The sequence below is a fragment of the Crassostrea angulata genome, chromosome 4, assembly GCF_025612915.1.
Source record: "Crassostrea angulata isolate pt1a10 chromosome 4, ASM2561291v2, whole genome shotgun sequence".
Lineage (NCBI taxonomy): Eukaryota > Metazoa > Mollusca > Bivalvia > Ostreida > Ostreidae > Magallana > Magallana angulata.
Window position 1 is genome coordinate 51,210,112 of NC_069114.1, and position 57,060 is coordinate 51,267,171.

Below are 57,060 nucleotides of genomic sequence, written 5' to 3' on the forward strand. Positions count from 1 at the left end.
TTCTGTTGACTCACCGCTGTCTGCAGGTGTTGTGGTTCTTTTCAGCTCAAATATTCTGGCAATACTTCCTTTTTTATACCACTAAGAGATCTTCATTGTGATTTATCAGCCTCAAAGGAACTGTGTTGCTAGGAGCTGTGGATACAGTGGATCTACTCATCATCAATTCTTCTTTTTTGAAATTCATGGATGGTTCTTAAATTCCATACAGAATGCATTCTGAGGGTATCACCTTACCAAAGATGATCCACTCACTTCTGCCCGGTATTACTGAAATTTCTTGGATAGAAACCATGCAACATTGCACATTTTGCTCCAATAGTACAAATTCATCCATTAAACAAGGGTCATTGACATGAGGTTTAGAGTGCATTCATGTTCAACCATTAAATCTAGCCCTAGGATACCCTGTCCTCTTATTGCTGCAACAACTGCTTCATGTTTTATCAAATTTTATCGCTCTCTAAATTTAGACACTGCTGATCCTTTGGTCTGTAATGTTTTACCATCTGTTGAAGGGAATCCTAAGTATGCCGGTTTGTAATATCGGTTGATTTGTCGATGGTATAGCATCATGTTTTGTAAGACTATTGTAACTGAAGCCGTATAGTGGCCAATGAAATTGGCATCTTTTCCATTAACATTTGTTAGAATGTAAAATCCAGAGACAATTGATGTCTAGCATCCACTCCTCACCTGGCAATTAGGTTGTGTGCACTCTTTATCATTCTCTTTACTAAGCTGACGTTCATTATTTGTCTTCTCTTGTGTCACTCGCTGTTGACATTTGTGGCTAATGTGTCCTTTTGATTGCAATTAAAACAAATGATGTCATCTCTTATTGTCTGTCTGCAAACTCTACCCAAAGAACTATATATGATTTCAGTCAAAATTTGCCCCCTTAATTCGCAATTTTTAAAGTGATTCAGGTACAATAATTTGTTGTGTTATTTTATAAAAGAGTTGACATAAAATATGTTTTTCACCCATTTATTTGATTTATATGCACTCACTGGCAGTATATGACGTCAGAAGTGATGCTATTTGTAAAATTCATTCAAAATCAGTCAAAAATTGACATTTTTCTTATCTTTTATCGAATGGGAAATATAGAGCGACTCTTTGAACAAGAACGAACTTTTTGTCACTTGTAAGTATTGGAGAGATACATCTTTGGTGAAAATATTTTGTTTGTTCAAGCAGTCGCTCAATGTTTCCTTAAAGAAAAACTGCTTCAAAACAAGCCGTTTTATGCTAAAAATGAGAAAATGGCGGGAAAAGGCAAACTTTATGATGTCATATTTTTAAATTGTGGGCACTTAAATCAAAATGAAAATTATGAAAAAACTTCAAATGAATATTTGTATAAATAAAACAAAGAATTACAATAAAATGACAATGTTCATTTAAGGGGGCCATTTTAGGCTCAAACCATATATAGTCCTTTCCCTGCTGCTTTAACTGCTGAATTTTAGACTTAAGTTCCCTGATTTCTGCATCTCTGCCATCATCTTGTTTACACAGGGTTTCAGTGACAATTTTGCCTTATTTAATTTCCCTGTCCTCTTTACTTCAGCTTTCATGCAAGCATCGAATTCCACAGTTATCTGTAATGTTCCGTCAAAGAAAACTGGCCGGGCACGCAGAATTTTAAGACAAACTTCAAACTTTGTCAACGGGTTTAGGAAACTGTCCATAGCTAGTGTATCAAGAACTTCCTTTGGTGCTTTAGGGTACACAAGGGTAACCAACTTTCTAATCGCCTGCCCTAGTTCCAACAGTGACTCACCAGGTTTTCTCTGCCTTGTCTTCAGTTCAGACTTATAAAGTCCTTCAATATTTGTCCGTGCAAAGCAATTAGCCAAGGCACTGACTAATTATGCCCCCAATCGAAGAAGGGAGGGCATATTGCTTTGATACTGTCTTTTGGTCGGTCAGTCCACCAACAGTTTCCATTTATTTTCTTCGCAAAGGATGAACATATTGATATGAAATTTGGTATACAGGTTTATCATTGGGTACGAACGAGCAATTTTTGACAGAGTTATGCCCCTTGACCTTAGAAAATTTCCAATTATTTACAGTTTCCTTTCATTTTCTTCGCAGAAGATGCACATATTGAAATGAAATTTAGTATACAGGTTTATCATAATGATATCTAAGTCAACTGCTATTTTGGGTATGCATACCTGGTAACCCTCCCGCATTGCGCGGGAGACTCCCTCAAAACGGCCCAAAAATCTAACATCTCCCGCAGCCAACCTATCTCCCGCGCGGGAGACAAATTTTTCCCGCAATCGTATTTGTCTTCCCCTGTACCAGGGAATCCATTCTGAATCTTTACATGCAAATTTCAACAACCACTGGGGGTTTTTCTCTGATTTTGAGCTCAAACTGCTGCTGTGTAGCTTGAATATATCAAAAAAGTACTGTCTACCATGATCATAGTATAACATGTTATAGCCCAGTTTACTTTTTATGATTACTTCCGGTTTTGACTTAAATCAGTTATGTATTTTGTTATGCATAGGCCTTATAAAAAAATTAAATGAAAGCTTAAAACATCTTGATTTTACTCTGTAACACCAAAGAAAACAATAACAGCCAGTGGTGTCACTTAACAGGTGCACAGGTAAAGCACCCAAGCCACGTGCAGTGAGTCGTGACTAATTCTATCTGGCCAGCACGGTAGGTAAAAATCAAAGTGAGTTTGGAACAGAGTGTTTATACAAGCTACCGATAAAAGTGAAGCTCGAGGAAAAAGTGTAAAAGCATTTCACAAGAGTTTTTAAAGTTTATAGTAACGGTACTATGAATTACAGGGATGCTATATACATTACAACAGAGATCATTTTTTAAAAATGCTGGAGAAATACATGTTGTTTTGTGAATTAAAAATCTATGATTCTATGCAGTGATGGTTCAATACTGAACAATAAGAAGACTTTATATAAAAAGGGGCACTATTGACTTCTTGTATTGTACCATGCAAACAAAATAATAGTTTTCTGAACATGTACAGCAACACAAGTTGTAATTGCACACTGGTAGTCATAGAAATGATAAAATTTAAAATGATTGCAAATGCATTAATTACAATGGTAAAATAAGGTATCTAACAGTATTTTTAATATATATTTGCATTTCACGTGAAAAAACGTCGTTTACGCAAAATCTCCCCCTTAGCCAAGTTGGTAAGGGGGAGATTCTCCCACATAGTAGCTTTGAAAGGTTAACAGGTATGGGTATGATCTAGCAATTTATACCCCTTGGTCATAGAAAAGTTTCAATTATTTATAGTTTCCATCCATTTTCTTTGCAGATGTTTCCAAGGAAGGGGACATAAGTGTTTTATAAACATCTCTTCTTCATTGAAGTCTGTTTCATTTGTTCAGTTCTGTGCAGTATTCAAAATGAACCTTGAAGTCCATCCAGGCCATCGAAGGTTGATGGGGTAATTCTTGACCTTCACAATTCTGCCAATGTTTTGTCTCTTCAGTTCATGACTGCTGTCTTCTTTCGAGAACTACGTTTTGATAGCATCTGGAATGTCTGCTTTTTATCTTTACAGTGTTAAAGGGCATGCCAAACCTTCAAGAAGTATTTCATACTGTTGTATTCATATGTTAATTTGTTACATGTGATCCTTACAAGGAAATTAAGGTAGGTCCGTAACAATGAAATGATAAACTTCAAGTTGAAGATATCCATGGTGTTACATACAAATACAAGCTGTTATTGTGTGTACTGGTCCATTGATTTAGCATACATTATTATGTTGTGGGTATAACTGACAATATGATATAAATTAATATTTAGCTACATGCTAAGGTTTTGTCATTTAGTGAATGAATACTTGAAATTTGTAAATGTCTGAGAAGACAGATCATTGTGGGTAAGTATGAACTAACCAGTATTGATGCTTACTGACAATCTCTGTGAACATGTGTTGTTCCGTGTTAGTCCTTGTCTGTCCTTTTATGTACCCTAAATGTATTTAACTGTCTTAGGAGATAATGGGTTCAAATCCCATCACTACTGCATATGTTTTCAAGTAGTGTTTTAAGGTAGGTCTCCAAGTTCTAGTATCAACTAATATAACTGTTATGTTTGCATGCTGTTTTATTTCTCCCTTGTTTTGTCTCCAACATCAATCCAATTTAAATCTAAATGATATTGTTTATAAAATTGTTATTAATTATGAATCATTTGCTTTACAAGAAAATGAAGATGAAATGAAAATGATTTTTTTTTCAAATGTTTCTGACAAGATGCTTTATTTTTAACTCCTTTTTAAAGCGCTAAGCATAGCTGTAGCGCTTTTTTGTCGCCAGATTTCTAAACCTACTTCCACTTTCGTTTTCGCGTTTCCTATATACCGCCACCTACTGGCGGATGCTGAGAGGTCGTACCCTGGAGATGACGTACTCTTGAAATATCATAACTTTGCAGTAGGGAGAACTCATTTGAATTGAAGTTATCCTGCATGCAGATGCATTTGTTCTACTAGTATTAAATTAACAATAAGTTTCATTTAAATGTCATTATTTTATATCAGATACGGGTGCTCCAAAACCCATATCATGATGATTTATTTCGAGAGAAAAAAAAGATGGTATATGCATTAAGTTGTGTTTTAGGTGTTTACTAATAAGTGAAAGAATTCTACAACATCAATAGGTTTTGAGTGTTTTCAATTGTAATATCTTACAGTTATGAACACCATGTTTTATATAAAAATAAAGAATTTTTGACGAGTTACTTGAAATACTACAATAAACATATGAAATAATCTGTATAAAGTGATACCAGCTAACCTCGTTTAATTTGCAAATATAATTTTTAGCTCACCTGAGCCAAAGGCTCAAGTGAGCTTTTCTGATCACAATTTGTCCGTTGTCTGTCGTCGTCGTCGTTGTCGTCGTTGTCGTTGTTAACTTTTCACATTTTCATCTTCTTCTCAAGAACCACTGGACAGATTTCAACCAAATTTGGCACAAAGCACCACTAGGTGAAGGGGATTCAAGTTTGTTCAAATGAAGTGCCACGCCCTTTTTAAAGGGGAGATAATTGAGAATTATTAAAAATTTGTTGGTATTTTTAAAAAATCTTCTTCTCAAAAACTATTCAGCCGGAAAAGCTTAAACTTGTGTGGAGGCATCCTCAGGTAGTGTAGATTCACGTTTGTTCAAATCATGGTCCCCGGGGGTAGGGAGGGGCCACAAGAGGGGGATCAAGTTTGTTTTACGTAGGAATATATAGAGAAAATATTTAAAAATCTTCTCCTCAAAAACTATCAGGACAGAAAAGCTCAAATTAAAATGGGAGCATCCTCAGGTAGTGTAGATTCAAGTTTGTTCAAATCATGGTTCCCGGGGGTAGGGTGGGGCCACAATTGGGGGATCAAGTTGTATATAGGAATATATGGAGAAAATCTTTTAAAATCTTCTTCTCAAAAACTATTAGGCCAGGAAAGCTCAACTTTGAGTGGAAGCATCCGCAGGTAGTGTAGATTCAAGTTTGTTTAAATCATGGTCCCCGGGGGTAGGGTGGGGCCACAATAGGGGGATCATGTTTTAAATAGGAATATATAGAGAAAATCTTTTAAAATCCTCTTCTCAAAAACTATTTGGCCAGATAAGCTCAAATTAAAATGAAAGCATCCTCAGGTAGTGTAGATTTAAGTCTGTTCAAATGATGATCCCCGGGGGTAGGGTGGGGCCACAATTGGGGGATCAGGTTTTACATAGGAATATATATAGAGAAAATCTTTAAAAATCTTATTCTCAGATAATGTAGATTCAAGTTTGTTCAAATCATGGTCCCTGGGGGTAGGGCGGGGCCACAATGGGGGATACCTTTTTATATATAGAGAAAATCTTTAAAAGTCTTCTTCTCAAAAGTATTAGGCCAGGAAAGCCCAAATTTGAGTGGAGGCATCCCCAGATCATATATATTCAAGTTTGTTTAAATAATAGTCCAGGGGTAGGGTGAGGCCACAATGGGGGATGAAATTTTACTTAGGAATATATAGAGAAAATATTTCAAAATCTTCTTTTTAAAGACTATTTGGCCAGAAAAGCTTAAACTTGTGTAGAGGCATCCTTGGGTAGTGTAAATTCAAGTTTGCAAAATCACTAGTGGTAGGGCGGGACCGTGATGGCGGTTTGAATTTTTACATAGGAATATATAGAAAAAATCTTTAAAAATATTCTGGGAAAGCTTTTGGTCCAAAACTCAGTACTTAGTGTGAAAGCACAGGTTATGAGATTAAAGGTAGATTTAAGTTTGATGAAACCATGATTCCCTAGAGAATAGTGGGGCCACGAAATGGGGGGGGGGGGTATATAGGAATAGAGAAAAATCTTAGAGGTACAACAACAAAAGGGGCTTGGTATTTACCAAAAAATAAGAGGTGGATAAAAATTGGCAGATTTTCAAATTTTTTTAGCAAGATCTACTGTACTCAGTTGTCAAGATATTTTGATACTGTAATGCTAATTTGATCAGAATTAAGGCAATTGTTGCTCAGGTGAGCGATGTGGCCCCTGGGCCTCTTGTTTTTAATGATCTAATTTATGTGCAGTATGGACAAATTACGCAGTAAAAAAACACTTTACAAGAAGCATGCACTCTGTATACGTAGCTCTGCTAAACAGTAGCGAAATCTGTTTAAAACTAACTAGCAATATCATTATAAAATTACTACAAATGATCTCGATTTCCAGAAATTGCTAAAATTTTAAAATCAAGCATTCTCTTTTTAAACATGCTTTAAGGCAGATTGTTATATAATTGTAAATTTGAAATTTCAATTTTACATATTAAGTGCATTTTTCTCAATAACGAACGATATGATTCTCTACATGTATTTTCATATCAATCGATATATTTTTAATACTTTCTTCCCCGCTTAGCGCTTTTTAGTACTTTCAGTACTTTGATTCTTTATGGAATGAGTTGTTAATTGTCAGACTATAGTAAGGAAATATGTACTTTCAACTCCATGAAAATTTTAGATATTGCAGTTGATTCCTCAGTCAGCCATATCTGGAATTAAGGATGGGGTGGACACCAGTGAAGTCAGGTCTTCCCTTCAGATGTCCCAAAAACCAAGTTGCCTTGAGATACAGCCATTTATTGTCACTGAGGGTAAGATTATAAGTTGCCATGATACTTTGCTATCATTGATCATGTTGGTTTATCACTATGAATGGTTACAGTAGTTATACCCCCACATATGAAGGGGGATCTTTTTGGAAGCACTCTGTCCATCTCTTTGTCTGTCTGTTCTACATGATCAGTCTTCTAAGATATGGAGTTGCATTATTATACCATAGGAGTAAGTGATTAATAATGAAGGAGAAAAACAACTTATTACTTCTGTCAAGACTTAGATTATTCAAGGTTTCATCCATCAAAGAGCTTTACATGGCTATTTTCATTAACTGCAAAGGTTGGGTTTATTGTCTTTTTTCTGCATTGTAAATAAAAAAAAATAGCATTAATGTAACCCAGAGGCCTCGGGTTAAAAGTATGACTAAATAAATAAATAAAGAACAACATTTGTTTTTGTTCCAGCTGAAGAACTTGAAAATCTAGACACTAATAGTGATGTGCCAGTTGTCTCTCAATCTGAAGGTTAGTATATATCCTATGTTTAGTATTCTTTAAACAATTCAACATTTTGAACTACTGGTATTAAACTGAAATTGGTCATTCTGCCCAAGAAAAGTGCAAAATTTATCAAAATGCTTATAATTGTTAGTTTAAGCAAATATAATTATCAATCTGATTAAAATCAGATCTGTGATCCGCTCCAACAAATTCAATGTCGCTACACAAAGATCTCTTGTGTGGCAACATCAAATTAGTCGGAGGGGATCGCAGATCTGATTTTAATCAGATTGATATAATTATACACACTGCAAATATGATCATACCCCTTGCAAACAAAGATTTGGGGGGGGGGGGGGGGTAAATAGGAATCTCCTTGTCCGTCTGTCTTTCCCCGTGTTCCCGGTCTGTGCAATCATGTCAATGATTGCATGTATTGCACACACATGATGGTGGCAATATTGAAATTGTAAGATCATCATTATGTTAATGATTCTGATGGATTTGCCATTCTCAAATGTAAATATAAGTAATATACAGCAATGTGAAAAAATCATCAATGAACTTTTCTCAATGCTGTTTATTTCTAAGATAATTCGATTTAATTGCTAAAGAATTAAATCGCTCTATTGGAGAGACCATTATTTGGGTTTTTTGGGGTGATTAGCATACCCCAATAGCTACTTCGTCAATTAGTCAACCCCACTGCACTTCCTTTTCCTTTTCATCGACGGAAGTGAAGCAGAGGAGAAATCGCTTATCCAGTTTGAAATCTGTTTATTTTAATTCTTTATTGTTAAATTTAAGTCATTCTATCGTAAAATTTTAAAAAGAGAAGTATTTGACCAATATCTTATAGCTTTAGTTTCTCCATTGTTTATTTATTGCGTTTGATGATGCACGATTTTAAACAGTGTTAATCGGCCACATGTTTGAAATTTATAGTGGGCATGAATAATACATTTTCAGTAATTAATTTTCAAGCTACGTTGTTTTTTTCTCATAGTTAGAAGTTAGTTTCAGATAAATAAGAGAGAATGCCAAGGGGGAAACCTGCTCGAAAGAGACCTGCTGTGTCTGTCAGCGCCGAGCGGCAACCAGCCCAAAGTACTAAGAGGAGACATACCGGTAGATCCACCGCAGATCCTTTTCCAGCTGTAGAGGACAACATTAATGCCGTGTCAAACAGTGAATCAGCTACCAATGAGGCTACTGATGCTGTCTGCACTCCAAGTTTGGATTCTGCCTCTGTCAATGGTCCTGGATCGTCTATCCAAGGCAGTACAGCAGGTAATGAAGTTGCCAGTATTTATGACAGTTTGGGGGCAAATGTTTCAGAATTGGTAAAACAAAAAATAGTTAAGGGAGATTTTATTGATTTAGGTCAGCTACTATCCAATCCGATCCCGATGGATAGTAAGCAAACCTTTACAATGTCAAATGGTCAATTGGTCATTAAATGTAAGCGGGCCTCAGTTAAGATTACAAATGTACAGCAGTGGACAGATGCATTCTTGATTTTTTCATCCATATATTCTGTTGTTCACCCTGAAAGTTTTTTAGGATTGTTGAAATACATCCACACTATAAAGCTAGGGGCTACAAGGTGTGCAGGAATAGGGTGGAAATTTTATGATGAGCAATTTAGGATGAGAATGGCTAAAAACCCTAGTGCATCATGGGAAGTCGTAGACCAAGAGCTCTGGCTTATGTATATGATTCCTTCAGCTAACCCCGTGCAAAAGCCTTTAACAGGAGGACGTTTTCTAAAATGTTATGATTTTAACAATTATGGGGTGTGTGTAAAACAACAGTGTCAATATTTACATAAATGTTTGAATTGTAGTGGGCCTCATCCATCAGTTATGTGTGTGGGGTCTTCTAATTATCAACCTGTTGCTAGGGATTTTTCAGGTCACAGATCCCCATCACCGTACAGAAGCCAGGTTCCTTCTCCAAGACCAACTCAACCGCACAGAGCCAGATTCCCTTATGTACCCAGAGCTGCAGGGCCTAGGTTTTCCCCCAATTAATGTGCAAGTCCTTGCAGATTACTTACAAAATTCTTATTATGATAAGAAGAGTGCTGAATTTTTAATTAGGGGATTTGTTGAAGGATTTAAACTCAATTACACTGGTCCAAGGGTTGCTACTAATTGTTCCAACTTAAAGTCTGCTAGAGAAAATGAGCTTCAGATTGTTGAGAAAGTTTTTAAAGAAATTCGTGCTGGAAGAGTTGCAGGACCATTTAGATCAAGACCTTTTCCTAATTTATGTCTTTCACCCATAGGTTTAGTTCCAAAGAAAGATGGTTCATTCAGGTTGATTCATCACTTATCTTTTCCTGCCAATTCTAGTGTAAATTCATTTATTGACAAGTCATTTTATTCAGTCAATTACTCCTCGCTGGATGATGCTGTTAAGTTGCTAAGTTTATTGGGTACAGGAGCACTGATGGGTAAAATTGACCTCAAATCTGCATTTAGGTTGCTTCCTATTCACCCATCAGATTTTGAACTTTTAGGTTTTAGATTAAATGACATGTTTTTCTTTGACAAGTGCCTGCCTATGGGATGCTCAGTGTCTTGTAGTCTTTTTGAAGAGTTTTCAACTTGTTTAGAATGGTTACTAAGGAAGCAATCTGGCCAAGAATCTGTGGTGCATTATTTGGATGATTTTTTGTTTGCAGGTAAGGCAGGCGACAATGCATGCAATGAACTCTTGTTAACATTTGTGGAGCTTTGTAGGGAGTTAGGTATCCCTTTAGCTGATGATAAGACAGTGTGGCCTACAACTTCCCCAATATTTTCAGGTTTTGAATTAGATTCAGTAGAAATGAAAATAAAAATTCCAGTAGATAAGTTGTATAGTTTAAAGAATTTAATAATTTGTTTTCTGGCAAGGAAGAAGGCTACTTTAAAGGAATTTCAGGCTCTTGCAGGAATACTTAATTTTTGTTTAAGGGCCATTCCGACAGCTAGAGCATTTACTAGACGTATTTATGATGTCATGCAAGGCGTTGTTATAAACCACATCACTTTATTGGGTTTCAGTAGCGGTTAAGGATGATTTAAGAGTATGGCTTACATTTTTAAGATTTATTCAATGGCTGCTATTATTTTCCCCAGATTGACTGGGTAGATGATGAACATTTACAGCTTTTTACAGACAGTGCAGGGAATTTAGATTTGGGTTGTGGTGCTTTCTTTAGAAATCATTGGTTATTTTTTAAGTGGCCTACTGAATGGGCTAGTACAGAAGCAATGAGGGACATAACATTCCTTAAGCTTGTACCAATTGTCTTGGCAATCCATGCTTGGGGGAATCAATTAACTAGCAAAAAAAATGTTTTTCGAGTGGACAATGAGGCCTAAGTTGCAATTTTGAACAAAAAATCATCAAAGTCAAAGCGTGTCATGGGTTTGATTCGCCCTTTAATACTGCAATCCATGTTAATTGCTATTCAATTTAAGGCTTGTCATATTTTAGGTGTTCATAATGAAGTTGCTGATGCATTGTCTCGTTGTCAGTTTCAGCGTTTTCGGACCCTTGTACCCCAGGCAGACTTGGAACCAACACCAATACCAGATTCTTTCCTAACCATCATTTCCAGGCTGAGTTTAACAGATTAATTCAAGGTTCTATTGCACCAAATACTAGGCTGGCTTATGAGACAGGTTTAGTTGAATTTGACCGTTTTAGGGTCTCCAGTGGGTTACCTTTAGTATGGCCTCCTCCTGATCAACATATCATACAATTCATTGTTAGCTGTTCTGTAAGAGGTTTGTCATCTGCATCTGTAAGAACCTATCTGTCTGGCATTAATTTTAAATGTAAACTTCAATGCACACGAGACCCCACCCAAAATTTTGTTGTCAAAAAGCTGTTGTCAGGCATGTCAAGATTAATAAGTACCACTGATGTTCGACTTCCCATTACACCTGCTTTGTTGGAAAGGTTAATAAATGTACTTCCAGTTGTTTGCAGCTCCTTGTATGAAGTTAAATTATTTTCGGCCGTTTTTTCGTGTTCATATTTTGGTCTATTCAGGGTGAGTGGGTTAGTGTTGGATAGCAAGAAAGGCAGTTGTTCCCATGCAATGGATGTCTCCAGCATCCAATTTTTCAGGACAATTCAGCTGTTAAATTTATGTGGCCCATTCAAAAACAGATCAACTTGGTAGGGGAGTTGTATTGATTTTGCCTGCAGTAGAGGGTAAGGAATGTCCAGTAAAGTTGTTGAAGCAGTACTCAATGCTGCGTCCTAAAATGGAAGGCCATTTCTTCTGTCATTTTGATAGATCACCACTAACTCGTTACCAATTTAATGCCATTTTAAAGAAATTTCTGTCATGTATTGATGTAGATATTAAAAAATACAAATCGCATTCCTTAAGGATAGGTGGCGCCACAACATCCTCTATCAATGGCATTTCCGATGGTCAAATTAAAGAACTTGGGCGTTGGGAGTCAAGAGCTTATAAGCGCTATATACATGTAACCTCAAAGTTACTTCATGAATGAAGACTTGAACTGTTGCCCCTTTTTCTGGCGGCTTACTTGACGTTTTTATATCTTGTCTGTTCATATTGTAGTGCACAGAAATGTTGAGTTGTTTACTGAGTATTTTGAATGTGTTTTTATGTTTGTATGTTTGTATATATCTATATATATATATTCTTTCAGAAGTTGTTAAAGTGTGGATTGTTGGATCCTCAATTATTTGGCAAGCATTTAGTCATGCTAGGTTGAATGGGGGGTCCAATCTTGATTTTTCTCCAATGGAAGCTAACATATGGTAGCAGGGAAAAGGCGGCATGAGATGGTGACATCTCCTCCCCAAATTCAGGCAATTGTTACGGTATGAAGACCCTCCACATTTTCTGGTATTTCATTGTGGTGGTAATGATATTGGTCAGATTAAGTCTAACGAATTGCGCAAAAAATGGAGCAATCTTTAGATGCACTTTCTCCACTGTTGCCAAGAACAAAAATCATTTGGTCGCAAATACTTCCAAGACTGAAATGGCGTAATGCTAGAGACAACAATGCTCTCAATTAGACACGGGTGCGAGTAAATAGCTTTGTTGCTACAAAACTTTTAGCACACCAAGGGGGTTACATTCGCTATCAAAAGATTACTCCATCCGACAAAAGCTTATTCAAGGGAGATGGGGTGCATTTGACTGAAAAAGGCAATGAAATTTTCCTTAAAACCTTGAAGAAAGCTTTGAAGAGGTTTATTTCGTCAGGTGTAGGAGTTTACTAGTACCCTTTGTCATAATTATGTAATGGCCATGACATACACTTAATTCTAGCTAAATACTAGTCATAAATTAAACATTCTAAATTCTAAGATTATAAAAGGAATAAGGAATCATTCTTTGAGTATTATGAGGTGATAATTTCGGTCGGGGCGTGGTCAAATCAAATAAAGCCCGAAGGGCTTTATGATAGATTTGACCACGTTCCGACCGAAATTATCACCTCATAATATTCAAAGAATGATTCCTTATTACTTATATTTATATTATTTCTAATGTGCACGATTAAAGATCTAATAATTATAACATTTTTACCGTTGTTTTAATTCGTATAATCATGCAAACCCCACTGGCGCCCCAGGAATACGTCATTTGACACTTGCATCACACGTGTGTTGTACATGAAAACTCACAGACATGTATTGAAGAGTCAAATTTGCAAATTTATTAAGTCGATACAACAAAATATCAAATCAAATATCATTTGATTTTTAAAAAAAATGTGTGTAGTTGCAAAATAGTAAATAACTAGAGTGTTTATTTCGTGATAGCGGAAGGTACTTTCCTCCTGCGCGGTAAGGCGGTCGATCTACACCTCAGTCGAGATTGTACTTGATGGTAATGGAACAGTTCTCAAAGCGGGAGTTATTCAAAACTCCAGAATTAATGCTCGAGTCTGACATGGTGGAACAATTAAGTTCATTTTTGACAGGTAAGTTGGAATTTTCAGAATTATAGGGAACGATTTGAAGATTCTGTGATTGTTGGCCGGAAATTACACATGAATCTTCAGATGGATCATTTATTTTGACACTTGCGGTGGTTATTGTAGATAAAGTTGCACTCGCACTTTTTTTTGGGGTAGAAGACAGTTCACGATTATAGCTACGTATGGAAGCTTCGTTGCGATGCCCGGAGAAGTACATGATGTGTCTTGCTTCAAATCCAGCGTCGTTCATGGCCTGAATTGCTGTCGCTCTTAGACAGTGAGCTGTGTAACGTTTGCACCCGGCGGCCTTGCAAATATCCGGAAGGAAATTAACATATGATCGCTTTTTCATGGGATCGGCTGTGTACCATATGTTGCAATCTTTCGGGTAAGAAATGGCATCTTTAACGCATTTATTGAAAAGATGAGACGCATTTGGGTCCGTTTTAGACAAGAAGAACTTCAACATCTTCACAGGACAAGTTTCGTTTCCAGTTTCATACATTCTTTTGTCGTTCAGTGCTTCAAGTTTGTGAATGCCACCTTGATAGTTTTTTTGTTTTGTTTCATGCTTCAAACAAGCATATATGGAGCCTTCTTCGTCAACTTTGAAATCGAAGGAATCTACCCGAAGCTGATGATGGAATTCAAGACCACGAGACACAAAATGTATCGCGATGATGTACCACTTTGCAAGTCGCAGATTGACTGGAGAAGAATATGCACTCTCCAGGTAAGCAGAAATTTTCTGTAAATCTGATTTGTGAATGATCTCCTTATGAGTTGTAGGGCGAGAAGTTCCAGTGACCATTTTATGCTTCATGAGACCGGTCAAACTTTTATTTGCAGTTTTGAATGCTTTATCGTTTACAATGTCTATATTTCGACCGATGTCGGATAAATGCCTGTTTATGGCGGCTCTGATTGCTTTCATGGTATTTTTATGATATTCGGAGGTATGCTCCTTTTTCGGGTTTTGGGGTTTTGCTTCACAGTAAAAGCGACTGAGTTTTTTCGCCAGATCCTCCTCGCAAATCTCAGCCAGATCTAGAGGGACTCCAAACGTTTCAATATGCCAATCTGTAATAGAAAACGCACAATGATATCCATGTTTTGACAGTTATTTGAGAAAAAACTGTAACTGCATAATATGGGCTGTTTTTGTTTGCGTTTAATTGCTGCTTACTAATATTCACTTTTTTAAAAAAAAGAAGCGTACCTGTAAGAATCTTTAAACCCCATTTGGTGCTTTGTTTTGTAGCCTTTGATTGTGTGAGTTCCTGAATCCTTTAATTTCGTCGTCGGAAAGCTTGGCAAAACGAGTACTTGTTGGTGTTTCTGGGGCTGGCAACCCGGGATCATCGGATTTTTTCAAATCGGCAAATGCCTGTTGGGTTAATGTTATATCGAAGTCCGAAACGACCATTTCGGATAGAAAATTGTCAAAATCAGAATCAAAACCTTCTAATTTTAATTCTGGCAGGAGGGCTTCATAATTATCCCCACTAAATACTTCAAAATCGCCATATTTTACCGCATCTGATATATCGTCGTTCATGGTGGCTGCATTCGATCGAAATAAAAAATGAAGTGATCAGCAGACGATCATTATAAGAAATCTATTCATCAGCAGACGAGCCGTTTATATAAAATATTTAAATTGCATATTAAGATATTTTTCTATAAATTTTATTTTAAATGGTAACCTTTACATGCTCATTTTAATTTTCATTCATTTTGTGTGCGAAAAGAAAACATTTCAAAACCACTACTTTTTTTATTTAGCACATGCAGTGTATTACTACGCGCGCCGTGCAGCCAATACCGTTTTTCGGTTTTGCTATAAGACACGCCCATTTTGTGTCACTCATATTTTTTGATGTTATTCGGTTTTAGGGTTCAAAATTGATTTGTAATGTTATCACAGACAAAGACAGTTGAAAATGTAAATATATACTCTTAAACATCATAAGTTAGCATCTTAATAATTGTGTTCAGCTACCGCCCTTATGGCAGTGGACACTCCGTGTCCATATGGCGCAATCTTTAGCTGAATTTAGTGAGCATCTGTTCCCAGGGCTCGCTACAACTCTAATTTTCAATTTGCTTATTTGTGTCAAATTTGATATGTTTTATTTGCTAGTATGTTCTTTAACAGTTTCATATGTATATTCCCATATTTCTGATTCATTTGCATATTTGACATTTTGATGTGCATTTCCATTTACATGTATTAGCTATTTGGGTTGCCATTATCGCCCTATTTACATGGGTCGGTAACCTTGGTTTCAAATGTAGCCAGTAAATAATTGTAAATTGCTGAAAATTTTCTATTACATGTATTTGCCATTTGGGTTTCCATAATCGCCCTATTTTCATGGGTCGGTAACCTTGGTTGCAAATGTAACCAGTAAATAATTGAAATTTATACTGTAATCCAAAATTGTAGTGTAGCCATGGCCATTATTCGCCAATAAATATTACAGTTATAGTTTTTTGGTTATCTCTAATAACTTGAATTATGATATTTTCTTAACGGGGTGTATCATTTGTAAGCTTGCAAGCTCAAGTTCCCTCTTGCTAGTTTTCTTTAAAATTTCCTTTTACTTCACAGAAGAATCTTCTTTGTCAGAACTGTCTCACAGAAGAATCTTCTTTGTCAGAACCGTCAACTTCTAAAGGTATGAAAACAAGAAAAACACAAAACAGAAACACAATTCTATTTTGCCTTACATATGTGAAAAGAGAAAGCTTTTTCCTAATTAAAAATAAAAAATTTCTAGTTTATAATATTAAGATTTTAAAAAGATTAAACAAAATGTTCTGGCATTACTCTATATCGAGATAAGATTTATTTTCCGTTTATAAGGAAAATGGAAAGCTCAAACATTTAATGAGTACAGCTACGGATCTCAGCGCCTCATTGAAATTGAGGAGGAGAAGCTTTCAATCAAAAAGCAGAGACCAGAAATTGAAAAAGAGAGGCTCGAGATTTTGAAGAACTTTTATGCTTTGTTTTCTTCTTCAAATGTTCAATCTGTTTGTAATCTTTTGTCTGAGTTTAATTAGTAATTTCGTTTATAATTGCGTGAAACTTCCACCCTATGTGAGACCAATGTTTTTATACCTCTGCTCCAAAGGAGAAGGGGTTATACTGTTTTACCCTTGTGTGTCTGTCTGTCTCATGACTGTCCGTTTGTTCATCTGTCAGTAACGGTAATTTCTATCACAGTTTTTCAGCAACTATTCATTACAGATGCTTGAAATTTTAACACACTATTTGTTTAGGCATGCCAGAAGATAGGATTTATTTTTGTACCAATCAGCTTTCTATCAACTTTGCTCATTTTGCATATTCACATCAGAGCTGGGTATTACTAGTGAACATTAGCTCACAGATATCTTGATCTGCCTTTTCTAACCATTATTACAATTACAATTACTTGTATGGAAGCAGCATTTTTAATTTGCTGGTTATTTTAAATTTTATTATAATTATCCACTATATGGACTAGAATATTTTTGTTTATGTTTTAAAGAATGTGAAAACATTAAGTACATGAATGAATTGTTTTGGAAAATAGACTTAATCATTTTTAAATTTATCAAATAACAAAGAAACACATGCTAAGTTTCATGGGACTCAATGTATTTCATAAATGTATTTTAAGAGTACCATCTGAAGACAACCTTAACAATAATACATGCATATAAAATGTAAATTAAAAAGTACAGTAAGTCATACTCTGGCATTATCTTGATGTGTTGAACGGTATTAATTTTTTGATTTATTGTACAAAAAAAAAAAATTGAAAATGACACTGTGGATTAACAAAAAATGTTTCTTTGTATGTGTTCCAGTTAGATGGAGAATTCAAAAATGAAATATTACAATTCTAAAGTAAGATGGCAGCTTTAAATGATATCTCTCTTTAAAAATATCAAATAAAACAAATCTAAAACAATAACCAAATTGCTTACCAATGTAGAACATGATTTTTTAGATAACATATTGGAAAACATCAATCTTAGAACACATTTAACATACTAACTTTTGTACAATTCAAAGATAATGACCTGTAGGCAGAAAAAAAATTATCACTTATTTGAATAATTAAAATATCAGTCTACTTTTAACAGGGTGTTGCACATTACTTATCAAAAATAACTAACTATTGGGCAGGCAAATATATCAAATAAACAGACAATTCCACTAAATAATTAAAACCTTCTAACAACGATGTTTCTGATGTTAATTGCGTTTGCATTGACAATAGTTTCAGCATTGAAAGTGTCATTATCAGAGAAGATGGGTACTTGTCCTGCTGCTGGTGCTGGAATGCGGTCTTCGATGGCCCTGTTGTGGAGGCGGCAGAATGTCTACAATAGAACAGTTGTTTGGACAATTAATGATTACCATGGGGTAAGATGGGGTTATTGGGGGGGGGGAGACAAATTTTTTCATAGGAATATATAGAAAAATATCTTTTGATCTTTTTCTTAAAAAACATTTGCCTAGAAAAGCTGTAACTTTTGTGAAAGGGATTTCAGATAGTGTAGATTCAAATTTGTCCAAATCACAATCTTTAGGAGTAGTGTGGGGCCACAATGGGGATTCAGTTGTACAAAGGAAAACAATTTAATTATTCACAAAAACTGAAATGTTATTTATGCTTTTACTTATTTATATAGCATTTTTATATATTGCTGATTCTTTAATATTGTTTAAACTTTGGCCCCTGGATGATTATTGGGCCTCACAAAGGTTCAGATATAATTTACACAATAAAATATGTTCAAATAAATCAAATCAAAGGTTCAGAGTTTGATGTACATGTATGCTGAATGTGACACGACTATAAAATTGTGTTAGAAGAGGGACTTGATTATGCCGGTAAATATAAGAATATCCAGGGGGAAACAGATTTTTTGTATAGAATCTACATGTATTATACCACATTGTCCAGATATTTTGTATTATGACCCAATGAAGCCAATTTTATCCTGCCTAGTGTTGCTCAGGTGAGCGATGTGGCCCATGGGCCTCTTGTACTGTAAATTTCTATACCCCGTGTAATTTTAATGAGGACACAAAGGAATAACAATTATCAAATGTCCTGAATGTTGCATTGTCCAAATAACAAACATCTTATTATAAATTAATTTTCTGTGTGTTTATAATTAAATGAATGAATTATACGTGTAGGTGGAATTTCATGGTCATTTGTATGCAGTCACATATGCTCAGGTTGGACTGAATATACCTGTTATATGTAATTACACAACATTGTCCAGATAGAAGTATTCATATCGCTAAAAGTTTGGAAGTAAAACTGTGAACTGTTAATAAGTTCACGTATGTGGAACTACTGTGTACCCCTTTATACTGAACCTTGTCGTCTATAATAATACATTATATAAATAGTGCCTGTTTGGAAGGGTAACAGTTGAAATTGACATCCCAAGAAAACCATTGTCAACCGACGCGAAGCGGAGGTTGACAATGGTTTTTGAGGGGTGTCAATTTCAACTGTTATCCTGTTATATGTAATTACATATTATATGATATGTAATTACATATAACAGGTATATATATAGGTGGGGGGGGGGGGGGGGGGGGGGGAGTGAAATGCTTGGGTAAAAATTATACTGCAACTAGTTTAAAGAAATACATCGGGTTCAATATCAGCGAAATTACTTACCATAGATGAAACAGGCAGAGGGTGATGATACCTGTTAGTAGGTCATGCAAGTCTTCTGTCCACCTGCTGAATGAAATCAATGATAGTTCGCCTCAGGAATCGATAACGGCAAATCAGTTCTCTGTCACTGAAGACATCTAAGGGGTTAGTCCGGTCCCGGAAAACTCTCTGACGTCTTAGACTCCTCTATCTCGCAAGTGTAAACAAAATCGCCGCCATGTTTGATTAAAATACGCTTACCTATAGAGCAGACGTAGATTTACGTCCGACATCTACGAACTTTAGTAAATATGGGTACTGGTACCCAAGTGGCCGACAGCCATAGCCACATTAAAGCTGCTTGGTCCGATTTTATATCAAATTTTATGCACGCTTTTAAACGATGGCTATGCTTAGTATATGTATAATAATAGACATTGCAGTAGTTTTACCCATCAATTATGCCAAATTTCAATGAAGATAAATACGTACAAAATTTGCTAACAAAACAAACGACATTAAAAGGTACCGCGTTATTTCGCCTCATGTTAATTTCACCCCTGACGACAGACGGGTATGGTTGTATTACAACTTTGACTTCGCTTTAAATAAAGGTCGAAATGATCAGACAAATTACAAATACGGTAAACATGTGTACGTTTTGTTCGCTAATATTTTTAAAGTCTGCTTTCTTTACAATCGATGCATAGCATGCGGGTTGAATAACCCAATAATTCGGGGGACGAAATCAAGCGGTTTCCTACTCTAAACATTCCCGTGATGCATTTTGGTTTTTTTTTTTCGTTTGCCCAAAGAGAAATTATTTTTATTTACTTTGAATATTTTAACTTTGAAAGGAGACCGATTCTGCTGGTGTAAATAGGAGAAAGTCCATAACTTTCTAAGATAAAACGAATCTGACTTCAAACCACGAAATTTTAACAGGAAAGAGACAATTTGATGAGCTTTCATTCAAGAGGTCCCTCGTTGCTGAACGAAAATTAGGGCCGGAGCTATGAACCATAACGTTAACATTACCGCCTATGGAAATTGCATTAGTGGACTATACCCATATTGAGCTCCATGCTGGTAAGGCATATTTCTTGTTTATTAGCAATTATTATGATAAACGTGCATTTTGCTTTTGTACATCTTCTCATTTATGTGAATTAACTAAATTTTTAACAAGTTCAACAAGTTTAATCATAATAATAGCTCATCTACTAAGAAAATATCCATCAACCCCCCCCCCCCCCCGGATTTTCAAAAAACCAATTTAAATTAAAGAAATTGTGATTTTAACTTGACTGTAATTTATTTTGAGTTTGTACATAAAAAAATGAAAAGGTATGTGTGTTTCTAATTATATATGAGTTTAGAAGACATCTTAGTAAATTTTGAGACCAAATATCACTTCGGGTTTTTAGTGCGATCATTTCAAGCGAGCAAAAGTGAAAGTAGAAAAGCAGAAAGTTTCCGGTGAGGAAAAATACATTCTAGCAGTGTCCAGTTATCTAAGATTAGTTTACATTGTGAGGGAATTGTATTAGTGTCCGGTAGGTTCCAATTCTATATTTATGATGATAGATTTGCATTAAATTTGAGTAAATTGATTTGTCATGCATGTGACATGACTATGTACCGAACATGTAGGTATGCACTCTTTAACATGTAGAATGAAGCCTACCATGTTGGATAGTACTTAATCCACAAAACCTATCTTTGTTTATCATAATCAAAATTGAATGAAATTATCAGTAATCATTTTAAGTAGATATTTACTAGTATTTATTTATACATACTATTGCAAAAATAGATCAATATATATTGGGGTGGGTGTTGATATTGAATGTTATGGGGGGGGTGGGTGGTCTTAAGGCTGTATAGATGTGTTATGCATGAAGATGTAGTTATTGTTGCCTATCTGTTCTCTCTTTCTGTATCTTTCCCCCTCTCTCTAATTCTCTCTGTGTCTCTTAATTTCTCTCTCTCTCTCTCTCTCTCTCTCTCTCTCTCTCTCTCTCTCTCTCTCTCTCTCTCAAACTAATGGCTGCTTTTGACATGGAATTGCAAATGTTGGGGATAGTGTTTGATAATGTAGAATTTAATTCAAAACATTTCATTTTAGATAACATGTAAATTGAAATGGAACTTCTTCAAAGAATAAAACACAACAATGAGCCACACTTGATGTAAGTAAAAAAAATTTTTGTAACTACACTCGTCCAAGTTTAAAAGAAGGAACCTGTAAAAACTATATACCCTGGCCAGTATTTTACATGCAGATAATTTAGAATATTAGATACTGGGAAACTTTACATTGATTATACATATTTCACAGACTTAGTGGGTATTTCTTGTTCTTCTGAATTTGAACTTTAGTTAAATGTAGACTCTCTTCCACAGGATATGTCTTTTGATAATTTTTGTTAAATTTGTTACCATGGTAACAATATACAAGAGTAAAAGAAAAAATCCTTATTAGCAAGTTTCTTTTCCCTATGACATATATTTAATGAGTTAAGTCATGGTGCATTTGTTCCGAAATTAGGCTTAAATAAAAGTTCAGCAAATATTACACTTATATGAGTAAAAACAACTCATCACTATGACGTCATTATGACGTCATAGGTGAGGTAATCTCAAGCTAGCATCAAAATGGAGCAAAAACGGAATTGAGGGCCTCACATTATAGAGTCATATAACTTTATTATTTATAAACCAATACCTACATGTAATACATTGATGGATTGGGAAATTCCTATACTTTTCTATTTTACCTTTTTATTGGTGTTTGAAAACATATCTTTTTTGTAACTAAGAAAAAACTCGTGACTTTTACGACAAAATTTTTATAAAATCAGACATAATTGAGCTTTTTCAAAAGAATATGAACAAAATGAATTTGGTAAATTATTGAATGTTTATGTTTTACATGTATTTTAATCCTTGAGATTAAAGTTTCCTCAATTTATGCAATTTAATGAGCATTGAGTGCCAATGAGCTATATGTTGTTTAGGTAAATTATGACTGGACTGTTTCTTCAAATTTCATGCATGTGTATCAATGCTGCAAAATCCATCATTATAGACAATTGGCTGATAGTCAACAGCAATCTAAAACCCAGTGACTTCTCCTTCACCGACATGTAGGGCTAGCCAGCAGCAGCAGTAGGTTTATTGGTCAATCCATGTAATTAGACACTTTTCACTACCCAGTGATATCACCACCAACACAAGCAGGTAAGTATAGATATCTTAAAAAAAAACAGGGGTTTTATTTAAAGAAAACTCTGTTCCTCTCGGTAGACTGTATCAATAGCCTTATAGGGTACTAATGTAAACTTGTGATTATCTCAAGGGACTGTATCCCCAGCTATTGGTACTCATATGTTGTAACTGTTGTGATCCTTTCATCAGAGGACTATCAGTTGACTAGGTTATTAATGTGTTGTAACTGTTGTGATATTCTCATGGGACTGTATCAGTAGTGTGTAGTACTAATGTGAACTTTTGAACTTAAACCATTTGCTCTTTTCATGTGTAATGTAGTACCAAAAACTATGTAACTGTTGTGATCCTTTTAATAGACTGAGAGTGTACAAATAGCTGAGGGTATTTATGTGTAGCTAATAAGATCTTCTCTGTAGACTGTATAATTAGCATATGACATTATATTTGCATTTCTATTGTTCTTTCCCACTGTAAGCCCATACGGAGGAGCTGCAATTATTTCTCTATAATCGCAATTGCTCTGTCAGTATACTTTGACGTCATAAAGGAGTAACGTTATATATACTTTTCCATGACGTTATAGATTTAAACCACTATACGATACATCATGTGTTTTTCTCCAACTCGATTAAAATTGACGTATTTACATGTAATATTAAAACATGTTTTTGATAACATTTTAAAGGAATAACTGTTATAACATATCATTGATTCTGTTAAAAATCTATGTGAATTAAAAAGATACATTACAGTGTGAATGTTTACTTTTGATGTTATAGCTAAACGTCAAGGTCTAGGCTAATACAGGGTATTTGCGAGTGGTAAAATGCAAATATAAGTAATAAACAACGATTATTTAGTGAACATGGCGTTATGAATAGCAACTGCTCTGCTGGCATATTTTCTATGATGCGCTAGCGCGCATCATGGAATATGCCAACAGAGCAATTGCTATTCAAAACGCCATGTTCACTAAATAACGTTGTTTATTTCTTAAATGGTTACCTGTTTTGATCCTCTCATCATGGGACTTATTTGATTAGTGTATTAAGAGATGTAAATGTTGTGGTTTTCTCAGTGGATTGTACCAATATCATATGATACTAAACTTTAACTGTTGTGATCCTTTTACTAAAGTGTATAATTAGCCTAAGGAAATATTGGAACTTATTGTTTTCATGTTCCAATCTTGAAAGGGTGATTTGTGTTTTAGAAATTGACATTGTGTAACTTTTTGAGTCTAGTGTTTTGTTGTGTAATTTGTGCAAAAAATCTTGACTCTTGAAGGATTTTATACAAATGTCAAATTGCAGCAAACACATCTACCTTGAACAATTGTCATTTTCCATGCTGTTTTAATTTTCTTTTATACCCCCTGCAAATGGAGTTTGGAAGGGTTTATAGGAATCACCTTGTCTGTCTGTCAGTGTGTCCTTGCAAAATTTGTGTCCTGGCCATATCTGGAGAAATATTGGAAGTTCTTGGTTCACATCAAGATTGTATATGACCTAAGGGTGTGTCATGACTTTGACCACAGGTCATTTGGGCAAGGTCAAGGTTACCGGCAGGAAAAGTGCAAAATTTGTACACTCTCCGTATCTTGCTTAACGGGAAATATTGGAAGTTTTTACTTCACACAAAGATTGCTTATGACCTTAAGGTGTGTCATGACTTTGACCCAGGGTCATTTGGGCAAGGACAAGGCCACTGAACGGGAAAGCTGCAAAATTTGTGTTTCTTCTTATGGAGAATCATTAGAAGTCCTTACTTCACATAAAGATTGCTTATGACATGAAGGTGTGTCTAACGTTGACCCAAGTCTTTTTAGCAAGTTCAAGGTCATTGTTTAAAAAATGCTTAATTCCTGTCTGTGTCATGTTTTGCCAAATGGAAATGATTAGAAACTCAAATTTGACACAAAGCTTGCTTGTGTCAGGCCACATAAAATTAATTTTTAGATTCTGATCCCGACCTGCCTCTCTGAAAATGGCCTGTCCAGAATTTTATTTATTTTTTCGGGGAAAAAAAATTGGACAAAAAAATGTTGCTCGGCATACCAAAAGTTCAAATTATTTAATGTCTGCTTGACATGTGGAATATTGTTTGATTCCAGTCATGTTTGTTACCATAAGGATACAAATGTCTTTATGTATTAACAATGAAGTTGAAATAAAATTGAATTTAAAGAATAGAAATTGGTTTGTGTACTCATACTAGCATTAGCAGTTTTTTTAGGTCACCTGAGTCACTCAGATGACCTATTGCAATTGGTCTTCATCCCCTGTCGTGTGGTGTGAGTAGTGTGCATTGCATTAACAATTTTACTTTTTAAACTTCATGAAAACCATAAGGCCAATTGTTACCATTTTTGGTGTGAAGCATCTCTCTGGTAAGAGGAATATAAATTGTGAAACCCATGGCTCTACATCCCCCCCCCCTCCCCCGGGGCACCACAGGTGGGGCCAAATATGCAATTAAAAAAAAGCAAAATTTTCAAAAATCATTTTCCCATCTCTCATACATGTGAGGAAAAAGTGAATGCATGGTGATGATGTCCATGAAGCCCTCTACCAAAATTGTGAAATTCATGGGTCAGGGGTTCAGGCTTTAGGGTGGGGTCATTATGGCCATACAGTAAAAATATATTATATCTTAGAAAATCTTCTTTTTTACTCCAATATATATTTGTTAAAAACTAAATGCATGGTTATGATGTCCATGAAGTCTTCTACCTAAATTGTGAAATTCATGACCCCTGGGACAGGGGTCTAGGCCCTAGGGTGGGGCTAATGTAGCAATATAGTGAAAATGTATATATTTAATTCTTTAAAAATCTTCTTTACTCTTACACATGTGGGGAAAAATTGAATGCATGGTTATGATGTCCATGAATTCCTACCTAAATTGTGAAATTCATTGCCCATTGGTCAGTGCTTCAGGCCGAAGGGGGTAGGGGGCAATATTGCCTTATACTGTTAATGCCTATAACATTTAAAAATCTTCTTCTCTACTATCCGCATCTGTAAGAAAAACATACTTCATAATTATGTAAACTAGGAAGTCTTCTACTAAAATTGTAAATTTCATATCCCAAGGACTATGGTTTTGTCTGACTCTAAGGGGGCCAAAATGGATTTAAAGCGTTAATGCATATAATGTTTAAAAGTTATCTTCTTTATGCCCACACACATGTAAGAAAAACTGAGAAAAAAAGACCAGGTAGCCCTCTACCAAAATTAATTTCATGTCTCCATGATAGGGGTTCTGACTCTAAGGTGGGACCAAAATAGTCAAATAGTGTTAATATAATCAATGTTTAAAAAAAATCCTTTTCTTCTTTCCTTCTGCTGATACTGAATAAAAACTAACTGCATATAAGGAAAGAAAATAAAGCCATCTATCAAAATTTTAAATTTCATGTCTCCCATGTAGGGATTTGAATCTAGGATGTGGCCAAAACACTCATAAAGTGTTAGACTAGGGGTTCTTAATGCAGGGTGTGGCCAAAATTGTCATTTAGTGTTAATGTATATAAAATTTAAAGAAAAGGTCTACTGACTCACTGCATATATAGAAAAAAAATCATTAAGCTGTCATCTTTAATAATATTTTAAAGCCGAGTGGTTAAGGTGCAGGACTCATGAATAAAGGTAGTGGATTCGAATCCTGGTCGTGGCAGGTCAACGTTGTGTCCTTGGGAAAGGCAATTTACATGGATTTCCTCACTCCACCCAAATGTAAAATGGGTACCTGGCTATAGACAGTGAAAGATATTGTCAGAATGTGAGTGTTTGAGCGCCTTAATGGCTGCCGCACTGAGAAAGCTCTGGAATGCTATAAGGTCTGCTGGAGTAATAATTGTAAAAGCGCTTTGAGAATTCATTAGCATTATAAAAGCGCTATATAAAAATTGCAATTATTTATTTATTATTATTTATGTCAGGTATTATATATACACATTACAAACCTTTTGAACATGCATATGTAGTTTAGTACACAAATTATCCATTTAAGAGTCGTAACAAGGCATTTTGTTGAAATACGCGTTTAAATTTCCCTGCCATTTTGTGAGAATTCGCACTTGGAATGTCTCGGATTTTATCGTTAACATGGCGACCATAAACAGCGAATTTTTAAACGTGATCTTAAAAGTTGCAGAGATTTCGTTGCAAAAACAGTTAATATGGTAACATGGTATTATAAAAGAGAAACATTGTAAGTATTTGAGACCAGTCATATGAAAATTTAGGCAGGATACAGCGCGATTTAGTTTTTTTATTTGCTACAAAGCTAGTCTTTGGGACGAATTCTATTGTTAAACTGGGTCTGTAGGACATCTGTCATTAGCTCACCTGGGCTGAAAGCTCAAGTGAGCTATTCTGATCACATTTTGTCTGTCGTCCGTCTGTCTGTCTGTCCGTCTGTCCGTAAACTTCACATTTTCAACATCTTCTGAAGAACTACTGGGCCAATTTCAACCAAACTTGGCACAAATCATCCTTAGGCAAAGGGGATTCAAAGTTGTGAAAATGAAGGGCCACACCTGTTTTCAAGGGGAGATAATTAGAAATTAATGAAAAATTTCGAGAAATTTTCAAAAATCTTCTTCTCAAGAACCATAAAGCCAGGAAAGCTGAAACTTGTGTGGAAGCATCCTTAGGTAGTTTAGATTCAAAGTTGTGAAATTCATGAACCCGGGGGGTAGGGTGGGGCCACAATGGGGGGGGGGGGTCGACGTTTTACATAGGAATATATAGAGTAAATCTTTAAAAATCTTCTTCTCAGAAACTAATCAGCCAGGAAAGCTGATACTTGTTCGAGGCATCCTCAGGTAGTGTAGATTCAAAGTTGTGAAAATCGTGAACCCCGGGGATAGGGTGGGGCCATCATATGGGTTTGAAGTTTTACAAAGGAATAGATAGAGTAAATCTTTTAAAATCTTCTTCTTAAAAACTAATCAGCCAGGAAAGCTGAAACTTGTGTGGAAGCATCCTCAGGTAGTGTAGATTCAAAGTTGTGAAAATCATGACCCCGAGGGTAGGGTGGGGCCACAATGGGGGTCGAAGTTTTACATAGGAATATATCTATAGAGAAATCTTTAAAAATCTTCTTCTCAGAAACTAATCAGCCAGGAAAGCTTTCACTTGTGTGAAAGCATCCTTAGGTAGTGTAAATTCAAAGTTGTGAAAATCATGACCCCGAGGGTAGGGTGGGGCCACAATGGGGGTCGAAGTTTTACATAGGAATATATCTATAGAGAAATCTTTAAAAATATTCTTCTCAGAAACTAATCAGCCAGGAAAGCTGTGTTGAAGCATATTCAGGTAGTGTAGATTCTAAGTTGTGAAAATCATGACCCTTGGGGGTAGGGTGGGGCCACAATGGAGGGGGGGGGGGTCGAAGTTTTACATAGGTATATATAGAGTTAATCTTTAAAAATCTTCTTCTCAGAAACTAATCAGCCAGGAAAGCTGAAACTTGTGTGGAAGTATCCTCAGGTAGTGTAGATTTCAAGTTGTGAAAATCATGACCCCTGGGGGTAGGGTGGGGCCACATGGGGGATGTTAAAGTTTTACATGGGAATATATAGAGTAAATCTTTAAAAATCTTCTCAGAAACTAATCAGCCAGATGATTCTTTATAATTGTTAATACTTTGGCTCCAGGACAATTCTTCAGCCTCACAAGAAGGTTCAGAGTTTGATGTAGCTTTATATCCCATATATAAACAATTATTAAGGATCTTTTTGAGAACTGCAATACTCATCATGAGATATGACTATATAACCATCCTGTTAGAAAAGGGACTAATGATAATAAACATAAGAATATCCAGTGGGAAAAATGGATTTTATTTATACAGGATCTACATGTATTATTGTACATTGTCCAGATTGTTTGTATTATGACTCCATTAAGCTGATTTTATCATACATGTACCTATTGTTCCTTAGGTGAGCAATGTAGCATATGGGCCTCTTGTTTTATTGATAGAACATCCTATCTAGCTTTAAATGAAATGACGGTATTTAATGATACGATTTTTCTATTTTGTTTATTAATAAAAACACAAAAGTACATGTTTCCACTTAAGGTGGCTCTATACACCAATTTTTGATGACGCAGTACGAAAAAAAAGTAAATCTGGAAGCATGTATTTCTTGTACTGGCTGATTTCAACTGAGGCGAAAGGTATGGGGACCGCTCTTTTGAAAAAAATGTTAAGGTGGCTCTATACACAAGTTATTGATGACGCAGTTCGAAAAAAAACATAAATCTGTCATTCTTGTACTGGCTGATTTAAATTGATTCGTGTGGGGACCGCTCTTCTAAAAAAAAAATGTAAAATAGATTTAATTTGGTCATTGGAAAATTAATTATTTAGATGTAAGGTGATATGGGACACCTTCATGTTGTGTCGTATTATTTATCAAAATGAATGAATAAATTCAGGTATACGTTTATAAATAATTTTTATCCTATTATTGTCACCTTAAAGCGCAGCAGAGTGGGTTGGAGGGTTCACCACGGACCTGTAAGACTTAATCCCGCTGGGGATTTTAAAATTTCTTACCTTTCCAAAATTTTCTAAGACATATTTTTTGGTTAAAAATTATGAAAGAAAATTCTAAACTGGTGAAAGGATTTAAATTATAATTTTCTTTAATCCACATTGATATCGACAGATGTTTCTTACCACCTTTAAGGGGATGGAAGGGGGGCTTTGAATTTCTATTGGGTTGGGATACATAAATCCTATTAGTTAATTTTCCCCTTTATTTGTTGGACTTAGTTTTGCAAAAAAAGCAAATATACTATGTATTTACTTATTTATACCTATAATGAAATATGTATGTATTTATCATTCCAACACAATATTTAGGAAATTTTCAACTCAGAAATTGAAAAGGTGTTTGGGCCTTGGAACTTAGGAACGAAAACTCTTACCTAAGGAACTTTCATACCAAATAAAATAAAATAAAAATAATTTGTGTTTATTTGCAATGATTTTCATTATTATCTTAATGTCACATTTATGAAAATACATTTTCTTATGACATCAAGCAGCTTTTTCAGATGACTTGTCAACAGAGTAAGAAGATATGAACAATCAAGTTTTAGGGAAATACTAAGAATTTTGCAATAATAATTTTTTTGAATGTAATAAAGTGTTATAATTATTTTATGTGTCTGAAGGAAATATCCATCATATGACAAAAACATTACAAGTTGTTAACAGGTTACTCTTTTAAAAAATATTTTACAAAAACACAAAAAAACAACAACCTTAAAATTCTTTTAAAATACCTATTGTATCACTATCATCATTTTAATGTTTGATAAGTATATATTTTGTGGTCTTCTATTGAAAATTGGAATAAACTGTGGACGTATAGAACCACCTGAAATAAATAGACTTAATTAGATAATTGGAAATTTCATTATTTACATGTAAGGTGGTATGGGACACCTTCATGTTGTGTTGTATTATTTATCGAAAAAAAAAGAATAAAATAAAGTATAATTTTATAAATAGTCCTAACCTTCATTGTTATCTCACAGCGTAGCGCAGTGAGTAAGAGGATTCACTACGGACCCGGAAGTCATTTTCAACATTTTCGAAAACATATTTTGTGGTTGAATATTCCCACCGTACAACCGCTTTGAAGTTTGAATCACTTCATTTAAGTGCCGTATGATACATTCCAAATAAGTTACATAGTTGCTCTTTTATCTTTTATGTTTATAAAAAACATTGTAATATAAAGAATATTGAGCCATTTTCTGATGCAATTTTTTTTGGGGGGGGGGACGCAAACTGAGAAGTTTGGACGCTTAACAAACTAAAACGGGTTGTGTTAGCTACATGATACAATATCAGAAAAAATAGTCTATTATATAAGCTTCAATTAGTATCTATAATACATCTCGTTGCTGCTATTTTAATTTTAGCAACACACCCTAGAAGAAAAATGATACTTGTAACGTCTGTTGGATGATACATTCAATGTATGTTATTAAACAAGTAATGATACACAATGATCAGCAAAATTTCCCTCTCTGTAAATGGCCTGCCCTGATGTATTTTTAAAAAATTGAGTGAAAAAAAAACAAGACATCAGTCGCATCTTTGCATATTACAAATTTGAGGGTTTTTTTTTTCAACATACAGCATACTTTGTTTAATGTTACACCTTTCCTTATGATGAACTGACTTGTAAGTTTTTTCACAAATAGAAAAGGGGCTCCTAATTGATATAGACTCAAGTTATATTAGAAAAATGTTAGAGACTCGGAAGTAATAACAATTTGAGTTATGATGACTCGTCTGCCATATCGTTTGTAATGGAAACACATTGAAATAGTTGTATCTGGATCCAGCTTGATAAAGATAATTGTTACAAAAGCGCTTACGTTTGTGTGTACATTCTTATTTCAAATTAAATTCATACAAGAGTAAATTTAAACTAAAAATTGCAGGTGTAGCATTCATGCTTGGTTGTTGTTCAGAGAAGCTACCAGCAGATCTATCATTTAGGCGCCACTGTGAGGGAAATCTGTTTGCCTGTGCTAATTTGTAGCGATCTGGTCTGAACAAGTAAAACAGCCTGCAAGTCCGGGAATTTACCTACTTCAGACGCCTGCAAGACTGTGAAAAATCACACTTTACAAAATGGTTGGAATTATTGTTTAAAACGATTTGCACAAATGTTATTTTTAAATTATGTTTATGATTCTTGGTTCAAAAGTGCAATTGCCAAACATAGACTCAAGCAGTGTTAACAAAATATTTAGAGACTTGAAATTAATAATAGTTTGAGTTAGGATGATTCGTCTGCCAGGTTCAAATTATCTTGCTTTCATATCTTAACTCTGAAATTGAACGATAGAAATTAGTGTCCTCTATTAGGAGACGAGGTCCGAGACTTTACAAAATAATTTTATATTGCATTAATATTATCCTTCTGTCAACTGACATGTACATGTATCTTCAATTATGTTCAAAATCCTTGGTTCAATAGTATTATTTCTATATAATGATTCAACCAAAATTACAAAAAGTTTAGAGATTCTAGAGTATGTTTAAAACGAAATATGCCAAGTGCAGCATCCACAGTTATTCAAAGAAGCAACAACAACTTTATCATAAAGGCGTTACTGTGTGGAAAATGTGTATGCCTGTGGCAGTTTCGTAGCAATCTGGCATGAATATGTAAAGCAGCCTGCAAGTACGGGATTTTACATACTTCAGACGCCTGCAATACTGTGAAAAATCACACTTTACAACATATTATGAAATATTGTTTAAAACCTGTTCCATTAATTTTATCTTACTGTCAGCTGACATCTTTTATGTGTAATTTGCAGATATAGACGAAAGTTTTATTAGAATAATGTTAGAGACTCGGAAATAATAACAGTTTGAGTTATGATGACTCGTTCGCCATATCGTCTGTAATGGGAACACATTAAAATATTTGTATCTGGATCCAGCTTGATAAAGATAATTGTTACAAAAGCGCTTACGTTTGAGTGTATATTCTTATTTCCTATTAAATTAAAACTTTCAGATGTAGCATTCATGCTTGGTTGTTGTTCAGAGAAGCTACCAGCAGATCTATCATTTAGGCGCCATTGTGTGGGAAATCTGTTTACCTGTGCTAATTTGTAGCGATCTGGTCTGAACAAGTAAAACAGCCTGCAAGTCCGGGAATTTACCTACATCAGACGCCTGCAAGACGGTGAAAAATCACACTTTACAAAATGGTTTGAATTATTGTTTAAAACGATTAGCACAAATGTTATTTTTAAATTATGTTTATGATTCTTAGTTCAAAAGTGTAATTTCCAAACATAGACTCAAGCGGTGTTAACAAAATTTTTAGAGAGATCGGAATTAATAACAGTTTGAGTTAGGATGACTCGTCTGCCAGGTTCAAACTATCTTGTTTTCATATCTTAACTCTGAAATTGAACGATAGAAATTAGCGTCCTCTATAAGGAGACGAGATCCGAGACTTTACAAAACAATTTTATATTGCATTAATATTATCCTTCTGTCAACTGACATGTTTCTTCAATTCTGTTCAAAATCCTTAGTTCAATAGTATTATTTCTATATAATGATTCAAGCAAAATTACAAAAGGTTTAGAGATTCTAGAGTATGTTTAAAACGAAATATGCCAAGTGCAGCATCGAAGCTGGGAAGTTATTCAAAGAAGCAACAACTTTATCAAAAAGGCGCTACTGTGTTGAAAATGTGTATGCCTGTGGCAATTTTGTAGCAATCTGGTCTGAATATGTAAAGCAGCCTGCAAGTACGGGATTTTACATACTTCAGCCGCCTGCAAGACTGTGAAAAATTACACTTTACAACATGTTATGAAATATTCTTTAAAACTTGTTCCATTAGCTTTATATTACTGTCAGCTGACATCTTTCAAGTGTAATTTGCAGACATAGACTACAGTTTTATTTGAATAATGATAGAGACTCGGAAGTTATAACAGTTTGAGTTATGATGACTCGTCTGACATATCGCCTGTAATGGGAACATATTAAAATATTTGTATCTGGATCCAGCTTGATAGAGATAATTGTTACAAAAGCGCTTACGTTTGAGTGTACATTTTTTTTTCAAATTAAATTAAAAATTCCAAGTGTAGCATTCATGCTTGGTTGTTGTTCATAGAAGCTTCCAGCAGATCTATCATTTAGGCGCCCCTGTGTTGGAAATCTGTTTGCTTGTGGCAGTTTGTAGCGATCTGGTCTGAACAAATAAAACAGCCTGCAAGTCCGGGATTTTACCTACTTCAGACGCCTGCAAGACTGTAAAAAATCACACTTCACAAAATGGTTTGAATGATTGTTTAAAACAAGTCGCATGAATTTTATCTTTCTATCAGCTGACATCTTTCAATTATGTTTATGATTCTTGGTTCAAAAGTGTAATTTCCAAACAGACTCAAGCAGTGTTAACAAAAATTTTAGAGATATTGGAATTAATAACATTTTGAGTTATGATGACTCGTCTGCCAGGTTCAAACTATCTTGTTTTCATATCTTAACTCTGAAATTGAACGATAGAAATTAGCGTCCTCTATAAGGAGACGAGGTCCGAGACTTTACAAAACAACTTTATATTGCATTACTATTATCCTACTGTCAACTGACATGTTTCTTCAATTATGTTCAAAACTCTTAGTTCAATAGTATTATTTCTATATAATGATTCAACCAAAATTACAAAAAGTTTTGAGATTCTACAGTATGTTTAAAACGAAATATGCCAAGTGCAGCATCCAAGCTGGGCAGTTATTCAAAGAAGCAACAACAACTTTATCATAAAGGCGCTACTGCGTTGAAAATGTGTATGCCTGTGGCAGTTTCGTAGCAATCTGGTCTGAATATGTAAAGCAGCCTGCAAGTACGGGATTTTACATACTTCAGACGCCTGCAATACTGTGAAAAATCACACTTTACAACAAGGTATAAAATATTGTTTAAAAGCTGTTCTATTAATTTTATCTTACTGTCAGCTGATACCTTTCAAGTGTAAATTGCAGATATAGACGAAAGTTATATTAGAAAATGATAGAGACTCGGAAGTAATAACAGTTTAAGTTATGATGACTCGTTCGCCATATCGTCTGTAATGGGAAAATATTAAAATATTTGTATCTGGATCCAGCTTGATAGAGATAATTGTTACAAAAGCGCTTTCGTTTGAGTGTACATTCTTATTTCAAATTAAATTGAAAATTCCAGGTGTAGCATTCATGCTTGGCTGTTGTTCAGAGAAGCTATCAGCAGATCTATCATTTTGGCGCCACTGTGTGGGAAATCTGTTTTCCTGTGCTAAAGTGTAGCGATCTGGTCTGAACAAGTAAAACAGCCTGCAAGTCCGGAATTTTACCTACTTCAGACACCTGTAAGACTGTGAAAATTCACACTTTACAAAATGGTTTGAATGATTGTATAAAACGATTCGCACAAATTTTATCTTACTGTCAGCTGACATCTTTCATTTATGTTTATGATTCTTGGTTCAAAAGTGTAATTTCCAAACATAAACTCAAGCAGTGTTAACAAAATTTTTAGAAATATTCGATTTAATAACAGTTTAAGTTATGATGACTCGTCTGCCAGGTTCAAACTATCTTGCTTTCATATCTTAACTCTGAAATTGAACGATAGAAATTAGTGTCCTCTATAAGGAGACGAGGTCCGAGACTTTACAAAACAAATTTCATATTGCATTACTATTATCCTTCTGTCAACTGACATGTTTCTTCAATTCTGTTCAAAATCCTTAGTTCAATAGTATTATTTCTATATAATGATTCAACCAAAATTACAAAAAGTTTAGAGATTCTACAGTACGTTTAAAACGAAATATGCCAAGTGCAGCATCCAAGCTGGGAAGTTATTCAAAGAAGCAACAACAACTTTATCATTAAGGCGCTACTGTGTTGAAAATGTGTATGCCTGTGGCAGTTTCGTAGCAATCTGGCCTGAATATGTAAAGCAGCCTGCAAGTACGGGATTTTACATACTTCAGACGCCTGCAAGATTGTGAAAAATCACACTTTACAACAAGGTATGAAATATTGTTTAAAACCTGTTCCATTAATTTTATCTGACTGTCAGCTGATACCTTTCAAGTGTAATTTGCAGATATAGACGAAAGTTATATTAGAAAAATGTTAGATACTCGGAAGTAATAACAGTTTAAGTTATGATGACTCGTTCGCCATATCGTCTGTAATGGGAACATATTAAAATATTTGTATCTGGATCCAGCTTGATAGAGATAATTGTTACAAAAGCGCTTATGTTTGAGTGTACATTCTTATTTCAAATTAAACTAAAAATTCCAGGTGTAGCATTCATGTTTGGTTGTTGTTCAGAGAAGCTACCAGCAGATCTATCATTTTTGCGCCACTGTGTGGGAAATCTGTTTTCCTGTGCTAATTTGTAGTGATCTGGTCTGAACAAGTAAAACAGCCTGCAAGTCTGGGATTTTACCTACTTCAGACGCCTGCAAGACTGTGCAAATTCACACCTTACAAACTGATTTGAGTTATTGTTTAAAACGAGTCGCACAAATTTTATCTTACTGTCAGCTGACATCTTTCAATTATGTGTATGATTCTTGGTTCAAAAGTGTAATTCCCAAACATAGACTCAAGCAGTGTTAACAAAATTTTTAGAGATATTGGAATTAATAACAGTTTGAGTTATGATGACTCGTTCTGCCAGGTTCAAACTATCTTGTTTTCATATCTTTACTCTGAAATTGAACGATAGAAATTAGTGTCCTCTATAATTAAGAAGACGAGGTCCGAGACTTTACAAAACAAATTTTATATTGCATTACTATTATGCTACTGTCAACTGACATGTTTCTTCAATTATGTTCAAAATCCTCAGTTCCATAATATTATTTCTATATAATGATTCAACCAAAATTACAAAAAGTTTAGAGATTTTACATTATGTTTAAAACGAAATATGCCAAGTGCAGCATCCAAGCTGGGCAGTTATTCAAAGAAGCAACAACAACTTTATCATAAAGGCGCTACTGTGTTGAAAATGTGTATGCCTGTGGCAATTTTGTAGCAATCTGGCCTGAATCAGTAAAGCAGCCTGCAAGTACGGGATTTTACATACTTCAGACGCCTGCAATACTGTGAAAAATCACACTTTACAACAAGGTATGAAATATTGTTTAAAACCTGTTCCATTAATTTTATCTGACTGTCAGCTGACATCTTTTAAGTGTAATTTGCAGACATGGACTAAAGTTTTATTTGAAGAATGTTAGAGACTCGGAAGTTATAACAGTTTAAGTTATGATGACTCGTCTGACATATCGTCTGTAATGGGAACATATTAAAGTATTTGTATCTGGATCCAGCTTGATAGAGATAATTGTTACAAAAGTGCTTACGTTTGAGTGTACATTCTTATTTCAAATTAAATTAAAAATTCCAAGTGTAGCATTCATGCTTGGTTGTTGTTCAGAGAAGCTACCAGCAGATATATCATTTAGGCACCACCGTGTTGGAAATCTGTCTGCTTGTGGCAATTTGTAGCGATCTGGTCTGAACAAGTAAAACAGCCTGCATGTCCGGGATTTTACCGACTACCGACGCCTGCAAGACTGTGAAAAATGGTTTGAATTATTGTTTAAAACGATTCGCACAAATTTTATCTTACCGTCAGATGACATCTTTCAATTATGTTTATGATTCTTGGTTTAAAAGTGTAATTTCCAAACATAGACTCAAGCAGTGTTAACAAATTTTTTAGAGATATTGGATTTAATAACAGTTTAAGTTATGATGACTCGTTCTGCCAGGTTCAAACTATCTTGCTTTCATATCTTAACTCTGAAATTGAACGATAGAAATTAGTGTCCTCTATAAGGAGACGAGGTCCGAGACTTTACAAAACAAATTTTATATTGCATTACTATTATGCTACTGTCAACTGACATGTTTCTTCAATTATGTTCAAAATTCTTAGTTCAATAGTATTATTTCTATATAATGATTCAACCAAAATTACAAAAAGTTTAGAGATTCTACAGTATGTTTAAAACGAAATATGCCAAGTGCAGCATCCAAGCTGGGCAGTTATTCAAAGAAGCAACAACAACTTTATCATAAAGGCGCTACTGTGTTGAAAATGTGTATTCTGTGGCAGTTTCGTAGCAATCTGGCCTGAATATGTAAAGCAGCCAGCAAGTACGGGATTTTACATACTTCAGACGCCTGCAATACTGTGAAAAATCACACTTTACAACAAGGTATGAAATATTGTTTAAAACCTGTTCCATTAATTTTATCTTATTGTCAGCTGATACCTTTCAAGTGTAATTTGCAGATATAGACCAAAGTTATATTAGAGTAATGTTAGAGACTCGGAAATAATAACAGTTTAAGTTATGATGACTTGTTCGCCATATCGTCTGTAATGGGAACATATTAAAATATTTGTATCTGATTCCAGCTTGATAAAGATAATTGTTACAAAAGTGCTTACGTTTGAGTGTACATTCTTATTTCAAATTAGATGAAAAATTCCAGCTGTAGCTCTCATGCTTGGTTGTTGTTCAGAGAAGCTACCAGCAGATCTATCATTTTGGCGCCACTGTGTGGGAAATCTGTTTTCCTGTGCTAATTTGTAGCGATCTGGTCTGAACAAGTAAAACAGCCTGCAAGTCCGGGAATTTACCTACTTCAGACGCCTGCAAGACTGTGAAAATTCACACTTTACAAACTGATTTGAGTTATTGTTTAAAACGAGTCGCACAAATTTTATCTTACAGTCAGTTGACATCTTTCAATTATGTGTATGATTCTTGGTTCAAAAGTGTAATTTCCAAACATAGACTCAACAATGTTAACAAAATTTTTAGAGATATTGGAATTAATAACAGTTTGAGTTATGATGACTCGTCTGCCAGGTTCAAACTATCTTGCTTTCATATCTTAACTCTGAAATTGAACGATAGAAATTAGTGTCCTCTATAAGGAGACGAGGTCCGAGACTTTACAAAACAAATTTTATATTGCATTACTATTATGCTACTGTCAACTGACATGTTTCTTCAATTATGTTCAAAATTCTTAGTTCAATAGTATTATTTCTATATAATGATTCAACCAAAATTACAAAAAGTTTAGAGATTCTACAGTATGTTTAAAACGAAATATGCCAAGTGCAGCATCCAAGCTGGGCAGTTATTCAAAGAAGCAACAACAACTTTATCATAAAGGCGCTACTGTGTTGAAAATGTGTATGCCTGTGGCAGTTTCGTAGCAATCTGGCCTGAATCAGTAAAGCAGCCTGCAAGTACGGGATTTTACATACTTCAGACGCCTGCAAGACTGTGAAAAATCACACTTTACAACATGGTATGAAATATTGTTTAAAACCTGTTCCATTAATTTTATCTGACTGTCAGCTGACATCTTTCAAGTGTAATTTGCAGACATGGACTAAAGTTTTATTTGAAGAATGTTAGAGACTCGGAAGTTATAACAGTTTAAGTAATGATGACTCGTCTGACATATCGTCTGTAATTGGAACATATTAAAGTATTTGTATCTGGATCCAGCTTGATAGAGATAATTGTTACAAAAGCGCTTACGTTTGAGTGTACATTCTTATTTCAAATTGAACTAAAAATTCCAGGTGTAGCATTCATGCTTGGTTGTTGTTCAGAGAAGCTTCCAGCAGTTTTATCATTTTTGCGCCACTGTGTGGGAAATCTGTTTTCCTGTGCTAATTTGTAGCGATCTGGTCTGAACAAGTAAAACAGCCTGCAAGTCTGGGATTTTACCTACTCCAGACGCCTGCAAGACTGTGAAAATTCACACTTTACAAACTGATTTGAGTTATTGTTTAAAACGAGTCGCACAAATTTTATCTTACTGTCAGATGACATCTTTCAATTATGTGTATGATTCTTGGTTCAAAGGTGTAATTTCCAAACATAGACTCAAGCAGTGTTAACAAAATTTTTAGAGATATTGGAATTAATAACAGTTTGAGTTATGATGACTCGTTCTGCCAGGTTCAAACTATCTTGTTTTCATATCTTTACTCTGAAATTGAACGATAGAATTTAGTGTCCTCTATAATTAAGAAGACGAGGTCCGAGACTTTACAAAACAAATTTTATATTGCATTACTATTATGCTACTGTCAACTGACATGTTTCTTCAATTATGTTCAAAATCCTCAGTTCCATAATATTATTTCTATATAATGATTCAACCAAAATTACAAAAAGTTTAGAGATTCTACAGTATGTTTAAAACGAAATATGCCAAGTGCAGCATCCAAGCTGGGCAGTTATTCAAAGAAGCAACATCAACTTTATCATAAAGGCGCTACTGTGTTGAAAATGTGTATGCCTGTGGCAGTTTCGTAGCAATCTGGCCTGAATCAGTAAAGCAGCCTGCAAGTACGGGATTTTACATACTTCAGACGCCTGCAAGACTGTGAAAAATCACACTTTACAACATGGTATGAAATATTGTTTAAAACCTGTTCCATTAATTTTATCTGACTGTCAGCTGACATCTTTCAAGTGTAATTTGCAGACATGGACTAAAGTTTTATTTGAAGAATGTTAGAGACTCGGAAGTTATAACAGTTTAAGTTATGATGACTCGTCTGACATATCGTCTGTAATGGGAACATATTAAAGTATTTGTATCTGGATCCAGCTTGATAGAGATAATTGTTACAAAAGTGCTTACGTTTGAGTGTACATTCTTATTTCAAATTAAATTAAAAATTCCAAGTGTAGCATTCATGCTTGGTTGTTGTTCAGAGAAGCTACCAGCAGATATATCATTTAGGCACCACCGTGTTGGAAATCTGTCTGCTTGTGGCAATTTGTAGCGATCTGGTCTGAACAAGTAAAACAGCCTGCATGTCCGGGATTTTACCGACTACCGACGCCTGCAAGACTGTGAAAAATGGTTTGAATTATTGTTTAAAACGATTCGCACAAATTTTATCTTACCGTCAGATGACATCTTTCAATTATGTTTATGATTCTTGGTTTAAAAGTGTAATTTCCAAACATAGACTCAAGCAGTGTTAACAAATTTTTTAGAGATATTGGATTTAATAACAGTTTAAGTTATGATGACTCGTTCTGCCAGGTTCAAACTATCTTGCTTTCATATCTTAACTCTGAAATTGAACGATAGAAATTAGTGTCCTCTATAAGGAGACGAGGTTCGAGACTTTACAAAACAAATTTTATATTGCATTACTATTATCCTTCTGTCAACTGACATGTTTCTTCAATTCTGTTCAAAATCCTTAGTTCAATAGTATTATTTCTATATAATGATTCAACCAAAATTACAAAAAGTTTAGAGATTCTACAGTATGTTTAAAACGAAATATGCCAAGTGCAGCATCCAAGCTGGGCAGTTATTCAAAGAAGCAACAACAACTTTATCATAAAGGCGCTACTGTGTTGAAAATGTGTATGCCTGTGGCAATTTTGTAGCAATCTGGCCTGACTATGTAAAGCAGCCTGCAAGTACGGGATTTTACATACATGCCTGCAAGACTGTGAAAAATCACACTTTACAACATGGTATGAAATATTGTTTAAAACCTGTTCCATTAATTTTATCTGACTGTCAGCTGACATCTTTTAAGTGTAATTTGCAGACATGGACTAAAGTTTTATTTGAAAAATGTTAGAGACTCGGAAGTTATAACAGTTTAAGTTATGATGACTCGTCTGACATATCGTCTGTAATGGGAACATATTAAAGTATTTGTATCTGGATCCAGCTTGATAGAGATAATTGTTACAAAAGTGCTTACGTTTGAGTGTACATTCTTATTTCAAATTAAATTAAAAATTCCAAGTGTAGCATTCATGCTTGGTTGTTGTTCAGAGAAGCTACCAGCAGATATATCATTTAGGCACCACCGTGTTGGAAATCTGTCTGCTTGTGGCAATTTGTAGCGATCTGGTCTGAACAAGTAAAACAGCCTGCATGTCCGGGATTTTACCGACTACCGACGCCTGCAAGACTGTGAAAAATGGTTTGAATTATTGTTTAAAACGATTCGCACAAATTTTATCTTACCGTCAGATGACATCTTTCAATTATGTTTATGATTCTTGGTTTAAAAGTGTAATTTCCAAACATAGACTCAAGCAGTGTTAACAAATTTTTTTAGAGATATTGGATTTAATAACAGTTTAAGTTATGATGACTCGTTCTGCCAGGTTCAAACTATCTTGCTTTCATATCTTAACTCTGAAATTGAACGATAGAAATTAGTGTCCTCTATAAGGAGACGAGGTCCGAGACTTTACAAAACAAATTTTATATTGCATTACTATTATCCTTCTGTCAACTGACATGTTTCTTCAATTCTGTTCAAAATCCTTAGTTCAATAGTATTATTTCTATATAATGATTCAACCAAAATTACAAAAAGTTTAGAGATTCTACAGTATGTTTAAAACGAAATATGCCAAGTACAGCATCCAAGCTGGGCAGTTATTCAAAGAAGCAACAACAACTTTATCATTAAGGCGCTACTGTGTTGAAAATGTGTATGCCTGTGGCAGTTTCGTAGCAATCTGGCCTGAATATGTAAAGTAGCCTGCAAGTACGGGATTTTACATACTTCAGACGCCTGCAATACTGGTGAAAAATCACACTTTACAACAAGGTATGAAATATTGTTTAAAACCTGTTCCATCAATTTTATCTTATTGTCAGCTGATACCTTTCAAGTGTAATTTGCAGATATAGACGAAAGTTATATTAGAATAATGTTAAAGACTCGGAAATAATAACAGTTTAAGTTATGATGACTCGTTCGCCATATCGTCTGTAATGGGAACATATTAGCATATTTGTATCTGGATCCAGCTTGATAGAGATAATTGTTACAAAAGTGCTTACGTTTGAGTGTACATTCTTATTTCAAATTGAACTAAAAATTCAAGGTGTAGCATTCATGCTTGGTTGTTGTTCAGAGAAGCTTCCAGCATATTTATCATTTTTGCGCCACTGTGTGGGAAATCTGTTTTCCTGTGCTAATTTGTAGCGATCTGGTCTGAACAAGTAAAACAGCCTGAAAGTCTGGGATTTTACCTACTCCAGACGCCTGCAAGACTGTAAAAATTCACACTTTACAAACTGATTTGAGTTATTGTTTAAAACGAGTCGCACAAATTTTATCTTACAGTCAGTTGACATCTTTCAATTATGTGTATGATTCTTGGTTCAAAAGTGTAATTTCCAAACATAGACTCAAGCAGTGTTAACAAAATTTTTAGAGATATTGGAATTAATAACAGTTTGAGTTATGATGACTCGTCTGCCAGGTTCAAACTATCTTGCTTTCATATCTAAACTCTGAAATTGAACGATAGAAATTAGTGTCCTCTATAAGGAGACGAGGTCCGAGACTTTACAAAACAAATTTTATATTGCATTACTATTATGCTACTGTCAACTGACATGTTTCTTCAATTATGTTCAAAATCCTCAGTTCCATAATATTATTTCTATATAATGATTCAACCAAAATTACAAAAAGTTTAGAGATTCTACATTATGTTTAAAACGAAATATGCCAAGTGCATCATCCAAGCTGGGCAGTTATTCAAAGAAGCAACAACAACTTTATCATAAAGGCGCTACTGTGTTGAAAATGTGTATGCCTGTGGCAGTTTCGTAGCAATCTGGCCTGAATCAGTAAAGCAGCCTGCAAGTACGGGATTTTACATACTTCAGACGCCTGCAAGACTGTGAAAAATCACACTTTACAACATGGTATGAAATATTGTTTAAAACCTGTTCTATTAATTTTATCTGACTGTCAGCTGACATCTTTCAAGTGTAATTTGCAGACATGGACTAAAGTTTTATTTGAAGAATGTTAGAGACTCGGAAGTTATAACAGTTTAAGTAATGATGACTCGTCTGACATATCGTCTGTAATTGGAACATATTAAAGTATTTCTATCTGGATCCAGCTTGATAGAGATAATTGTTACAAAAGCGCTTACGTTTGAGTGTACATTTTTATTTCAAATTAAATTAAAAATTCCAAGTGTAGCATTCATGCTTGGTTGTTGTTCAGAGAAGCTACCAGCAGATCTATCATTTAGGCACCACCGTGTTGGAAATCTGTCTGCTTGTGGCAATTTGTAGCGATCTGGTCTGAACAAGTTAAACAGCCTGCATGTCCGGGATTTTACCTACTTCCGACGCCTGCAAGACTGTGAAAAATGGATTGAATTATTGTTTAAAACGAGTCGCACAAATTTTATCTTACCGTCAGATGACATCTTTCAATTATGTTTATGATTCTTGGTTCAAAAGTGTAATTTCCAAACATAGACTTAAGCAGTGTTAACAAAATTTTTAGAGATATTGGATTTAATAACAGTTTAAGTTATGATGACTCGTCTGCCAGGTTCAAACTATCTTGCTTTCATATCTTAACTCTGAAATTGAACGATAGAAATTAGTGTCCTCTATAAGGAGACGAGGTCCGAGACTTTTCAAAACAAATTTTATATTGCATTACTATTATGCTACTGTCAACTGACATGTTTCTTCAATTATGTTCAAAATTCTTAGTTCAATAGTATTATTTCTATATAATGATTCAACCAAAATTACAAAAAGTTTAGAGATTCTACAGTATGTTTAAAACGAAATATGCCAAGTGCAGCATCCAAGCTGGGCAGTTATTCAAAGAAGCAACAACAACTTTATCATAAAGGCGCTACTGTGTTGAAAATGTGTATTCTGTGGCAGTTTCGTAGCAATCTGGCCTGAATATGTAAAGCAGCCAGCAAGTACGGGATTTTACATACTTCAGACGCCTGCAATACTGTGAAAAATCACACTTTACAACAAGGTATGAAATATTGTTTAAAACCTGTTCCATTAATTTTATCTTATTGTCAGCTGATACCTTTCAAGTGTAATTTGCAGATATAGACCAAAGTTATATTAGAGTAATGTTAGAGACTCGGAAATAATAACAGTTTAAGTTATGATGACTTGTTCGCCATATCGTCTGTAATGGGAACATATTAAAATATTTGTATCTGGATCCAGCTTGATAAAGATAATTGTTACAAAAGTGCTTACGTTTGAGTGTACATTCTTATTTCAAATTAGATTAAAAATTCCAGCTGTAGCACTCATGCTTGGTTGTTGTTCAGAGAAGCTACCAGCAGATCTATCATTTTGGCGCCACTGTGTGGGAAATCTGTTTTCCTGTGCTAATTTGTAGCGATCTGGTCTGAACAAGTAAAAAAGCCTGCAAGTCCGGGATTCTACTTACTTCAGACGCCTGCAAGACTGTGAAAATTCACACTTTACAAACTGATTTGAGTTATTGTTTAAAACGAGTCGCACAAATTTTATCTTACAGTCAGATGACATCTTTCAATTATGTGTATAATTCTTGGTTCAAAAGTGTAATTTCCAAACATAGACTCAACAATGTTAACAAAATTTTTAGAGATATTGGAATTAATAACAGTTTGAGTTATGATGACTCGTCTGCCAGGTTCAAACTATCTTGTTTTCATATCTTTACTCTGAAATTGAACGATAGAAATTAGTGTCCTCTATAATTAAGAAGACGAGGTCCGAGACTTTACAAAACAAATTTTATATTGCATTACTATTATGCTACTGTCAACTGACATGTTTCTTCAATTATGTTCAAAATCCTCAGTTCCATAATATTATTTCTATATAATGATTCAACCAAAATTACAAAAAGTTTAGAGATTCTACAGTATGTTTAAAACGAAATATGCCAAGTGCAGCATCCAAGCTGGGCAGTTATTCAAAGAAGCAACATCAACTTTATCATAAAGGCGCTACTGTGTTGAAAATGTGTATGCCTGTGGCAGTTTCGTAGCAATCTGGCCTGAATCAGTAAAGCAGCCTGCAAGTACGGGATTTTACATACTTCAGACGCCTGCAAGACTGTGAAAAATCACACTTTACAACATGGTATGAAATATTGTTTAAAACCTGTTCCATTAATTTTATCTGACTGTCAGCTGACATCTTTCAAGTGTAATTTGCAGACATGGACTAAAGTTTTATTTGAAGAATGTTAGAGACTCGGAAGTTATAACAGTTTAAGTAATGATGACTCGTCTGACATATCGTCTGTAATTGGAACATATTAAAGTATTTCTATCTGGATCCAGCTTGATAGAGATAATTGTTACAAAAGCGCTTACGTTTGAGTGTACATTCTTATTTCAAATTAAATTAAAAATTCATAGTGTAGCATTCATGCTTGGTTGTTGTTCAGAGAAGCTACCAGCAGATCTATCATTTAGGCACCACCGTGTTGGAAATCTGTCTGCTTGTGGCAATTTGTAGCGATCTGGTCTGAACAAGTTAAACAGCCTGCATGTCCGGGATTTTACCTACTTCCGACGCCTGCAAGACTGTAAAAAATGGTTTGAATTATTGTTTAAAACGAGTCGCACAAATTTTATCTTACCGTCAGATGACATCTTTCAATTATGTTTATGATTCTTGGTTCAAAAGTGTAATTTCCAAACATAGACTTAAGCAGTGTTAACAAAATTTTTAGAGATATTGGATTTAATAACAGTTTAAGTTATGATGACTCGTCTGCCAGGTTCAAACTATCTTGCTTTCATATCTTAACTCTGAAATTGAACGATAGAAATTAGTGTCCTCTATAAGGAGACGAGGTCCGAGACTTTTCAAAACAAATTTTATATTGCATTACTATTATGCTACTGTCAACTGACATGTTTCTTCAATTATGTTCAAAATTCTTAGTTCAATAGTATTATTTCTATATAATGATTCAACCAAAATTACAAAAAGTTTAGAGATTCTACAGTATGTTTAAAACGAAATATGCCAAGTGCAGCATCCAAGCTGGGCAGTTATTCAAAGAAGCAACAACAACTTTATCATAAAGGCGCTACTGTGTTGAAAATGTGTATTCTGTGGCAGTTTCGTAGCAATCTGGCCTGAATCAGTAAAGCAGCCAGCAAGTACGGGATTTTACATACTTCAGACGCCTGCAATACTGTGAAAAATCACACTTTACAACATGGTATGAAATATTGTTTAAAACCTGTTCCATTAATTTTATCTTATTGTCAGCTGATACCTTTCAAGTGTAATTTGCAGATATAGACCAAAGTTATATTAGAGTAATGTTAGAGACTCGGAAATAATAACAGTTTAAGTAATGATGACTTGTTCGCCATATCGTCTGTAATGGGAACATATTAAAATATTTGTATCTGGATCCAGCTTGATAAAGATAATTGTTACAAAAGTGCTTACGTTTGAGTGTACATTCTTATTTCAAATTAGATTAAAAATTCCAGCTGTAGCACTCATGCTTGGTTGTTGTTCAGAGAAGCTACCAGCAGATCTATCATTTTGGTGCCACTGTGTGGGAAATCTGTTTTCCTGTGCTAATTTGTAGCGATCTGGTATGAACAAGTAAAATAGCCTGCAAGTCCGGGATTTTACTTACTTCAGACGCCTGCAAGACTGTGAAAATTCACACTTTACAAACTGATTTGAGTTATTGTTTAAAACGAGTCGCACAAATTTTATCTTACAGTCAGTTGACATCTTTCAATTATGTGTATAATTCTTGGTTCAAAAGTGTAATTTCCAAACATAGACTCAACAATGTTAACAAAATTTTTAGAGATATTGGAATTAATAACAGTTTGAGTTATGATGACTCGTCTGCCAGGTTCAAACTATCTTGCTTTCATATCTTAACTCTGAAATTGAACGATAGAAATTAGTGTCCTCTATAAGGAGACGAGGTCCGAGACTTTACAAAACAAATTTTATATTGCATTACTATTATGCTACTGTCAACTGAGATGTTTCTTCAATTATGTTCAAAATTCTTAGTTCAATAGTATTATTTCTATATAATGATTCAACCAAAATTACAAAAAGTTTAGAGATTCTACAGTATGTTTAAAACGAAATATGCCAAGTGCAGCATCCAAGCTGGGCAGTTATTCAAAGAAGCAACATCAACTTTATCTTTAAGGCGCTGCTGTGTTGAAAATGTGTATGCTTGTGGCAGTTTCGTAGCAATCTGGCCTGAATCAGTAAAGCAGCCTGCAAGTACGGGATTTTACATACTTCAGACGTCTGCAATACTGTGAAAAATCACACTTTACAACAAGGTATGAAATATTGTTTAAAACCTGTTCCATCAATTTTATCTTATTGTCAGCTGATACCTTTCAAGTGTAATTTGCAGATATAGACGAAAGTTATATTAGAATAATGTTAGAGACTCGGAAATAATAACAGTTTAAGTTATGATGACTCGTTCGCCATATCGTCTGTAATGGGAACATATTAACATATTTGTATCTGGATCCAGCTTGATAAAGATAATTGTTACAAAAGTGCTTACGTTTGAGTGTACATTTTTTTTCAAATTAGATTAAAAATTCCAGCTGTAGCATTCATACTTGGTTGTTGTTCAGAGAAGCTACCAGCAGATTTATCATTTTGGCGCCACTGTGTGGGAAATCTGTTTTCCTGTGCTAATTTGTAGCGATCTGGTGTGAACAAGTAAAACAGTCTGCAAGTCCGGGATTTTACCTACTTCAGACGCCTGCAAGACTGTGAAAATTCACACTTTACAAACTGATTTGAGTTATTGTTTAAAACGAGTCGCACAAATTTTATCTTACAGTCAGCTGACATCTTTCAATTATGTGTATAATTCTTGGTTCAAAAGTGTAATTTCCAAACATAGACTCAACAATGTTAACAAAATTTTTAGAGATATTGGAATTAATAACAGTTTGAGTTATGATGACTCGTCTGCCAGGTTCAAACTATCTTGCTTTCATATCTTAACTCTGAAAATGAACGATAGAAATTAGTGTCCTCTATAAGGAGACGAGGTCCGAGACTTTACAAAACAAATTTTATATTGCATTACTATTATGCTACTGTCAACTGACATGTTTCTTCAATTATGTTCAAAATTCTTAATTCAATAGTATTATTTCTATATAATGATTCAACCAAAATTACAAAAAGTTTAGAGATTCTACAGTATGTTTAAAACGAAATATGCCAAGTGCAGCATCCAAGCTGGGCAGTTATTCAAAGAAGCAACAACAACTTTATCATAAAGGCGCTACTGTGTTGAAAATGTGTATGCCTGTGGCAGTTTCGTAACAATCTGGCCTGAATATGTAAAGCAGCCTGCAAGTACGGGATTTTACATACTTCAGACGCCTGCAATACTGTGAAAAATCACACTTTACAACAGGGTATGAAATATTGTTTAAAACCTGTTCCATTTTTTTTAATCTTATTGTCAGCTGATACATGTACCTTTCAAGTGTAATTTGCAGATATAGACGAAAGTTATATTAGAATAATGTTAGATACTCGGAAGTAATAACAGTCTAAGTTATGATGACTCGTTCGCCATATCGTCTGTAATGGGAACATATTAAAATATTTGTATCTGGATCCAGCTTGATAGAGATAATTGTTACAAAAGCGCTTACGTTTGAGTGTACATTCTTATTTCAAATTGAACTAAAAATTCCAGGTGTAGCATTCATGCTTGGTTGTTGTTCAGAGAAGCTTCCAGCAGATTTATCATTTTTGCGCCACTGTGTGGGAAATCTGTTTTCCTGTGCTAATTTGTAGCGATCTGGTCTGAACAAGTAAAACAGCCTGCAAGTCTGGGATTTTACCTACTCCAGACGCCTGCAAGACTGTGAAAATTCACACTTTACAAACTGATTTGAGTTATTGTTTAAAACGAGTCGCACAAATTTTATCTTACTGTCAGCTGACATCTTTCAATTATGTGTATGATTCTTGGTTCAAAAGTGTAATTTCCAAACATAGACTCAAGCAGTGTTAACAAAATTTTTAGAGATATTGGATTTAATAACAGTTTGAGTTAGGATGACTCGTCTGCCAGGTTCAAACTATCTTGTTTTCATATCTTAACTCTGATATTGAACGATAGAAATTAGTGTCCTCTATAAGGAGACGAGGTCCGAGACTTTTCAAAACAAATTTTATATTGCATTACTATTATGCTACTGTCAACTGGCATGTTTCTTCAATTATGTTCAAAATTCTTAATTCAATAGTATTATTTCTATATAATGATTCAACCAAAATTACAAAAAGTTTAGAGATTCTACAGTATGTTTAAAACGAAATATGCCAAATGCAGCATCTAAGCTGGGCAGTTATTCAAAGAAGCAACAACAACTTTATCATAAAGGCGCTACTGTGTTGAAAATGTGTATGCCTGTGGCAGTTTTGTAGCAATCTGGCCTGACTATGTAAATCAGCCTGCAAGTACGGGATTTTACATACTTCAGACGACGCCTGCAAGACTGAAAAATCACACTTTACAACATGCCTGCTTTGAAATATTGTTTAAAACCTGTTCCATTAGCTTTATATTACTGTCAGCTGACATCTTTGAAGTGTAATTTGCAGACATAGACTAAGTTTTATTTGAAAAATGATAGAGACTCGGAAGTTATAACAGTTTGAGTTATAATGACTCGTCTGACATATCGTCTGTAATGGGAACATATTAACATATTTGTATCTGGATCCAGCTTGATAGAGATAATTTGTTACAAAAGCGCTTATGTTTGAGTGTACATTCTTATTTCAAATTAAATTTATACTAGAGTAAATTTACAGGAAAAATTTCAGGTGTACATGTAGCATTCATGCTTGGTTGTTGTTCAGAGAAGCTACCAGCAGATCTATCATTTAGGCGCCAATGTGTTGGAAATCTGTTTGCTTGTGGCAATTTGTAGCGATCTGGTCTGAACAAGTAAAACAGCCTGCAAGTCCGGGATTCTACATACATCAGACGCCTGCAAGACTGTGAAAAATTACACTTTACAAAATGATTTGAATTATTGTTTAAAACGAGTCTCACAAACTTTATCTGACTGTCAGCTGACATTTTTCAGTTATGTTTATGATTCTTGGTTCAAAAGTGTTATTTCAAAATATATACTCAAGTAGTATAAACAAAATTTTAGAGATTAGTTTGAGTTATGATGACTCGTCTGCCAGGTTCAAACTATTTAACTCTCAATATTTTAACTCTAAAATTGAACGATAGAAATTAGGGTTTTCTATAAGAAGACGAGGTCCGAGACTTTACAAAACAAATTTTATATTGCATTATGTTTATCCTACTGTCAGCTGACATGTTGTTTCAATTATGGTCAAAATCCTTGGTTCAATATTACGATATCAATATAAAGATTCAACCAGTATTACCACAAGTTTAGAGATTCTAGAGTATGCTTATGACGAAAAATGTCAAGTGCAGCATCCAAGCTGGGCAGATATTCAAAGAAGCAACAACAACTTTATCATAAAGGCGCTACTGTGTTGAAAATGTGTATGCCTGTGGCAGTTTCGTAGCAATCTGGCCTGAACATGTAAAGCAGCCTGCAAGCACGGGACTTTACCTACTTCAGACGCCTGCAAGACTGTGAAAAATCACACTTTACAACATGGTATGAAATATTATTTAAAACGTGTTCCATTAATTTTATATGACTGTCAGCTGACATCTTTCAACTATGTATATAATTCTTGGTTCAGTAGTGTAATTTCCATATATTGACTCAGGAAATATTTAAAAATCTACGAGACTCAAAAGTAATTACATTTTGAGTTATGATGACTGCAAGGTTCAAACTATCTTACTCTCATGTTTTTACTCTCAAATTGATCAATAGAAATAAGCGTTTTCTATTGGGATACGAAGTCCCAGACTTTACAAAAGAATTTTTATAGCTGATTGTCATTTGAATAGTCTCATCTTTGGATGTATACATTTGAGGTTTTATTCAACATACAACATGCATTCGTTGAATGTTACATCTATCTTTATGATTAAATTGATTTTTGAGTTGCTAAAAAGTTGCACCTAAATGTGACCTAACCTAGATGGAAAAATATCAAACTTAGAAATATGCATATTTAATTTTTTACGTTTTAATGACGAAACGCAAAGAAAATTGTTTCTTAATTCTATTGAAACTAAAATATTTCAAACATAAAAAATAATGAGGTGGAAAGACATTTAATTGTTTGAGAACAATCTACTAGTTTGTTATTGTTGTTATCTTCTCAGTACACTGTAGTAATATTTACTGCAACACTGCGTTACTGTTGTGATCCTCTAATTGTACTTATCCAGTTGGTTATGAAATGTATGTGTGATTTTCTTTGCAATTTGTATCATTAGCATATATGGAACCAATATGTAGGTTTAGTGATCATGTCAACGGACTTTTAGCATTACACTGGGATACTGTTGTTATCCTCTCAGTACACTGTATTAATAGCATATGATACTATTTAAAACGTTTATGGTCCTCTCAGTGGACTCTAACAATAGCATAACCAAGTAAAGTAAGTAAGTAATAGAGAAACAAGAAGTAGTGTAAGTGGTTTGATATATGTATCAAAATCAAGGACTTAACAGTAGAAGCGCTCGTTTAGAATATCAACAGCTATTTTAGGGAATTGACAGCCATATGGCGTTCGGACGTGTAACAGCATTGCTTCTTTTAAAAGAAAGTATCTACAACAGTACTATTTTACTATTTACTTACATTTTACAGATTATGATATCAAATCACTGTATATATACAGACCCTGAAACGTACTACTACACCACACGCTCGCTGCACGCTCGCTACACGCTCGCTAAACGGTTCACACGAAACGCTGAACGGTTTACACGAAACGCTGCACGCTTTGCCCGAAACGCTAAACGATTTACACGAAACGCTGAACGGTTTACACGAAACGATTCTCGCACGAAACGATTTGCTCGCTTTTCACACGCTTTGGACACGCTTTTATCCTGATCGATTCGGGTCCTCTCGGATTTTACCCTTTCTCTTTCTACTTACTCTGTTAGTAGAAATTAATTTTAAGAAAACACGAAATAATTGAAATACTGATATTAGAAACATGTACATAAGTATTGAATTGATTAATTAAATTAATTTGGTACTTATGTTTAAAGCAAAAAATTATTTATTCACAGAACTAGTCAAAAGTATTACTTCTATAAAAATAGTTATTGCTCAAAAGAAATATCCATGATTCTTATTAGTCCCGTAAATAATAAAAATTCCAGAGAAAAAAGATACCGTAACACAATATTCAATACCAAAAATAAAATCCGTATGATTACAAACTAAATCGGTTTTTCAGTATTCGGCAGGATTTGTTTTTTATTCTCACATTAATATTTTTCTTGGTTTCAGAGAATACGATGTAAAAATACTAACTGTAAATAAACCTGTAATTATTTACATTGATAATTTGGTTTTTCAGTATTCGGCGGGATTTGTTTTTTCTTCTCACTTTAATATTCTTATTGGTTTCAGAGAATACGATGTAAAAAAAACTAACTGTAAATAAACCTGTAATTATTTACATTGATAATTTTGAAAGTTATGTAAAATTAAATTAGTCACATAAGTTAGAAAAATGCTATAAAACAACCAACTAATTTTTTTTATGTCGAATCATTCGCGTAATTAAATGTTCCGTACATAATATCACAGAGAAAAATCAATGGATTAAACAATAGAGAAAGTTGTCATTACTATTTTGGATTTCGGAAAGAACAAAAAATAAAAAATGATTTAGATTTTTGTCTCAATATTCGTATACATAACCGGCGCCCTGTATAACGGCGTACAATATATCTATCATAAATCAATCTATTTGAATTAAGTACCATGCATATAGATTCCCATAATAATTAATTGCATGTGTACATTTAAGGAAAATTTCAGTGTGTAAATTACTTGTTGTTTTCCGGTATCAGTGTTGAAATCATTAAAATAATAACTTGTAGAAATATTTTTAATCGGGATTCAGAAGAATTCACTTCCCGCATTTCATAGAAATTAACAGTATATTTTCTTTCTATGTTTACATTTAATTTTGTTTAAATTAATGTTAAATAATCTATCATTGAAATTGTGTGCATCATCAAATACTGATTCCGACTACCTTGAAGTCATTAAATTTCTATTGGCTACTGACAAAAAAAGAGACGCGTGACCATCCAATGAAAACGAATACACAGTTTGATTGACAGGTTCAGCCAGGTGCAGGTCTTACCCGATGTCCGAGGTTACATGTATGTGTACTGGTTGTACACAGCCTAATAGTCTCAGTAACTAGTCTTCTTTCAATACGCGTACTTTTCTTTTGTTTGTTAAAAATTAATTCAAGTTTGTAAAAAGATAAGTACAGTATATTATTTCTTATAGATTTATTTCACGAGAATATCTCAAAGGAGTTTTGCCAATCAGTTTAAAGTAATGTTTAACACGAGCGCTATTTTGAAACAATTAAATTGTCAGAGAGTTCCGAATGAAATCTGATGAACGTTTCACACGGTTCTCGCACGCTTTGCTCGAAACGATTTACACGCTTTGCCCGAAACGCTGCACGCTTTGCCCGAAACGCTAAACGGTTTACACGAAACGCATCACGATTCACACGAAACGCTAAACGGTTTACACAAAACGCTAAACGGTTTACACGAAACGTTTCTCGCACGAAAGTCGCACGCTTTTTTGGTGTAGTAGTACGTTTCAGGGTCTGTATCTATTGCTGTGAGTGTATATTTGATGTATACTGTTTATTTATGTGTCTTATACTTCTTTTTATACAAATGTTTTTTACAGGATCACAAAGAAGACTAGTGCACCGTTACTAATTGGGCTATCTTGTTTAGATAAAAGACTTCATTATTATTATTATTATTATTATTATTATTATTATTACAGCGTCGTAATGTATAACCTTTTTAATCGTCTTTGGACGGTTACAATGGCACAGAGTACCAATCTGTAGCTGTTGTTATCCTTTCAGTAGACTTTATCAATAGTAACAATGTGAAGCTGCTGTGGTCTTCTCAGTGGACAATATCAATAACCTATTACTGGTGTATAACGGTTATGATATTCTCATTAGATTGTTTCAATGGCCTAGAGTACTAATGTATAAGGCTTGTGATTATTTCAGTTAAATCAATGAATAACATAATGAGCAAATGTGTAAATATGTTGATCCCCTAAGTAAACTGTACTAATACAAAACTCAATGGCAGATATCAATTGCTTTGGTTTGCCTTTCATTTGATTGAATCCATAGTAAAGGATACCAATGTGTGCTAATTGTGATTCTCTCAAAACACATTAAAAATATCTAGGAATCTAATGTGAAAGTGTTGTAATCCCCTCGGTTCAATTTATCAATATGCTAATAGTATAGAGTACTTTTAACTGCTGTAATCCTATCAGTGGACTGTATCAGTTGTTTTGGATCCTGAATTATAGGTGTTTGACCTTCCTGGTGAACTAGGTTAACAGCTAAGGAGAAAATTGTATAACTCATGTGACCTTCTTCGTCGACATGATCAAAGCGTCAAGTTCTAAAGTGCAACTGTTGTTATATTCTCTGTAGACTGTATCAATAGTTCAGGGCACAATTGTGTTTTGTGAAGCTCTCAGCAAACAGTAGCATACGTTTCAGATACTTATGTGTTACTGTAGTTATCTTTTCAGTTATATGTATGAAAAGTTTAAGGCATTGTGTATGTGTTGTGATCCTGACAATAGACTGTATCATTATCATTATTCTAAAGTACGAATGTACTACTGTAGAAATGACATGATCCCTCAGTTTGTTGACGGTGTCAATAGCTAGCATTAATTAAAAAACTGCTTTTATCCTTTGACTTGACTGTGCATATATCAATAAATTACAGTGCAAGAATATCCTCTAAGATGACTATATCATTAGACTTAGTTATTAATGTGTTGCAACTCTTGGTAATCTGTATCAATAGCTTAGGGCGCAATGTTATTATGTTGTAATCCCGTCAATAGACATTATTATTCTGGGGTACTCATGTGTAACCTATGTGATCCTCTCTTTGAAATGTACTAAATGCATAAGGTACTATTTAAAAATGGTGTGTTTCTCACAGTGGACTCTATTAATATCTAAGAGTAATTACTTGATGTGATCCTCTAACCGAACGTAATCGTTATCATGAAAAAATGCTGTGATTTACTAAGTATCTTGTACCAATATCAAAAGTTATTATGTAAAAACATTTATGATTCTCTATCAATAGGTTAGGATACTAATATATTACCGTTGTGATCATCTTTGTAGACTGTTTCAATAAATTAGTGTACAAATGTGCAGCTGTTGTGATCATTTAAGTGGACTTTGTTTTTAGTTTAGGTAGCAATGTATAGCTGACGTGACCCCATAGTGGACTGTATCAGTAGCTTATTATTAGGGAGTAAGTATTATATGGTGTGGTCCTATCTGTAGACTGTAAAGAGTACTAATGTGTAAATGTTGTGATTCTTTCGGAAGACTACATTAATAGCTTTTGATACGTGTACTAAGTTGAAGCTGTTGTGGGTATCTCAGTGGAACGGTTCAATAGCCAAGTGAACTTAATGAATAACTGTTTTATTCCTCTAAGAGAATTCAGTCAATAGGACAGGTACTTGTCAGTAACTGTTATGACTCTTGTAATGCATTCTATCAATACTATAGAGAACTGATATGTAAGTGTTGTGATCCTTAAAGTGAAATTTATCAACTTATTTTGTACTAACATGTATTTATTATGCTCTTTTTAGTTGACTCTATCAGTAGTCTAGGACACTTAGGTGTAATGGTTATCTGGCTCTTACTGTACAAGGTGAGGTTGTGATCTCCTAGATTGTATCAAAAACCTAGATACTAATGTTTAACACTGGTAGTTCTCTCGGATGACTTAATTAAAGGCATGATTTATATGTATATCTTTATTGGAAAGTAATTAATAACTGTTGTGATCCTCTCAGTTATATGTAACTGTATCATAAGACTTACAAATCAAATGTTTAAATGTTGTGACCTCAAAAAGCTAAGGTCTTTAATGTGTATATGTTGTGATCTTTTCAATGTAATGTTGTGATTGATTTCCAGAAGGCTTATGCAGTTTTTAAAAGAAAAAATCCCCGATTCTATAAGATAGTACAAAAGCTATAGCCTATAAATACTGTGATGGTCTCGTGTAACTTTGTTAAATTGTCAAAAACGGTGAGACCAGTTGAAAAAAAAGGTGTTCTGGTAGTATATACAGTATTTAAAGCAAAGAAGATGTAAAATGCCTGTACTAGGACGGATAAGATGCTAAAAATTAAATTATTAACAAATCTGATAATTCAAAAAATTATTCACCACAAGATATGTTTAACATATCATCGATCTGTAACCCTGAGATATGGTCATTGATTGAAATATGATTCAAACTGGCGAGAAGGTATCAAAACCTCTAACTAACGACGTTTTTCAAAACATAATGCCTTTTTTAATACAGTTTGTCTGTGTTCCATATTTTTCTGATAAATGTAGTCTAAATAAGGACAAATAGACCACAAACCAATTTCAATCAACAAAAATGGGGAGAAATGACCAACTATACAATAAATACATCATTTTGTATCCAAATACTCGTCAAGAGTCAAAAATAAAAGTTCCTAAATTCGTGGACAAAGTCAGACATAGCATTTAATTATCTCACTTTGTTGTGGCTGAATGGCTATGTGGTTAGAAAAGGAGACACAAAATATTCTTACATATCTAAGCTTTCTATCTTGTGGGTTCGATAACGCCAAAATTTATGGCAACTTTTTTTTAATCGTTTGATAAAATATTAACAACTGAATATAATTAGAAATTTTTCTTTTCAAATATTATTACATATATTTAATTGAGAGAAAAAATTAAATTGTATTTTACGGCAATACTTAATGGGCATTTGCGCAATCTTTCCCCCTATTTTTTTAATTTGACAAAAATAATTAAAAGTATGTTTATGGGATATCTGGGTAT

At 34.4% G+C, this 57,060-nt stretch overlaps 2 protein-coding genes across 2 annotated transcripts; both read left to right on the top strand.

Annotated features, from left to right (window-relative positions):
- The first annotated feature begins 530 nt into the window (after positions 1 to 530).
- On the top strand, positions 531 to 16,658 carry LOC128182319 (uncharacterized). Its single transcript, XM_052850902.1, has 5 exons — positions 531 to 536; positions 7,020 to 7,151; positions 7,575 to 7,641; positions 16,235 to 16,270; positions 16,459 to 16,658. Exons 1-5 carry the CDS (start codon positions 531 to 533, stop codon positions 16,656 to 16,658), a joined length of 441 nt encoding a protein of 146 aa, XP_052706862.1.
- Positions 8,655 to 11,800, top strand: LOC128181501 (uncharacterized). The gene is made up of 2 exons (XM_052849924.1): positions 8,655 to 8,907; positions 11,148 to 11,800. Exons 1-2 carry the CDS (start codon positions 8,655 to 8,657, stop codon positions 11,798 to 11,800), a joined length of 906 nt encoding a protein of 301 aa, XP_052705884.1.
- Positions 16,659 to 57,060: the final 40,402 nt, after the last annotated feature.

Bases quoted from the DNA above. Each gene is read 5' to 3' on its own strand.
- LOC128182319 (XM_052850902.1), top strand. The intron at 7,152-7,574 runs GGTAAGATTATA...ACATTTGTTTTT, and splicing joins AGCCATTTATTGTCACTGAG to GTTCCAGCTGAAGAACTTGA. The intron at 7,642-16,234 runs GTTAGTATATAT...ACTGTCTCACAG, and splicing joins AGTTGTCTCTCAATCTGAAG to AAGAATCTTCTTTGTCAGAA.
- LOC128181501 (XM_052849924.1), top strand. From the start codon at position 8,655: ATGCCAAGGGGGAAACCTGCTCGAAAGAGACCTGCTGTGTCTGTCAGC. The intron at 8,908-11,147 runs GTAATGAAGTTG...TCTCGTTGTCAG, and splicing joins TATCCAAGGCAGTACAGCAG to TTTCAGCGTTTTCGGACCCT.